Source organism: Anomaloglossus baeobatrachus, chromosome 11, assembly GCF_048569485.1.
Source record: "Anomaloglossus baeobatrachus isolate aAnoBae1 chromosome 11, aAnoBae1.hap1, whole genome shotgun sequence".
Lineage (NCBI taxonomy): Eukaryota > Metazoa > Chordata > Amphibia > Anura > Aromobatidae > Anomaloglossus > Anomaloglossus baeobatrachus.
In genome coordinates this window covers 14,509,309-14,581,397 of record NC_134363.1, presented here as the reverse complement: position 1 = coordinate 14,581,397, position 72,089 = coordinate 14,509,309, and the positions used below count along the sequence as shown (strand labels likewise).

Here is a 72,089-nt window from a genome sequence, read left to right as displayed (position 1 = left end):
GAATGCTCCTTTGTCTTTCCCATGTTGACCAAGTATGAGTGCTATTCACAAGTTTGGGGAGGGTCTTAATTAGTCAGAAAAGGCTGGAAAAAGAGATAATTAATCCAAACATGTGAAGCTCATTGTTCTTTGTGCCTGAAATACTTCTTAATACTTTAGGGGAACTAAACAGAATTCTGGTGGTTTGAGGGGTTGAATAATAAATGACCCTCTGAATAAACTTTTCACAATTTAAAAAAAAAAAAAAAAAAAAAAAGAAATAACATTCTTTTTTGCTGCAGTGCATTTCACACTTCCAGGCTGATCTACAGTCCAAATGTCACAATGCCAAGTTAATTCCGAAAGTGTAAACCTGCTAAATCTGCAGGGGGTTGAATACTACTTGTAGGCACTGTATCTAATAACTGATGGACTCAGTAATATTTCTGGATTAAAATGAAGTTTATTGTACTAACAGAAATTGTGCGATCTGCATTGAAACTAAATTTGACAGGTGCATAAGTATGGGCACCCTTATCAATTTCTTGTTTTGAACACTCCTAACTACTTTTTACTGACTTACTGAAGCACTAAATTGGTTTTGTAACCTCATAGAGCTTTGAACTTCATAGACAGGTGTATCCAATCATGAGAAAAGGTATTTAAGGTGGCCACTTGCAAGTAGTTCTCTAATTTGAATCTCCTATGAAGAGTGGCATCATGGGCTCCTCAAAACAAGTCTCAAATGATCAGAAAACAAAGATTATTCAACATAGTTGTTCAGGGGAAGGTACAAAAAGTTTTCTCAGAGATTTAAACTGTCAGTTTCCACTGTGAGGAACATGCTAAGGAAATGGAAGAACACAGGTACAGTTCTTGTTAAGCCCAGAAGTGGCAGGCCAAGAAAAATATCAGAAAGGGAGAGAAGAAGAATGGTGAGAACAGTCAAGGACAATCCACAGACCACCTCCAAAGACCTGCAGCATCATCTTGCTGCAGATGGTGTCACTGTGCATCGGTCAACAATACAGCCCACTTTGCACAAGGAGAAGCTGTATGGGAGAGTGATGTGAAAGAAGCCATTTCTGCAAGCACGCCACAAACAGAGTTACCTGAGGTATAAAAAAGCACGTTTGGACAAGCCAGTTACATTTTGTAAGAAGGTCCTGTGGACTGATGAAACAAAAATTGAGTTGTTTGGTCATACAAAAAGGCGTTATGCATGAAGGAAAAAAAAACGGCATTCCAAAAAAAGCACTTGCTACCCACAGTAACATTTGGTGGAGTTTCCATCATGCTTTGGGGCTGTGTGGCCAATGCCGGCACCGGGAATCTTGTTAAAGTTGAGGGTCGCATGGATTCAACTCAGTATCAGCAGATTCTTGACAATAATGTGCAAGAATCAGTGACGAAGTTGAAGTTACACAGGGAATGGATATTTCATTAAGGCAATGATCCAAAACATCGCTCCAAATCTACTCAGGCATTCATGCAGAGGAGCAATTACAATGTTCTGGAATGGCCATCCCAGTCTCCAGTCCTGAATATCATTGAACATCTGTGGGATGATGTGAAGCGGCTGTCCATGCTCGGCGACCATCAAACTTAACTGAACTGGAATTGTTTTGTAAACAGGAATGGTCAAAAATACCTTCATCCAGGATCCAGGAACTCATTAAAAGCTACAGGAAGCGACTAGAGGCTGTGATTTTTGCTAAAGAAGGATCTACAAAATATTAATGTCACTTTTATGTTGAGGTGCCCATACTTATGCACCTGTCAAATTTAGTCTAAATGTGGATTGCACATTTTCTGTTAGTACAATAAACCTCATTTCAATCCAGAAATATTACTCAGTCCATCAGTTATTAGATATATGAAACTGAAATAGCAAAAACCCAAATTGTTATAAAGAAAAAAGGTTAACATTAACAGGGGTGCCCAAACTTTTTCATATGACTGTAACACAAATTCATTTTTTAAACTGTTATTTCCTAATTTGTAAATTCTGTTACAGGCTAGAAAATGAATTTTAAAGTCTTGATGTTTTTCAACTACTTAAAAACAAAAGATATAGCTCAACTTAGAGAAGTATTCTACTCATGTTAAAGAACTTTTTGAAAATAAATAAAAAGGTATCTAATATCTATTGTAGAATGTGTAAGTATATTTAATAGATACGTGAGGTTTGATGTCAGGAGGATAGACTTATAGTTAAGTTTCCCGAAATTCACAGGTTCCCATGAATTTGAAAATTTTGATTTGTGAACATCTCAAAACAAACAAAAAAAAATAAATAAAAACGGTCACTATTTCACACACTGCTGAAGCATCTGAGATGTTTTTCACTTGAGGTGATTATCAGACGTTATATTAAAAACTAGGCAGGGAATCCAGTTTCCATTTCAGAATTATTTTAGGTTAGTTTTTGTAGGTGTCACAAGGGGTTTTGCACAAACTTTGCCAACTGTCATGTTGCATTGGACTCTGTTCAGATTGCAGATTCTGACACACTGCCCAATGGTTTTTATGGCATCTTGGATCAGGACAGACAGACTCGGGCATAAACCTACTGTGTGCTAGCAAGAATAAATCACTGCTAATTTGCTTGCTCTTTTAATTACATGTTGGGAGACCTATCACATATGCTCCCCTCCTATTTATGCTGGTGGAATACTTCCAGCCATGCCAGCTGTAGTTTATTTTGTGTTAGTCTTTGAGTTGGGGTGTCCTACTCCAAAACTCTCTCTCTGGTGAAAGTTGTGTTTAGTGGTGCTTCTTACTTGGTGCGGTTGTGGAGTTTACATCTCTTGTTTTGTACTTCCTTCCTGCTTTTGTTTTTTGTTTTCCTCCTAAATCTCTTATTCTCTTATCCTGTGTGTGCGTGCTGTGTGACAGAATTTAGATTTTTACTTTATCTGTCTTTTCCTGTGGTTTCAACACACTCCTGTCCTATCCCTTCTTGCGAGGTGGGGAGGGCAAATTTGATTAGGACTAATCGAGAGCCAGGCCAGTAAGGACAAACAGGCCTCTCCACTATTAGGAATGTCCCTGAGAATAGGGATAGCATTGGGCTTGATCTTGAGGTCTTTGATTCCCCACTATCCCAAAGTCATCATGACAATAAATTGTTAAGGGACTACAATAATCCTAGCTGAAAGGACAAGAGCAGAGATCATGTAAAATGACGAGGTTCTTCACTGTGGATTCATGTGCACCTTCTCAATTTAAGCTCCTCTTATTTTTTTATACACATCGTCCATATAACTACTCTTTGGAAAAGTAAAGAAACTATTGTGCTCATGCCTAGATAAGATCTCTCATAACATTTGCCATGACACATTACACCTTCCAAGTTTACTTGGCAAGTCATTTTCCTTTCAATGAAGAAAAGGTTTTTCAGGAAACACAACAGTGACATAAGGACCTACATTTCATAGAGTCGAAAATATCTGGAAATGTAATCTCGCCAAAACAGTTGTGTCTTGTTTGTTTTTGTGCTCATGTTATTTGTCCACACAAAACTCTTTTTTTCTTTTGTTTGTATTTTAGGTGTCTAAAATAATTTATCAGTACAGATCACGGATCACCACTTTAATAGATCTACTGTAAATGTTTGGTCTAAAAAATTCCAAACATAGTGTATCTATGTTCCTCAACTTTGCAATAAACATGAAAAAGAAAGAAAAATCACGGAGTTATGGAAATCACTTGATCACTAGATATGATTGTAATATGCAATAATGAGAGATGGAAACAGATTTCAAAGCATCTCAATTTTTTCAGTAACTATGAGAACCACGTGCAGGAATTCCGCGACATTCAGCCTTGGTTCCCATCATTGACTTTATTAATGGTCTGGTCATTTTGTGCCTAAAAACCTCTGCTGGAAAAGTTTGTAGAACTGAATGTTTTAATGGGTTGTACAATGGAATTAATGTAACACAAGACTATTGGGGTCCGGCTACTGCACAATATTCCACCCCACACCATAGTTCCGAGAGTCGGACCATTGTGACGTTTCTTTATCACATGAAATTAATCTCAGTTCTCCGAAATGAAGGAGGTCCTCGAGGATTTTCTAATGTCTATTTAATAAGGAAACCTTTCAGATTTGCATTGATTTTGAGATGACACTATTTTCTATTGCCCATCCCAAAAAATAACTATTTTGGAAACTACATTTGATACTTCCTGATAATTATTTTGGGGCACAGAGAGCATTGTGTCTCATGCTACCATAGGGAAGTTTTATTCAAATACATTATTTTTTTTTTCTTGTGTTTGTATTTTCTTACTGAACACTTACCGGGAAAGTAATGGGGGCGTCTGATAGATGCCTCTCCATAACTATGTCCTAGGCTTGATTATAGCTTTCATTTTACAGCTGACATCAACCCCAAAAGTATTACCCCAATTGCCACTGCACCAGGGCAATCAGGAAGAGCCGGGCAAAGCACCAGATTTGGTGCATCGAATGGATGCGCCACTTTTGGAGTGGCTGCGGGCTGCTATCTTTTGGCTGGAAAGGGCAAAAAATCCCTGGAACGTCCCACCCTGATATTACCTGCCCCCATTTGTCTGCTTGAGCATGGTTGGTTATCAAAAATAGTGGGGACCCATGTCATTTTTTAAAAATTATTTAAATAAATAATTAAAAAAAACAGCATGTAATCCCCTCTATTTTTGATAAACGGCCAAGGTAAATAAGACAGCTGATGGTTGCAGCTTACAGCTATCTGCTTTACCTGCATGGGGGGACCCCAAGTTATTTATTTTTTTTATTCTGTTCACAGCAGCATACAGGCATCTTCCTCATGTAAAAAAAATCTTGTTAATCGGGTGTGCTGCAGCCTTTCAACAAAGTTTTTATTTTGTTCACAGTTATTTTTTGTACAGTCATGGCCAAAAGTTTTGAGAATGCTACAAATATTAATTTTTACAAAGTCTACTGCTTGTTTTTCTAATGGCAATTTGCATGTACTCCAGAATGTCATAAAGAGGGATCAGCTTAACAGCAATTACTTGCAAAGTCAATATTGGATAAGAAAATCAACTTCAACCCCCAAAACACATTTTAACATCATTGCATTCCTGCCTTAAAAGGAGCAGTTAACATTGTTTTAGTGATTGTTCCATTAACACAGGTGTGGGTGTTGATGAGGACAGGGCTGGCGATAAATCACTCATGATTAAGTAAGAATGACACCACTGGACACTTTAAAAAGAGGCTGGTGCTTGGTATCATTGTTTCTCTTCAGGTAACCATGGTTATCTCTAAAGAAACTTGTGCAGCCATCATTGCTCTGCACAAAAATAGCCTAACAGGGAAGAGTATCGCAGCTACAAAGATTGCACCTCAGTCAACAATCTATCGCATCATCAAGAACTTCAAGGAGAGAGCTTCCATTGTTGCCAAAAAGGCTCCAGGGCACCCAAGAAGGACCAGCAAACGCCAGGACCGTATCTTAAGACTGTTTCAGCTGCGAGATCGGACTACCAGCAGTACCGAGCTAGCTCAGCAATGGCAGCAGGCTGGTGTGAGTGCTTCTGCACGCACTGTGAGGCGGAGACTGCTTGAGCAAGGCCTGGTTTTAAGGAGGGCAGCAAAGAAGCCACTTCTTTCCAGAAAAAACATCAGGGACCGACTGATATTCTGCAAAAGGTACAGGGAGTGGACTGCTGAGGACTGGGGTAAAGTCATTTTCTCAGATGAATCCCCTTTTCGATTGTTTGGGACATCTGGAAAACAGCTTATTAGGAGAAGAAGAGGTGAGCGCTACCACCAGTCTTGTTTCATGCCAACTGTTAAGCATCCTGAAACGATTCATGTGTGGGGTTGCTTCTCAGCCAAGGGAATCGGCTCACTCACAGTCTTGCCTAAAAACACAGCCATGAATAAAGAATGGTACCAGAATGTCCTCCAAGAGCAACTTCTCCCAACTGTCCAAGAGCAGTTTGGCGCCCAACAATGCCTTTTCCAGCATGATGGAACACCTTGCCATAAAGCAAAGGTGATCACTAAATGGCTCATGGAACAAAACATAGAGATTTTGGGTCCGTGGCCTGGAAACTCCCCAGATCTTAATCCCATTGATAACTTGTGGGCAGTCATCAAGAGACGGGTGGACAGACAAACACCAACAAATTCTGGCAAAATGCAAGCATTGCTTATGCAAGAATGGACAGCTATCAGTCAGGATAAATCTCCTCCCCGGTCCCCCGCGGTCCCCCAGTGTTGCCAAAGTGCCCCCCCCTGACCCCAAAGCCGCTCCCGAAAATCCAAGATGGCTGCACGCACAGCAGCGCGTCGGCCGCATTTACAAATTTCCTCTGATTTCTATCGCATGTGCCATGACACATGCGACAGAAAACTGCTCCACAGGTCCTGCCAGTTCACCCCCTTTTTCCCCCGTTGTTCCCCAGTGTCCCCCGTACATTTTACAGCCTTTATCCACCGCGATCCCTCCTCCTTCACAATGCACGCTGGTTACATGTGCAGAGCTCAGCTTCCTGCTTTCAGAAACGCTGGCTGGCTGCACGCACTCTGCTGCTGTGACCCGGGTAGTGTGGATGCAGATTCTTTGCACCCACTCTCCTCACATGGAGGGTCTGCACACCTAGAAAATGGGGGATACGTTCCCTGAGGGTGCCCCCCATATTCTAGAAAGTCCAGATTCGTCGTGGGACCTCCAAAATGGATTACAGGGGACCCGTTTTTTTTTTTCTTTTCAATAAATTGGTGAAAGAGGGAATGTTTTGGGGAGTGTTTTTTCAAATATTTTTTTTGTTGTCAATTTTTTTATTACTGTCAATTAGTTATGTCTGGTATCAGATAGACGCCGTGACATCACTAACTTCTGGGCTTGATGCCAGGTGACATTACACATCTGGTATCAACCCTATTTATTATCCCATTTGCCACCGCACTAGGGCAACAGGATGAGTTGGGGCGAAGAGCAATTATTGGCGCATCTAATAGATGCGGCACTTCTGGGGCGGCTGCGGCCTGCTATTTTTAGGCTGGGAAGAGTCCAATAACCACAGCTCTTCCCACCCTGAGAATACCATACCCCAGCTGTCAGCTTCACCTTGGCTGGTGATCTAATTGGGGGGCCCCCACGTTTGTTTGTTTTTTTAATCATTTATAAATAATTAAAAAAAAAAAAAAACAGCTTGGGGAGCCCTCCAAATTGATCACCAGCCAAGATGAAGCTGTCAGCTGTGGATTGCAGGCTACAACTGTCTGTTTTACCCTAGCTGGCTATCAAAAATAGGGGGAACCCCACGTCGTTTATTATAATTTTTTGGGGGGGGCTCAATACAAAGCTAGGCACCCTTTAGTGTCACATGAAAGGCTCTAAAGGGCGCCAGCTTAGAATATGCAGGGGGGTGGGACGTTATATACGTTTGACATCTAACCATTTATCCATTGTAGCATTTTAGGCTATGTGCCCACAATCAGGGTTTGCAGCGTTTTGGGCGCAGAGTGTTTTCCCTGCATCCATAACGTTGCATTCTGCAGTAGAAGCACAGTGGAAGGATTTTTAGAAATCCCATACCCACTGTGCTTCTTTTCTCCGCAGCATAAACCAACCTGTGGTGCAGCTTCCCGAGCCTCAGCATGTCAATTTATGCTGCGGAGACGAGAGTGTTCTCTGCAGGTAGAATGGAGCTAAAGTCCACAGCAGCCTGAACCCAAATCGTGGGCATGGGCAGCTGCGGTCTCCCATTGACTACACTCACATCTCTGCAGGGGAGCTGACACTGTGTACTAGACGCCTTGTTGCTGGATCATGGCCACATAGCCTAACAGTGAGAAATTTGTTGCTACAGCAACATTTTTGTGAAGTACCTGTGGATTCAAAATGCTTACTATACTCCTGAATAAAATCCTTAAGGGGTCCAGTTTCCTAAATGGGGTCACTTGTAGGGGGTTTCTGATGTATAGGTACCCAATGGGCCCTGCTAATGTGACATGGTGCACGCAATTTATTTCAACTTTTCCAAAATTCAAATGATGCTCCTTCCATTCCAAGCCCTTTCATTTATCCAAACAGAGGTTTTTGGCCATATGTGGGGTATTCCTGCGCTCACAAGAAATTGGATAACAACCTGTGGGGTCCACGTTTTGTTTTTGCCTCTTGAAAAAGTGAGAAATTTGATGCTAAATCAACATTTTTGTAAAAAAAATGAAAATTTTCAATATGGAAACCTAAGCTTATCAAATTCTGTGAAGTACTCCTGGATTCAAAATGCTCACTATACACCTAGATAAAAGCCTTGAGGGGTCTAGTTTCCAAAATGGTGTCACTTGTGAGGGGTTTCTGCTAAATAGGTACCTTACCGGACATGTAAATGCAACATGGTGCCCGCAGTCTATTTCAGCCAAATTTGCTTTCCAAAATTAAAATATTGCTCCTTTTGTTCTGAGCCCTCCCATTTGTCCAAGCAAAGGTTTATGACCACATGTGGGGTATCAGCGCATTCATAGGAAAGTGGGTAACAAGTTTTGGGGTCCATTTTGTTGTGTTATTTCTTCTAAAAGTGAATAAATTTGGGGTAGAACAACATTTTTAGGTAAAATTTTATTTTTTGCTTTTTTTCATTCCACATTGCTTTAAATCCTGTTAAGCACCTGAAGGGTTAGTAAACTTCTTCAATGTGGTTTTGAGTACTTTGAGGGGTGCAGTTTTTGGAATGGTGTCACTTTTGGGTATTTTTTGTCACCTAGGCCTCTCAAAGTCACTTCAAATGTGATGTGGTGCCTAAAAAAATGGTTTTCTAAATTTTGATGTAAAAATTAGAAATTGCTGATAAACTTTGAACTCTTCTAACTTCCTAACAAAAAAAAATTTGTTTCCAAAATTGTGCTGATGTAAAGTAAACATGTGGAAAATGTTATTTATTAACTATTTTGTGTCACAGAATGGTATAAAAATTCAAAAGTTAAAAATTGATACATTTTCAAAATTTTGTCAAAATTCAATTGTTTTCATAAATAAACGCAAAAAATATTGTCCAAAAATTGGTACTAACATGAAGCCCAATATGTCATGAAAAAACAATCTCGGAATCACTCGCATCCGTTTAAGCATTCCAGACCTATAACCTCATGAATTGACATTGGTCAGAATTGCAAAATGTGGTCTGGACATTAAGGTGAAAATTAGCTCCGTCACTAAGGGATTAAAGAATATATTTGATTCACCCTTTGTGTCCGTGTGCACTAAAATTCCCTAAAATTCCCTGTTGTCCTGTAACTGCCTATTTGTGGGCTCGGTACCCTATGTTTGTAGGAATTGGTGCCCCCACTCCGCGGCGGCTTACCCTCCCTGTATATACCCTATTGCTATCTAATAGGGGGGAGGAGGAGGTAAATAGGTATAGACACCTGTGTAAGAGAGGTAAATTAAGGTGTAGGAGGATTACAGGATAGATGTAGCTTTCCACCAGTCTGGACGGGAATTAAGGGGTTCTATTCTGTGTTGACCCTTGATGGACTAACCCAATTTTTACGACCCGACGAGTTTCTCCCCACACTGTTGGGGTTTATCAGGGATCTCTTTAAAACAATAGACAACACTTATTTATTTAAATTGATAGGAGGGTATCCTGTGATGGTTTTTCTGGTCCAAAATGTTTGATGGAATTTTACTTTTCTTTTTTCCCCATAGATTAGGAAGGAAAAACAAATTTACATCAGATTTCCAAAAAGTTTGTATAATATCCAATCAGTAGGGACTATTGATTGTCACTGTACCTTGAGACTTCAAAGTTATTATTATTATTATTATTTATTTATAGAGCACCATTGATTCCATGGTGCTGTACATGAGAAGGGGTTACATACAGAATACATATACAACTTACAGTAGATAGACTAGTACAGAGGAAGAGGGCCCTGCCCCTGTGGGCTTACATTTTATAGGATTTTTGGGAGGAGACAGTAGGCAGGGTTAGGTCGGGCGGAAGCGCCTCACGGTGGTCAGGCGGCAGCTCCGCACGGTTGTCAGGCGGCAGCTCCGCACGGTGGTCAGGCGGCAGCTCCGCACAGTGGTCTTGCGGCAGCTCCACATGGTAGTCGGGCGGCAGCTCCGCACGGTGGCGAAACAGCGAGGTCATTGTAGATTATAGGCATTTCTGAATAGATGAGTTTTCAGGTTCCGTTTGCAGCTTGCAAGGGTAGCAGATTATCTGACGTGTTGAGGCAGTGAGTTCCAGAAGACTGGGGATGCTTGGGAGATGTTTTGGAGTCAGTTGCATGAGGAGCAAATGAGAGAGGAGGAGAGAAGGAGATCTTGGGAAGACCAGAGGTGGCATGTTGGGGTGTAGTGGGAGATTAGTTCAGAGATATACGGAGGAGACAGATTATGGATGGCTTTGTAGGTCAGTGTCAATAGTTTGAATTGGATACGATGGAAGATTTGGAGCTAGTGAAGGGACTTGCAGAGAGGAGAAGCGGGGTGGTATTGAGGCGAGAGGTAGATCAGTCGAGCAGCAGAGTTAAGGATGGACTGGAGAGGGGTGAGCGCGTTAGCAGGGAGGCCACAGAGGAGAATATTACAGTAGTCGAGGAGGGAGATTATTAGGGCATGCACTAGCATTTTTGTAGATTGAGAATTGAGGAAAGGACAGATTCTGGAAATATTTTTCAGTTGAAGACAGCAGGAGGTAGTGAGGGATTAGATGTGTGGTATCTTTGAAGGACAAGGCAGACAGAGTCAAAGGTCATGCTGAGGCACCAAACTTTGGATACTGGTGAGAGTGTGGTGTTATTTATTGTAATAGATAGATCAGGTGGAGAGTGTAGGTGAGATGGATGAAAGATGATTAGTTCAGTTTTGGCCACATTGAGCTTTAGGAAGCGAGAGGTGAAAAAAGAGGATATAGCAGATAGACACTCCAGGATTCTGGACAGCATAGATGTGACATCTGGACCAGAGAGGTAGATCTGAGTGTCATCGGCATATAGGTGGTACTGGAAGCCATGGGACTTTATGAGTTGGACCAGGCCTAATGTATAGACAGAAAAAAGTAAAGGTCCAAGGACAGAGCCTTGAGGGACGCCAACAGAGAGAGGCTGGGATGAAGAGGTTGTTTGGGAGTGGGAAACAATAAAAGTGCGGTTGGAAAGGTATGAAGAGATCCAAGAGAGGGCAAGATCTCTGACACCAAGGTAAGAGAGGATCTGTAATAGGAGGGAGTGGTCAACAGTGTCAAAAGCTGAGGATAGGTCTAGAAGTAGGAGTATGGAGAAGTGCTTGTTAGCTTTGGCAGTAAGCAAGTCATTTGTGATTTTAGTCAGGGCAATTCATTCTCTTTTTGGTTTTGTTGACGTGGTTCTGTAGAGTTCATCTATTAGAGCGGTAGAATGATGCTACAATTAACTCATTTGTGTTTTCTATTTCTCCTAGGGGAAGTCTAGGTTTAAGTTTAGTAGCTTTGTTCAAAGAAAAATGTTCTCCCCTTTCAAAAGTTTTTTCAGAAAAACAATTTTTAGTTTTTTTAAATACCTTTAATGGAGGGGTTTTTTTTATACAAAATGAGGGAAAAGGGACTATTCCCACAAAATTTCCTTTTTTCTTTCCAGCTGTTTTCGGGGTTACCTCCCTATCCTTTTTAGGAGTGGAGGGTGGAAATAATAGTCCTATATAGTTCCTCTCTGTAATAGTGGAACTCTACAGAACCACATCAACAAAACCAAAAAGAGAATGAACTTTGAAACCTCAAGGTACAGTGACAATCAATAGTCCCTACTGAATGGATATTATACAAACTTTATGGAAATATGATGTAGATCTGTTTTTCCTTCCTAATCTAGGGGGAAAAAAGAAAAGTAAAATTCCATCAAACATTTTGGACCAGAAAAACCATCACAGGATACCCTCCTATCAATTTAAATAAGCAAGTGTTTTCAATGGTTTTAAAGAGACACCTGGTAAACCCCAGCAGTGTGGGGAGAAACGCATAGGGTCGTAAAAATTGGGTTAGTCCATCAAGGGTCAATACAGAATAGAACCCCTTAATTCCCGTCCAGACTGGTGGAAAGCTACATCTATCCTGTAATCCTCTTACCCCTTAATTTACCATTCTTACACTGGTGTCTATACCTATTTACCTCCCCCTCCCCCCTATTAGATAGCAATAGGGTATATACAGGGAGGCTAAGCCGCAGCGGAGTGGGGGCATCAAATTCCTACAAACATAGGGTGCTGACCCCCACAAATAGGCAGTTACAGGACAACAGGGAATTTTAGGGAATTTTAGTGCACAGGGACACAAAGGGTGGATCAAATATATTGTGTAAATATGTCTTGTACGTTAAACTTGAATAAAAGTAATTGAAACTAACTTTTCTGTGACTAGTTAAATATACAAAAAAATAACTGTGAACAAAATAAAAACTAGCGGCATATATGCAGCCAAGTATGTTTTTGTCTGAAACCTTGTGGTGTTTCAGAGAAAACAAAGCTTGAAAAGCCAGACAGGGACTATAGGGAAATATAGACTAGTCTGATGCAGCCCCCAACCGGCATATTTTAGGTTCACTCTGCTCCTGCAGGTTTCTTTACAAATGCATTTTTTTTAAAATATAGTGTAGGGACTCGTAAGTGTGGGGACTCTTGATGTTTGGGTTATGAGCTTACATATTTTGGCCAAAATATGGACCAATACCTCACATTTATTATAATTTTACTCTATACCATTTTTTATTGCACAATTTTCAGAAGGATGAATTTGGGCCCTTTGCGATGTCTGTCTTGTGTATCAGTGCACTTATATAGTGCTGGGCAACCCGCCTGATCTAATAGAAGGGCGTCATTAATAGGCTGTATGCCAGACACTGTGCACTGCACGTACCTCTGTGACTGGTGCCCTATGTAGAACTTCATTAGTGTGCATGTTTAATACCAGCAACCACCCCTCTCCATGAGTTGGTAGGGTGAGATTGGCTGTCTCATCGGTATTCTGCACCTGTGTTACCCCCACCTTTATCATAGAGAACCGGCTGCATCCTGCGAGTGCATTTGTCATTTTGATCTGTGTTGGCTGGTGGAGTGACTTTTTTATGGTGATTTTTTTTATTTTTTTCTGAATTTATGTCTTTTTCTGTGAATTTTTTTAAATATATTGTTGGGACTCATAAACGTGGGGACCCTTGACGTTTGGGTTATGAGGCGTGCCTATGTAAAGGACGTATGTCTGAAACGTGTGAGACAGGGCTGGATGCCCGGAATACGCAATTTTAAAGAAGGATTTTAATTTGTTAATAAAGTCTTGAAAAATTTTATGAGAAACGGTTTACGTGATTCCATTTCTTTCATGGTGAGCCTGCGAAATGTTTCTACATCCTAATTTATTACCTGCCATCCTCTTCCCCCCCTCTGCCATTGTGCTGCCAGTTAGCTATATGTGTTACTGGGAAATATGTGGCCACTTGTGTGGTTGTGTGCAAAATCAAGCTCCATATGTCCAAGTTCTCCACAGTCTGCCATCCTACGGAGATTCTACGGCTTTGCAAAATGTTCTGAGATACCTTTTTACTTGTGGCTTAGTCCCCTTTCACACATCAGTCTTTTGCTGTCAGTCGCAATCCATCTAATTTTGAAAAAAATGGACGCAGCGACTGGTGCTGCTGGATCCGCTTTTTCTCATTGACTTTTATTAGCCACAGATTGCGACGGATGGCCTCACGTTTCATCCGTCTTTTGACGGATCCATCGAAAAAACTGTGTCTGTCGGACGGAGGCAACGGACATAGTAACGTTTTTTGCCTATGTCAAAAATCGGACCGCGATGGATCCGTCGCAGTCCATCGTTTGGTAGAATGGAAGCCTTTGGGCACAGGATCCATCGATATCCGTCATGTGAGGGAATCCAGAGACAGATTCCTTATTTTTAAACTGAGCATGGTCAGTTACAAAACGGATCTGTCGAAAAATGGAAGAAATGGATGAAAAAAACTGATGCGACTGATCTGTTTTTTCAACGAATCTGTCGCATCAGTTTTTACAACGGATTGTGACTGAAGGATAAAAACTGATGTGTGGAAGGGGCCTTAAAGACAAATATACAAATTAATGCACACACTCCCCTCCCATTGCTTTGACACATCATTGTTTTTAAATGGTTTTACAGAGGCGAGGATGTATATAAAAAAATCAATTTATGCTGTCGACATCACTCATAACCCTCTGCCCAAAACACAGGACCTCCAGTGCCGAGCGGCAAATATTGTCCCGGTGTCAGGGTATTGAGAGGCTTCGGCTGCTTTCACACATCCGGCTTGAGCTCTGCGGCTCAATCCGGCTGTGCAAGCTATGCAACGGATGCGGTGAACACACCGCATCCTTTGCATAAGTTTTTCCTTTGCGGCCAGTCCGGTTTTTGCCGCTTGCGGCATGCTACTGAGCCGTCATAGGCATGCATTGAAAAATGCGCCGCATCGGCCGAATGCGGCGCGATGCGGTTTTTTTTGCCGCACGAAAAAACGTGCCAGGCAACGTTCCATCCGGCCGCCGCATCGGCTAAATCTGCCGCATGCGGCAAAAAACGGACGGAACGCAGGGCCATGCGGCACAATGCGGCACTAATTAAAGTCTATGCAGGAAAATCGCAACCGGCAGCAAAAAAAAAACGGTTGCGATTTTCCTGCAAAGTGCCGGATTGTGCCGCATTGCAGAAACCGGAGGTGTGAAAGCAGCCTTCAGTGAACAAGATGAAGATAGCAAGTTTTCAGGATCATTATTTTATGTGATGTGCATAGTAATAGGAATTTAGAAAAGTGATTACTTTATATAATATATTTTCTTTAAAAGACACAAAGTAACAGTTCCATCATTAGTTGTTAGAACCTTTCTATAAAGTCATTGATAGATAACACATTGCTTAGTGAATATTTATTGCAGTGTTCGGATAATTACATCTTTTGTAAAAAAAAGCCCCAGCTCCAAAATACAAAGCCAAGAAAGAATTTGGATGCCCAATTGCAAGACATTACATATTGTATCCTTCTATAACATTTGTGATTAAGACAGATCGGAGAAAGATCATTAGAACAGAGCCTTATTCATTCATTTTTGGGAGATGCCCGGCGTCCGCATTTTTCTCTGCATTTTTCTATGATCTTAATTGAGCCGTGAAAATTTAATTTGCAGCCAGTAGCATTGATAAAGCCTTTATTTTATTATTATTTGAAGTCAACTCCCTGTAGACATAAAAATAAGACATAATCAGAAAAACCTTATATACATAAAATAAATTCTAATTTTTGTAAACATTGCATTAACACTGTAACAGGATTCCATGCACAAGAGCTGTATACATGTCAGAAGGATATTTATAGTCAAGATTGTATTTAACATTTTTCTTTTTTATTTCACAAACACTGGGTAATAAATAATAATGAGAAAGAGCGGTCGGCACTGCTTGTAACTGGATCAAGTATCAGGGTGCTCGGTGGGCTCGGTACACGATCAAGCATCCCAAGTGCTCAGTCGCCATGCTTGAGTCCCTGCCGTGCATGTTTTGCGGCTTTTTTCCAGTCACTAAACATGTAGGGGATTACGTGCCAATCACGATAATGCTGCAGCCATGTTGGCTACGGACATTACTGTGATTGACCAGCCGCATCACGTCATCGGGTCTCTGTAAGACCCGTTGACGCCATGTTAAGCATACCGTATCCTGGAAATAGTGTAGGAAGAGCTGTTGCACAAGGAATAGTGTATTAGAGTGATTATTACCTTACAGTCCTTGCTGCTGCAACATAAAAAAAATCTATTCTATTATCTAATAATACAGCTCTTAGCTGACAAGTGTAGAGCTAGCTGCTGGATGAGGAATAGCATCTCAGAGGCATCTAGACAGGTATTATAACTTTACAGTTCTTGCTGCTTTAACATAAAACCAAAAATCGTTCTTCAGGGCTGAGTCTAATCAATTTTATTATCTAATAATCCTGCTCTTAGTGTAGGGAGAGCTGCTGGAGAAGGGATAATGTATTAGAAGCTTCAAGCCAGGAACTATGGCCTTACAGTCCTTGCTGCTGCAACATAATAAAATCTATTCTATTCTATAATAATACCACGCTTAGCTGAATTTAGTGTAGGGCTGCCTGCTGGAGAAAGGATAGTGTATTAAAAGGCATCTAGGAAGGGGTTAAATCTTTTCTGTCCTTTCTGTTGTAATGTAAAACTAAATGCCCTTTACAGGGCTAAGTCTAATTTATTCTTTTCTCTAATAATACTGTTAGCTGCATCTGGCATAGGGTGAGCTGCTGAAGAAGGGATTGTGTCTTAAGGCCCCGTTACACACAACGACATATCTAACGATATGTCGTCATAGTCACGGAATTCGTGACGCACATCTGGCGTCGTTAGCAACATCGTTGCGTGTAATAGCTCCGAGCGAGTGTTAACGATGAAAAATACTCACCTTATCGTTGATTGTTGACACATCGTTCATTTTAAAAATCTCATTGGTCGTTGTTGACGTAGGTTGTTCGTCGTTCCGGAGGCAGCACACATCGCTACGTGTGACACCCCGGGAGCGACAAAAAACAGCTTACCTGCATCCTCCGGGGATTGGAGTGTTGATTATTGCAGCTGTTCTCCGCCCCTCCACTTCTATTGGTCAGCCGCTGTGTGACATCTCTGTGATGGCGCACGAACCTCCCCCTTAATGAAGAGGTTGTTCGCCGCCCACAGCGATGTCGCTAGGAAGGTAACTACGTGTGACGGGTGTTAGCAATATTGTGTGCCATGGGCAGCGATTTCCCCGTGATGCACAAACGATGGGGTGGATGCTTTCACGAGCAACATCACTAGCGATATCGCTGGGTGTAAAGCCCCCTTTAGATGCTGGTAGGCAGGGATTTATAACCTTAAGGCCCTTAATGATGCAATGTAAAACCAAAAGTTCTTTTCAAGGTTAATTTTTGGGGATGAGCAAATGTACTCGCCACTATTCGGTATCCGACGGATAATTGCATATTCGCATCATTCGGTATCCGACGAATAAAACTGTATCCGCTCCGATACTTTCAGTTTCATGTCTGACATCCTGGTGCCTGTTTTCCAGCCAATGAACACATCTGATGTTGCTTACCCTCACAGTAATGCCGCAGTCAATTTGTTGTAATGTTTCTGTGATTGGCTTGGCCGCACAGCATCATAGGGGCTTTATAAGCCAGCGGCTATTTTGTGAACACGCAGTCATAGAGAGCTGGCGGGAGCTGGTGGTGTAGAAAGACTTTATCCAACTAATAAATAGTCCTTCTAAGGGCTGAAGACAGTGTCCAGTAGCTGCTAGCAGCTCCATAAATCGCCAGACCGCAAATATGTGAACCAGAATCCAGCTATAGGGCTCTCTCTGTCTGTCCATCGGTCTTTCTCTCTCTGTCTGCCATTCTCTCCCTCTACCTCTCCTCTCTCATACTCACCGATCACTGATCCCTGGCGCAGCGCTGCACAACTCTCACACTGCTCTGGCGGCTTCTCCTGCTTTTGAAAATGCCGACTGCTCATTATTCCATCTCGTATTCACTGCTTCCCCCGCCGACAGGCGCCTATGATTGGTTGCATTTAGACGAACCCCCACACTGAGTGACAGCTGTCACATTACAACCAATCACAGCCGCCGGTGGGCGAGTCTATGTAGTGCAGTAAAATAAATATATAAATAAATAAATAATTTAAAAAAATGGCCTGCAGTCCCCCCAATTTTGATACCAGCCAAAGTAAAGCAGCAAGGCTGAAGGCTGGTATTCTCATGAGGAGGAGCCCCACATTATGGGGAGCCCCCTAGCCTAAAAATATCAGCCAGCAGCCGCCCAGAATAGCCGCATCCATTAGATGCGACAGTCCCGGGACTCTACCCGACTCATCCCGATTTACACTGGTGCGGTGGCAATTGGGGTAATAGGGAGTTAATGGCAGACCATGCAGACCGTAGCTGCCACAAAGTCCTAGGTTAATCATGGCAGGCATCTATGAGACACTACCCATGATTAATCTGTAAGTAAAAGTAAATAAACACATACACCCAAAGAAATCCTTTATTTGGAATAAAAGACAAAAAAAACACCCTCTTTCACCACTTTATTAAAATCACCAAATACCGCTCCAGGTCTGATGTAATCCACATGAGGTCCAACGATGCATCCAGCTCTGCTGCATGAAGTTGACAGGAGCGACCACAGAACACAACCACTCTCTGTCAGCTCTATGGAGTAACTGAAGTGAGCCGCGGGATCAGCAATGACATCACTCAGGTTACCCACGGTCACCGCTTTCAGGCGGAGAACTCCAGCTGGCCGTGGGTAACCTGAGTGACGGCACCGCTGATCGCGTAGCTCACTTCAGTCACTCGGGGGATTTGTGGTTACAGGTGAGTCCTTCACCTGTGATTGCAAATCAGGCTGCTGCACACACACAGAGCCGCGCAATTACAATGAAGTCGGGTGAAGTTCATCCATTTTGGTGCAGATTTGTCACAAAACTGCAAGCAAATCCTTATGCCAGCAAAGTCAATGAAAGTGTTTTTCCACCTGAGAATGCAAATAAAACACATGGAAAAAACACATTGAAAACAACAAAAACGCACTTCTTTTCCTGCCAGTAGATGCAGATTTGGTGCAGAGAGTATTTTGATTTAAAAAAATGAATGTGTGCACATAGCCTTAATCGTGTCAGCAGTTATTTGCTGAAAAAATTTCTGCACCATCACTGCATCTCTTAGCAGGACAAACAGCCACAAAAAGGCAAATTTTTGCAGTGTTTTTGGTGCTTTTTTATGTAGATTTTCCCCACTCATAACTATGAGTGAAATCTGCAGCAAAATGCTGAAAGAACTGACTTGCTGCAAATGTATATCTGCACGAAGAAAATAATCACCGTGCGCATGAGACATCAGGATTCTCATTCACTTTGCTGACAGCAAGAAACCCTTCAGGTTTTGAGACAAATGTGCGCAAAAATTAATGCAACAAATTTGCAATGTGTGCACAGGCCCTTAAAAATACCGTATTTTTTGGACTATAAGACGCACTCCCCCCCCCCCCAAATGTTGGGGGAAAGTGGGTGGTGCGTCTTATAGTCTGAATGTAGGGCTGTGGCTAATGAGGGTTCTGTAGTGGAGAGGGTCATAGGCGGCATGCCAGGCTGTAGCAGCGCCTTCCGTGACCATGTGGGCCCGCTCATTTTATATGCATGAATCGTCCTGCCCATCATGTCTCAGCGCTGAAGCCGGCACTGACAGATGGGTGGGGGATTTGCGCATAATTAGCAGCCGGCCCACGTGATCACCCCTGGCAACTACAGCCTGGAGTGATCATGTGTGACTATATTTACTGCCCCCCTCGCATCATTATCAGCGCGGGGCAGTGAATAAATATACTCACCGTTCCCTGCAGCATCGCGATGTCCTCCTGTCTGCCGGCCCGCTGATCTATGTAGAGAGCGCGCACAGTGATGACGTTATCCCTCTGCGCACAGCTCCACACACAGTGGGCAGGCAGACAGGAACACATCATGATGCTACAGGGAACGTTGAACAGCTCCACACAGGTCAGCAGCGCTGCTGCTGGCACAGACAGGAGGACGAGCGATGCTGCTGGAGTGAGGAAAGGTGAGTATAGACGTTTATTTTTTGTGTGCCGCAGGATGCAGGCCATATACCAGGATGGGGGTATATAGCAGGATGAGGGTAAATAGCAGGATGGAGGGTATATAGCAGGATGAGGGTATATAGCAGGATGACGGTATATAGCAGGATGGAAATATTTATCAGGATTGGGTATATAGCAGGATGGGAATATATAGCAGGATGGAAATATTTATCAGGATTGGGTATATAGCAGGATGGGGGTATATAGCAGGATGAGGGTATATAGAAGGATACTGGTATTTCTCAGGATGGGGGTATTTATCAGGATGGGGGTATATAGCAGGATGGGGGTATTTATCAGGATGGGATATTTATCAGGATGGGGTATAGAGCAGGATGGGGTATAGAGCAGGATGGGGGTATATAGGAGTATGAGGGACATATATACAAGGATTGGGATCATATACAAGGCAGGAGGATCATTACCAGCATGGGGTACTATAGTAGTAAATTTAGGGACATTACCCCCATAACAGTGTCAGCAGCAGATCCTCGCCCCATAACAGTGTGTCATGATCACACTTTTTGCTTAAAATTTTGTTTTCCTATTTTCCCCCTCTAAAACCAGGGTGCGTCTTATGGTTCTGTGCGTCTTATAGTCCGAAAAATACGGTAAGCAAAGTATAAGTTATAGTAAGATAACCTGCTTGGCAGATCTGTGAGGTGACAGTAAACACATGCACCAGCATCAGCACCAGCTACACTCCCTGACAGAAGTTCTGTTGCTTATCCATGTTATGTAAATAAAAGCTTATAACCTGACTTTAAATTCATTCATTGGTTTCATAAATTACTCTTTTGAAAGCTGAAACTCTCCCAAATTTGGTTTAGGTTATGAAAATAAAGTTGCTGCAAAGCTGAAATATTGATCATTTAATGAACACAGAAAGGTCCGATTTTGGCAAGACAAAAGTTTTGTCGCCTTGCCATATAATACACCCAATCCTAGTTTACATCCTCACTAGAGATGAGCGAACCGGTCCCGGTTCGGCTCGAGGCCGGTTCGCCGAACGGGGGTCCCGTTCGAGTTCGGTTCGTCGAACGTTCGACGAACCGAACTCGAACGTATAGGCTATAATGGGAGGCAATCACAAACACATAAAAATGCATTATAAATGTACACAAACAGTTAATAAACATTGCCATAACACTTACCGGTCCTCGCGATCCCTTCTGCACTCTGTCTCCTGCCGCTATTCCATCCGATGATCGCTGAATCCTCCCGGTGACCTGCACTGCCAGCAGAGAAGCAGGACCTATCGTGACGTCAAAATAGCCATGTGACCAGTCACGTGGCTATTATCTCATTGGCTACAGACTGGTCACATGACTATGACACGTCATGTAGGACCTGCGAGTGCATCTCTCCGGTACACGGTGCACCTATGTGTATCGCCGTGTACCGGCGACATGCTCTAGCACACGGTCGACTCCCCGTTCCGTTAGGGACCGGCTGACACAGCCGGTCATTAACGGAGATCACCGTTGCCATAGCAACGCAGTTAGCGGTGACGTCACCGCTAACCGCGGCTCCGGGAGCACCGTTGCTATGGTAACGCGTCTGTCAGCGTTACCGCTAGCAGCCAGCAGTGATCACTCACGGAGTGAAGGCTGCACGCTGCTTCCCGATTGTAGTGAGCATTGTAGTTAGGATGGAGGTTCCCCAGCCCCAAGTGATGCCCCTCACAACAATCGTCACTACTACTACACTAGAAAGAAAGAAGACAGAAGAGCAGGATCGTGGAGGGCTGACAGGGGTAATAAAGATGGAGTCTCTAATGTGTCTGTGTATTTATTTCTATTAAAGTATTTTTTCTCTGTGTGGTGTCTTTTTTTAACCCTTTATTGGAGATTCTTAATGGCCGGGTCAAATGTGCCTGACATTAAGAATCTCTGGCTTAATACTGGCTGGTAAAACAAAGCCAGTATTAACTCATGATTACCCAACAAGCCACCCGGCTCCAGGGCTGTTGGAAGAGTTGGATACAGCGCCAGATGATGGCGCTTCTATGAGAGCGCCATTTTCTGGGACGGCTGCGGACTGAAATCCGCAGCAGAGGCGCCCACAAACCTCGGGCTAACCTGTGTTGCGGATTCCAATCCCCAGCTGCCTAGTTGTACCCGGCTGGACACAAAAATAGGGCGAAGCCCACGTCATTTGTTTTTTAATTATTTCATGAAATAAGTGAAATAATTAAAAAAAACGGGCTTCCCTATATTTTTGGTTCCCAGCCGGGTACAAATAGGCAACTGGGGGTTGGAGGCAGCCCGTGGCTGCCAGCTGTACCTGGCTAGCATACAAAAATATGGCGAAGCCCACGTCATTTTTTTGGTGGGCAAAAAACTTCTGCATACAGTCCTGGATGGAGTATGCTGAGCCTTGTAGTTCTGCAGCTGCTGTCTGCTCTTCTCCATACAGACAGACAGCAGCTGCAGAACTACAAGGCTCAGCATACTCCATCCAGGACTGTATGCAGAAGTTTTTTGCCCCCTGAAAAAATTATGTGGCTTCGCCATATTTTTGTATGCTAGCCAGGTACAGCAGGCAGGTACGGCTGCCCCCAACCCCCAGTTGCCTATTTGTACCCGGCTGGGAACCAAAAATAAAGGGAAGCCCTTTTTTTATTATTTCATGAATTTCATGAAATAATTAGAAAACAAATGACGTGGGCTTTGCCCCATTTTTGTGTCCAGCCAGGTACAACTAGGCAGCTGGGATTGGAATCCGCACCACCGGTTGGCCTGAGCTTTCTGGGCCCCACTGCTGCGAATTGCAGTCTGCAGCCACCTCAGAAAATGGCATTTTCATAGAAGCGCCATCTTCTGGCGCTGTATCCAACTCTTCCAGCACCTGCCTGCTATACCTGGCTAGCATACAAAAATATGGCGAAGCTCACGTCCTTTTTTTGTAGCTTTTTGGCAAAAAAAAAAAAAAATGCTTCCCTGGATTTTCCATTGCCAGTGAAGGTAACACCAAGCAGTGGGGGTTAGCAGCCAGTAGCTGCTTGGATTACCCTTAGCTAGCAATACAAAAAATGCAGTGGGAGCTAACATATATTTTTTTTAATTATTTATTTAAATAACTAAAAATAAAATGGGCTTCCCTGTATTTTGATTGCTGGACATCACAGTGCTGTAAAAATAAATCTTTAAAAAAATGACGTAGCGCTCCGCGGTATTTTTGATTCTCAGCGCAGATAAAGCAGACAGCTATGGGTTGCCACCCCCATCTGCCTGCCGTTACCTTGGTTGGCAATCAAAATACAGGGAAGCCCATTAATTTTTTCTATTTAAAAAATAGTTAAAAAAAAAAAATTACGTTGGGTCCCCCCATTTTTGATAGCCAGCTAGGGTAAAGCAGACGGCTGTAGCCTGAAAACCACAGCTGGCAGCTTTACCGTGGTTGGGGATCCAATGTGGAGGTCCCCTCAGGCTCTTTTTTATAATTATTTTATAAATATTAATAATTACACAATAAAAGTAGGGGACCCCCCAAATTGGATCACCAGCCAAGGTAAAGCGGACAGCTGTGGTCTGGTATTCTCAGGGTGGGAAGGTCCATAGTTATTGGGCCTTCACAGCCTAAAAATAGCAGGCCGCAGGCACCCCAGACGTGGCGCATCCACTAGATGCGCCAATCCTGGCGCTTCACCCCAGCTCATCCCGTGCCCTGGTGCAGTGGCAAACGGGGTAATAAATCGGGTTGATACTAGCTGTAAAGTCACCTGAGATCAAGCCCAGCAGTTTGTGATGTCATGGCGTCTATTAGATACCCAACATCATAAACTGTCAGTACTAACAAAAACAAAAAATCGAGAAATTTATTTGAAAAAACAGTCCCCGAAACATTTCCTCTTTCACCAATTTATTGTAAGAAAAAAAATAAAGGGGTCCCACGACGACTCTGGACCGTCTAGAATATGGGGGGGAGACACTCAGGGAACGTATCCCCCATTTTCTAGGAGTGCGGACCCTTCATGTGAGGAGTGTGGGTGCAATGAATCTGCACTCACTCTCCCCGGGTCCACAGCAGCAGAGTCCATGTCGTAATGGTTGCTACCAAAGCTGCAATGCCCTGCTCATGAGGTAAGGGCATGCCTAATCAGGAGAACTACTGTAGAGGAAGCTCTGCTCACTGGTATATAGGTGCTCAGAGGTAATAATAGATAAAATTAGTGAGTAACCTCGGCACTCTATATCTCCCAGACTAAGTCAGTAAGTCACAACGGATAGTAATGCAAAATCACTCTTTATTGGTCCGTATTAAGAAATTTTTTTTTTCATAAGCATATATGTTTTTGTCCAAAACAAGTTACAAATGACGTTTCGGCCTGAGCCTTCGTCAGATTGGACTTATCTGCATGTAATCATGAAAAATGACAATAATCAGTATCACATAAGAGTGAGAGAACAATAACATAAACTCGAACAATGTAGAGGTACAATTGGGATGCAGCAAAAAAATTGCAACACAGCAAGAAATGAAACACATGATACAAATGTCATAATACAGTACAAGGACAATATAGTAATGCCAAATATGGGGTCAGAGTAGACTTAGACAGCTCTGGTACGAAAGAGATGTCAATCATAAAGTAACATGTGCAGTAGGTGTAGAGCTACACTATGCATGGCAGAGCTAATGGGTAGACCGACCATAGAAAAAGTAGAGAAAAAGTGGAGAAAAAGTGGAGAATAAGTGGACATAAGTGGAGAAAAAGTGGGGAAAAAGTGGAGAAAAAGTGGAGCATAACAGGAGAAAAAGTGGAGAAAAAAGTGGAGAAAAAGTGGAGAAAAAGTGGAGCATAAGAGGAGAAAAAGTGGAGAAAAAGTGGAGAAAAAGTGGAGCATAAGAGGAGAAAAAGTGGAGATTAAGAGGAGAAAAAGTGGAGAAAAAGTGGAGCATAAGAGGAGAAAAAGTGGAGAAAAAGTGGAGAAAAAGTGGAGAAAAAGTGGAGAAAAAGTGGAGCATAAGAGGAGAAAAAGTGGAGATTAAGAGGAGAAAAAGTGGAGAAAAAGTGGAGAAAAAGTGGAGAAAAAGTGGAGAAAAAGTGGAGCATAAGAGGAGAAAAAGTGGAGAAAAAAGTGGAGAAAAAGTGGAGATTAAGAGGAGAAAAAGTGGAGCATAAGAGGAGAAAAAGTGGAGAAAAAAGTGGAGAAAAAGTGGAGAAAGTGGAGAAAAAAATGGAGAAAAAGTGGAGAAAAAGTGGAGAAAAAGTGGAGAATAAGAGGAGAAAAAGTGGAGAAAAAGTGGAGAAAAAGTGGAGAATAAGAGGAGAAAAAGTGGAGAATAAGTGGAGAAAAAAATGGAGAAAAAGTGGAGAAAAAGTGGAGAAAAAGTGGAGCATAAGAGGAAAAAAAGTGGAGAAAAAGTGGAGAAAAAGTGGAGAAAAAGTGGAGCATAAGAGGAGAAAAAGTGGAGAAAAAAGTGGAGAAAAAGTGGAGAAAAAGTGGAGCATAAGAGGAGAAAAAGTGGAGAAAAAGTGGAGAAAAAGTGGAGCATAAGAGGAGAAAAAGTGGAGAAAAAGTGGAGAAAAAGTGGAGAAAAAGTGGAGCATAAGAGGAGAAAAAGTGGAGAAAAAGTGGAGAAAAAAGTGGAGAAAAAGTGGAGAAAAAGTGGAGAAAAAGTGGAGAAAAAGTGGAGATTAAGAGGAGAAAAAGTGGAGAAAAAGTGGAGAAAAAGTGGAGCATAAGAGGAGAAAAAGTGGAGAAAAAAGTGGAGAAAACGTGGAGAAAAAGTGGAGAAAAAGTGGAGAAAAAGTGGAGCATAAGAAGAGAAAAAGTGGAGAAAAAGTGGAGAAAAAAGTGGAGAAAAAGTGGAGAAAAAGTGGAGAAAAAGTGGAGAAAAAGTGGAGAAAAAGTGGAGATTAAGAGGAGAAAAAGTGGAGAAAAAGTGGAGAAAAAGTGGAGCATAAGAGGAGAAAAAGTGGAGAAAAAAAGTGGAGAAAACGTGGAGAAAACGTGGAGAAAAAGTGGAGAAAAAGTGGAGAAAAAGTGGAGAAAAAGTGGAGCATAAGAGGAGAAAAAGTGGAGAAAAAAGTGGAGAAAACGTGGAGAAAAAGTGGAGAAAAAGTGGAGAAAAATTGGAGCATAAGAGGAGAAAAAGTGGAGATTAAGAGGAGAAAAAGTGGAGAAAAAGTGGAGAAAAAGTGGAGAAAAAGTGGAGCATAAGAGGAGAAAAAGTGGAGAAAAAAGTGGAGAAAAAGTGGAGAAAAAGTGGAGAAAAAGTGGAGATTAAGAGGAGAAAAAGTGGAGCATAAGAGGAGAAAAAGTGGAGAAAAAAGTGGAGAAAACGTGGAGAAAACGTGGAGAAAAAGTGGAGAAAAAGTGGAGAAAAAGTGGAGCATAAGAGGAGAAAAAGTGGAGAAAAAGTGGAGAAAAAAGTGGAGAAAAAGTGGAGAAAAAGTGGAGAAAAAGTGGAGAAAAAGTGGAGAAAAAGTGGAGATTAAGAGGAGAAAAAGTGGAGAAAAAGTGGAGAAAAAGTGGAGCATAAGAGGAGAAAAAGTGGAGAAAAAAGTGGAGAAAACGTGGAGAAAACGTGGAGAAAACGTGGAGAAAAAGTGGAGAAAAAGTGGAGAAAAAGTGGAGCATAAGAGGAGAAAAAGTGGAGAAAAAAGTGGAGAAAACGTGGAGAAAAAGTGGAGAAAAAGTGGAGAAAAATTGGAGCATAAGAGGAGAAAAAGTGGAGATTAAGAGGAGAAAAAGTGGAGAAAAAGTGGAGAAAAAGTGGAGAAAAAGTGGAGCATAAGAGGAGAAAAAGTGGAGAAAAAAGTGGAGAAAAAGTGGAGAAAAAGTGGAAAAAAAGTGGAGATTAAGAGGAGAAAAAGTGGAGCATAAGAGGAGAAAAAGTGGAGAAAAAAGTGGAGAAAAAGTGGAGAAAGTGGAGAAAAAAATGGAGAAAAAGTGGAGAAAAAGTGGAGAAAAAGTGGAGAATAAGAGGAGAAAAAGTGGAGAAAACGTGGAGAAAAAAATGGAGAAAAAGTGGAGAAAAAGTGGAGAAAAAGTGGAGCATAAGAGGAGAAAAAGTGGAGAAAAAGTGGAGAAAAAGTGGAGAAAAAGTGGAGCATAAGAGGAGAAAAAGTGGAGAAAAAAGTGGAGAAAAAGTGGAGAAAAAGTGGAGCATAAGAGGAGAAAAAGTGGAGAAAAAGTGGAGAAAAAAGTGGAGAAAAAGTGGAGAAAAAGTGGAGAAAAAGTGGAAAAAAAGTGGAGAAAAAGTGGAGATTAAGAGGAGAAAAAGTGGAGAAAAAGTGGAGAAAAAGTGGAGCATAAGAGGAGAAAAAGTGGAGAAAAAAGTGGAGAAAACGTGGAGAAAACGTGGAGAAAAAGTGGAGAAAAAGTGGAGAAAAAGTGGAGCATAAGAGGAGAAAAAGTGGAGAAAAAGTGGAGAAAAAAGTGGAGAAAAAGTGGAGAAAAAGTGGAGAAAAAGTGGAAAAAAAGTGGAGAAAAAGTGGAGATTAAGAGGAGAAAAAGTGGAGAAAAAGTGGAGAAAAAGTGGAGCATAAGAGGAGAAAAAGTGGAGAAAAAAGTGGAGAAAACGTGGAGAAAACGTGGAGAAAAAGTGGAGAAAAAGTGGAGAAAAAGTGGAGCATAAGAGGAGAAAAAGTGGAGAAAAAGTGGAGAAAAAAGTGGAGAAAAAGTGGAGAAAAAGTGGAGAAAAAGTGGAGAAAAAGTGGAGAAAAAGTGGAGAAAAAGTGGAGAAAAAGTGGAGCATAAGAGGAGAAAAAGTGGAGAAAAAAGTGGAGAAAACGTGGAGAAAAAGTGGAGAAAAAGTGGAGAAAAATTGGAGCATAAGAGGAGAAAAAGTGGAGATTAAGAGGAGAAAAAGTGGAGAAAAAGTGGAGAAAAAGTGGAGAAAAAGTGGAGCATAAGAGGAGAAAAAGTGGAGAAAAAAGTGGAGAAAAAGTGGAGAAAAAGTGGAAAAAAAGTGGAGATTAAGAGGAGAAAAAGTGGAGCATAAGAGGAGAAAAAGTGGAGAAAAAAGTGGAGAAAAAGTGGAGAAAGTGGAGAAAAAAATGGAGAAAAAGTGGAGAAAAAGTGGAGAAAAAGTGGAGAATAAGAGGAGAAAAAGTGGAGAAAAAGTGGAGAAAAAAATGGAGAAAAAGTGGAGAAAAAGTGGAGAAAAAGTGGAGCATAAGAGGAGAAAAAGTGGAGAAAAAGTGGAGAAAAAGTGGAGAAAAAGTGGAGCATAAGAGGAGAAAAAGTGGAGAAAAAAGTGGAGAAAAAGTGGAGAAAAAGTGGAGCATAAGAGGAGAAAAAGTGGAGAAAAAGTGGAGAAAAAAGTGGAGAAAAAGTGGAGAAAAAGTGGAGAAAAAGTGGAAAAAAAGTGGAGAAAAAGTGGAGATTAAGAGGAGAAAAAGTGGAGAAAAAGTGGAGAAAAAGTGGAGCATAAGAGGAGAAAAAGTGGAGAAAAAAGTGGAGAAAACGTGGAGAAAACGTGGAGAAAAAGTGGAGAAAAAGTGGAGAAAAAGTGGAGCATAAGAGGAGAAAAAGTGGAGAAAAAGTGGAGAAAAAAGTGGAGAAAAAGTGGAGAAAAAGTGGAGAAAAAGTGGAAAAAAAGTGGAGAAAAAGTGGAGATTAAGAGGAGAAAAAGTGGAGAAAAAGTGGAGAAAAAGTGGAGCATAAGAGGAGAAAAAGTGGAGAAAAAAGTGGAGAAAACGTGGAGAAAACGTGGAGAAAAAGTGGAGAAAAAGTGGAGAAAAAGTGGAGCATAAGAGGAGAAAAAGTGGAGAAAAAGTGGAGAAAAAAGTGGAGAAAAAGTGGAGAAAAAGTGGAGAAAAAGTGGAGAAAAAGTGGAGAAAAAGTGGAGATTAAGAGGAGAAAAAGTGGAGAAAAAGTGGAGAAAAAGTGGAGCATAAGAGGAGAAAAAGTGGAGAAAAAAGTGGAGAAAACGTGGAGAAAACGTGGAGAAAAAGTGGAGAAAAAGTGGAGAAAAAGTGGAGAAAAAGTGGAGCATAAGAGGAGAAAAAGTGGAGAAAAAAGTGGAGAAAACGTGGAGAAAAAGTGGAGAAAAAGTGGAGAAAAATTGGAGCATAAGAGGAGAAAAAGTGGAGATTAAGAGGAGAAAAAGTGGAGAAAAAGTGGAGAAAAAGTGGAGAAAAAGTGGAGCATAAGAGGAGAAAAAGTGGAGAAAAAAGTGGAGAAAAAGTGGAGAAAAAGTGGAGAAAAAGTGGAGATTAAGAGGAGAAAAAGTGGAGCATAAGAGGAGAAAAAGTGGAGAAAAAAGTGGAGAAAACGTGGAGAAAACGTGGAGAAAAAGTGGAGAAAAAGTGGAGAAAAAGTGGAGAAAAAGTGGAGAATAAGAGGAGAAAAAGTGGAGAAAAAGTGGAGAAAAAAATGGAGAAAAAGTGGAGAAAAAGTGGAGAAAAAGTGGAGCATAAGAGGAGAAAAAGTGGAGAAAAAGTGGAGAAAAAGTGGAGAAAAAGTGGAGCATAAGAGGAGAAAAAGTGGAGAAAAAAGTGGAGAAAAAGTGGAGAAAAAGTGGAGCATAAGAGGAGAAAAAGTGGAGAAAAAGTGGAGAAAAAGTGGAGCATAAGAGGAGAAAAAGTGGAGAAAAAGTGGAGAAAAAGTGGAGAAAAAGTGGAGCATAAGAGGAGAAAAAGTGGAGAAAAAGTGGAGAAAAAAGTGGAGAAAAAGTGGAGAAAAAGTGGAGAAAAAGTGGAGAAAAAGTGGAGAAAAAGTGGAGATTAAGAGGAGAAAAAGTGGAGAAAAAGTGGAGAAAAAGTGGAGCATAAGAGGAGAAAAAGTGGAGAAAAAAGTGGAGAAAACGTGGAGAAAACGTGGAGAAAAAGTGGAGAAAAAGTGGAGAAAAAGTGGAGAAAAAGTGGAGAAAAAAGTGGAGAAAAAGTGGAGAAAAAGTGGAGAAAAAGTGGAGAAAAAGTGGAGATTAAGAGGAGAAAAAGTGGAGAAAAAGTGGAGAAAAAGTGGAGCATAAGAGGAGAAAAAGTGGAGAAAAAAATGGAGAAAACGTGGAGAAAACGTGGAGAAAAAGTGGAGAAAAAGTGGAGAAAAAGTGGAGAAAAAGTGGAGCATAAGAGGAGAAAAAGTGGAGAAAAAAGTGGAGAAAACGTGGAGAAAAAGTGGAGAAAAAGTGGAGAAAAAGTGGAGCATAAGAGGAGAAAAAGTGGAGATTAAGAGGAGAAAAAGTGGAGAAAAAGTGGAGAAAAAGTGGAGAAAAAGTGGAGCATAAGAGGAGAAAAAGTGGAGAAAAAAGTGGAGAAAAAGTGGAGAAAAAGTGGAGAAAAAGTGGAGATTAAGAGGAGAAAAAGTGGAGCATAAGAGGAGAAAAAGTGGAGAAAAAAGTGGAGAAAAAGTGGAGAAAGTGGAGAAAAAAATGGAGAAAAAGTGGAGAAAAAGTGGAGAATAAGAGGAGAAAAAGTGGAGAAAAAGTGGAGAAAAAGTGGAGAAAAAGTGGAGAAAAAGTGGAGAAAAAGTGGAGAAAACGTGGAGAAAAAGTGGAGAAAAAGTGGAGAAAAAGTGGAGCATAAGAGGAGAAAAAGTGGAGATTAAGAGGAGAAAAAGTGGAGAAAAAGTGGAGAAAAAGTGGAGAAAAAGTGGAGCATAAGAGGAGAAAAAGTGGAGAAAAAAGTGGAGAAAAAGTGGAGAAAAAGTGGAGAAAAAGTGGAGATTAAGAGGAGAAAAAGTGGAGCATAAGAGGAGAAAAAGTGGAGAAAAAAGTGGAGAAAAAGTGGAGAAAGTGGAGAAAAAAATGGAGAAAAAGTGGAGAAAAAGTGGAGAAAAAGTGGAGAATAAGAGGAGAAAAAGTGGAGAAAAAGTGGAGAAAAAGTGGAGAATAAGAGGAGAAAAAGTGGAGAATAAGTGGAGAAAAAAATGGAGAAAAAGTGGAGAAAAAGTGGAGAAAAAGTGGAGCATAAGAGGAGAAAAAGTGGAGAAAAAGTGGAGAAAAAGTGGAGAAAAAGTGGAGCATAAGAGGAGAAAAAGTGGAGAAAAAAGTGGAGAAAAAGTGGAGAAAAAGTGGAGCATAAGAGGAGAAAAAGTGGAGAAAAAGTGGAGAAAAAGTGGAGCATAAGAGGAGAAAAAGTGGAGAAAAAGTGGAGAAAAAGTGGAGAAAAAGTGGAGCATAAGAGGAGAAAAAGTGGAGAAAAAGTGGAGAAAAAAGTGGAGAAAAAGTGGAGAAAAAGTGGAGAAAAAGTGGAGATTAAGAGGAGAAAAAGTGGAGAAAAAGTGGAGAAAAAGTGGAGCATAAGAGGAGAAAAAGTGGAGAAAAAAGTGGAGAAAACGTGGAGAAAACGTGGAGAAAAAGTGGAGAAAAAGTGGAGAAAAAGTGGAACATAAGAGGAGAAAAAGTGGAGAAAAAAGTGGAGAAAACGTGGAGAAAAAGTGGAGAAAAAGTGGAGAAAAAGTGGAGCATAAGAGGAGAAAAAGTGGAGATTAAGAGGAGAAAAAGTGGAGAAAAAGTGGAGAAAAAGTGGAGAAAAAGTGGAGAATAAGAGGAGAAAAAGTGGAGAATAAGTGGAGAAAAAAATGGAGAAAAAGTGGAGAAAAAGTGGAGAGAAAGTGGAGAAAAAAATGGAGAAAAAGTGGAACACCCTTTGGTACCTTTCATGTTGCACTAAGGGGTGCTTAGCTTTGTATTTAGCCAAAAAAATGAAAAAAAAAATGACATAGGGTTCCCCCTAGTTTTGTAGCCAGCTAGGGTAAAGCAGACGGCTGCAGCCTGCAGACCACAGCTGGCAACCTCACCTTGGCTGGTAATCCAAAACTGAGGGCACCCCACGCTGTTATTTTAAATTAAATAAATAATTAAAAAAAAAAACACGTAGGGGTCCCCCAAAATTGGATCACCAGCCAAGGTAAAGCAGACAGCTGGGGCCTGATATTCTCAGACTAGGGAGGTCCATGGTTATTGGAATCTCCCCAGCCTAAAAATAGCAGGCTGCAGCCGCCCCAGAAGTGGCGCATCCATTAGATGCGCCAATCCTGGTGCTTCGCCCCAGCTCATCCCGCGCCCTGGTGCGGTGGCAAACGAGGTAATATTTGGGGTTAATACCAGATGTGTAATGTCACCTGGCATCAAGCCCTGGGGTTGGTGAGGTCAGGCGTCTATCAGATACCCGACATCACCAACCCAGTCAGTAATAAAAAAAAAATAGACGACAAACACATTTTTATTTGAAAAAACACTCCCCAAAACATTCCCTCTTTAACCAATTTATTAGATTGAAAAACAAATCCAGGTCTGGTGTAATCCAAGGGGTTGCCATGACGATGCACACTGTCCCAGTCAATGAAGAGCAGGATGTTCCCCATTGGCTGGGAGACCAGTGCAGTGACCTGAGCTAACATCAATGGGTCAGCCCAGGTCACTGCAGGGGGGTGACAAGTGCTGCTGTCAGTGAGGTACATTACCTGCGCTGATCTCCAGCACTGCCGACAGCCCCTGTCACTGAGGTCAATGACCGGCGCCTTCACATCAAGTATCGCGAGAGGTCCGTGACGTCACCGCCAGTGTCAGTCTCGGGTCGGAAGCGATAGGTGATGTGACAAGCGGCGGCCATGGAGGACAGTGACAGCGCTGAGGTCGGGATGGCGGGACTTCATCACCGCAGGTAAGCCGAGCGAGCGAGCGAGCGAGCGGGCGGGCGGGCGGGCGGGGGGGGGGGGGTGTGGATGTGTGTGTGTGTGTGTGTGTTTGTGTATGTGTATGTATGTGTACATGCCGCGGGCAGGAGGGGGTGGAGCGAGCTGAGCGGGAAAGTGTGGGCTTCCTGCACGTAACTAAGATAAACATCGGGTTACTAACCAAAGCGCTTTGCTTGGATACCCGATGTTTATCTTGGTTACCAGCTTGTGGCAGGCTGCCAGCGATGGCTCCTGCTCACTGTAGCTGTAAAAAGCCCTGCTTTTTGCTGCTAGAACCGTTCTCGAACATATCTAGAACTATCGAGCTTTTAGCAAAAAGCTCGAGTTCTAGTTCGATCTCGAACAGCCCAAAAATCACTCGAGCCTAGAACTGGAGAACCACGAACCACGAACCGCGCTCAACTCTAATCCTCACCTGTGCTCACTAAATGATCGGTTAATTAGTGGGTGTGTATAAAAAGAAACCCAGCACCCCAGATCTTCAATGAAACTGCAACTTGACCTCTGACAACATGCCAAAAATCCACCCTGCGACCAAAGCCTTGATTATCAAGAGGCTGAAGACCAGATCCACTGCAGAGGTGGCTGGCACCTTTAATGTGTCTCAGCGTCAAGTACAAAGAATTAGAAAAGATTTGAAGAGACTGAAGATGTTTTTGACAAGCCCAGGACCAGCAGACCCCACAAGACAACTGCTCAGGAGAAAAGTTTGTTGGTTAGAAAATTCAAAGCCAGCCCGTCTTCCACCCCAGTAGAGCTCCAACAGGCCTGGTCACCTCAAGTACCTGTGTCAACTAGAACAGTTTGTAGGATTCTGTCTCGAAATGGCCTCCATTGTCGAATCAGTGCCCAAAAGCCAGCACTAAGCAAAAGGCAATTAAAAAATCGTATGGCATTTGCCAAGTCCCACAGCCTGCTAAACAGATGGACGCTGGAAAAGTGTCAGAAGGTGGATTTCTCTGATGAATCTTCAGTTGAATTACACCACAGCCGCCGCAAATACTGCAGGAGACCTACTGGAGCCTGTTTGAATCCAAAATACACCCAGAAAACTGTTAATCTTGGTGGTGGAAAGATCATGGTCTGGGGTTGCATTCAGTATGGGAGTGTGCGAAACATTTGCAAAGTGGAAGGCAATATCAATAGCCTAAAATATCAAGAAGTATTAGCTACATCTTACATTCCCAATCATAAAAGGGGACACACATTCTGCAGCAGGATGGTGCTCCATCTCATACATCCATCTCTACAACAAAGTTCCTTCTGGCAAAGAAGATCAAGGTGCTCAAGGACTGGCCAGCCCAGTCACCAGACATGAACATCATTGAGCATGTTGGGGTAGGATGAAAGAGGAAGCTTGGAAGACAAAACCAAAGAATTTAGCTGAACCCTGGGAGGCATGTAAGACTGCATTCTTTGCTATTCCTGATGACCATCAATAAATTGTATGAATCATTGTTGAACCGCATGGATGCAGTCCTTCAAGCTCATGGAAGTCAAACAAAACATTAAATATGGCTCTAATCACACCACAACTTCATTCACCAATGTTATGCAACATATCTTTGTATTAGAAGTAAAATATTTGTTTGAATTTCACATTACTTTCTGTGGGTGACAAAACTTATGTCTTGCCAAAATCTGACCTTTCTGTGTTCATTAAATGATCAATATTTCAGCTTTGCAGCAACTTTATTTTCCTAACCTAAACCAAATTTGAGAGGGTTTCAGCTTTCAAAAGAGTAATTTATAAAACCAATGGATGAATTTAAAGTCAGGTTATATGCTTTTATTTACATAACATGGATAAGCGACAGAACTTCTTTCAGGGAGTATAGACTATGACATGCCCTTGGACCACGCCTAGCCGGCAGCGGACTAGTGACAGCCTAGTGGCCATGAGTTTGCAGCATCAACAGCAACTAGAATATGACATTCCCTAGGACCACACCTAGCTGACAGCAGACTAGTGAGAGCCCTAGTAGCCATGAGTTTGTGGCATCAGCACCAGCTAGAATATAACATTCCCTAGGACCACGCCTAGCTGGCAGCAGACTAGTAAGCAGCCTAGTGGCCATGAGTTTGAAGCCAGTTCTTGAGTGGGTACAAAGAAAATTTTACAATAAAGTAGTTTGATCATTAGACCCTTTCCTAATAAATGATGTGTATGTACAGTCACCGAAAATAGATATGTAGAAAATTAATGTCTCCCACTCAATTTCCTTTGCCTAGGTGATTCACCATTTAATACACAGCGTGTCAGAAACTCTTCCTTAACACATCAGAATGTCAGATATTAAATGTGATGCATTATTGGACTTTGTGTGGTAGTCAGCAGAATTTTAAAAATAAAAATCTTTTTCTTCTGGGATTTGAACCCAAAAAAGCAAGTTTCTCTGGAGACTTTCCACCCTGTGAGCTTATCCACTGCTCCACAGGACAAAGTTGGTGATTTCCGTTAGTTATAAGGGTAAACAAGCAAACACTCAGCGTGTATATGTCATTCTGATGTGTGAGGTGTGACTTCTGCCTTCTGACAGCATCGGATGTCACACATCGGACATTACACACCGGACGTCGCGCATCGGGCTTCGCGCATCGGGCTTCGCGCATCGGGCCTCGCGCATCGGGCCTCACACATCGGGCCTCACACATCGGGCCTCACACATAGGGCCTCACACATAGGGCCTCACACATAGGGCCTCACACATAGGGCCTCACACATAGGGCCTCACACATAGGGCCTCACACATAGGGCCTCACACATAGGGCCTCACACATAGGGCCTCACACATAGGGCCTCACACATAGGGCTTCACACATAGGGCTTCACACATAGGGCTTCACACATAGGGCTTCACACATAGGGCTTCACACATAGGGCTTCACACATAGGGCTTCACACATAGGGCTTCACACATAGGGCTTCACACATAGGGCTTCACACATAGGGCTTCACACATAGGGCTTCACACATAGGGCTTCACACATCGGGCTTCACACATCGGGCCTCACACATCGGAGCTCTCGGTTCTAGTCCACATAGTGGGTTTTTTTATTGAAAGGATAATACTTTGTGTGACACAGATGCCTTACCATTAAGCTATAGGTTCATTATTTATTGGATTTCATATTTAGGTAATAATGTATCTAATCATAAGAAAACAATGTCAGGTATCAGAAGTCAGGGATCAGGTGTCAGTGATTAATTGTCAGATGTCAGTGATCAGTTTTCAGTGATCAGATGTCAGTGATCAGTTATCAGTGGTCAGATGTCAGTGATCAGTTGTCAGATGTCAATGGTTAGTTGTCAGTGATCAAGCAAGGTATTTTGGATGTTTCACACTGATATATGATCCTGTCCTAAAATGGACACTGTACTCATGGGATTGGATCCTACTTGTGCACCACCTACAGAAGTGCCGTGTTTTCTATTTTACCACTATAAGAGTCACACTCTTGAAAATTGGAAAAAAATATTCTAAGGCCCTCCTCTTCCTCTACGTGTTTTACAGGGGCAACACACACAAATCTTATAGCAAACATGTAAAAAAACTCGAGTTTCCCATGGACTTCTATTATACTCGTTACATGAGTCCCGCCCGTCCCAGCATCCGACCTGCTCAATTTAAGTAACGAGTACTCAAGCGTTTGAGTTCACTCATCACTAATGATAAAGTTTTCACACACATTAAAAAATGTAGTTTGACTCACCGACCTTTTTATGCCATGTGAATTTGTTTCAGTTTTTTCGCGAGGAAAGCCTCTATGTTCCTTTTAATTGGCATATTATCGAGGTTGAGCGGCAGTTTTTGAACTCTTTCATATTCGTGTCCATCCTCTGCAATACCTGGAGAAATAAATGCAATTGTTTTATTTAAATTTTATGCTTTAGTTAGGACATTTTCTTGCAATAAATTGTCAGATCGTCTTTCCAGTACATAGTTATGTTTCTCATTGTCATAAAATATAATTTTTCTTTCTAACTTCTTGGTTGCAGTGTGCTACAGTGTAGTAAAATGTTTCACATTTTTTTTTCACAATGACAGTAATGTGGACTAATTTTCTGCCTCTGCAGCTGGAAACGCCACGATCACAGATTGACAGCAGCATTTTACTGGCTTACAGCGGCAGGTGGCGCTTCTCTGGAAAAGTGCCTATTAGAGGGGAGTGATGGCTAAACAATACAGATATCATGTGCCTGCAAATATGCACTCTGGCATTGATTGATAAAATTAACCTCTTACTAATATACACAGTAAAGTTCCATCACCTTTCAACTTGATGGTGTGATGCTGATCACTACTTATGGATACTATAGACAGAAGGGCAGTCAGACAAGCCAGGGTCAGGACACAGGGAGTTAGCAAAAACTGAAGTCAAGTCACAGGCCAAGGCTTAGAATTCCAGGAGAGTATGAATTAGATTCACGGAGGAGGCAGAGATGTGGTCAGGTAACAGTCCGAGGTCAGAAGCCAGAAGGTAACAACAAAAAAAGGGAGCAGGCAGAGAGGAGTCAAACAATGGTCCAGGGTCAAGAAACGTAGATCAGAACACAAGCACAAACACAAGCAGAGAGCACAAATGCAGAACCAGAGAGTATAATTGGCGAGGTTCTGGGAGAGCATGCTGAGTAATGGAAACAGAGCAATTACCAGAAAGGTGGAACACCTGAGTATTCAGCACCTCCCAGAACCTGCATGGAGTCCAGTGCTGTTAAGCAACCTGTCAGCTAATGTCCAAAGAAACACAGCAGAGCATCTCAAAATGCAAGATGCTCTGCACAAAGGAAACAGATCACTGCCAGTTCTGTAGTTCAGGAAGGTGCGACAGATAATCACCTGTGTGCAAGATGATCTGCACAGAGGCATCGAGACACATGGCTTTGATGAAGGCTCATTTTCTGAGCATGCATCAAAGTCAGGGAGCCAGCATGTGGCAGAACTGTACCTTATAAGTTGGTAAGAGTTTAATTTCATTCACTAGTGGTAGATATTAGTGGACTGATAATCTAGGGTATGATCTATTGGCCAGGTTAGTAGTCTCTGGCAGATGGATTAGAGCTCTGCAAATCTCCTACCCTCCTGTAATTTTGGGTCACAAAACCCACCATCAACCTGGGATTTTTAACCATTATAAAAGCTTTAAAATTAGAAAAAAGTTTGGGGTTTACCCAATAGCCAAATATTCCCATAAGATTAACACCATAGTGATACTTACTAAAAGATCCAAAACCTTTGCACAAGTTTTTATAGCAGCAGAACCTAGATTCTTTTTGTACTTCTCCACATACGTTTGTTTTTTTATTCATCGCACAAACAGGATCAGTAGCACATCCTTTGCGTAATTTGTAATAAACACGTCCTTCTATAAAAGCAAAAATAGAGACATCACAATCACAATACCAGATCTAGTGAAACAGTATTTTTGCTAAAAGTAAGAATGGAGTTGTACTCACTAGCATGAATCGTACTGAAGGAGGTCATACATCCACGTGAATTACATTCAATATCAGTCTCCTTACATGGTAATTGATCGGAATCGCATGATTTACATTTATCGGAAAATACTGAGAGAAAAAAGTTGAGAAATTAGTGTTTTTTCAATAGTGATGAAAGAAGAATTCAGGTGAATTTTTTAAATTTTAGTTGCCATTATAATCAGATTTTTCATAATCAATGCCAACGAGAACCAAACATCGGTCATTGCCAATATTGCTACCCTGATCACTTTGGCTTAAAGTTATGTCTAGTGATGAGCGAGCATTGAGGTGCTCGGTGCCGCTTCCTACTCAATAAAGTATTACGAGTGCTCTGGCGAAAGCTCAAGTCCTTTCCCCGCATGTTTTACAGCTATTTGCTAATACACATACGGGAATTACCTAACATAAACAATAATGTCGTAGCCATTTTGGCTACTGGTATTAGTGTGATTGGCCAGTCACATCGTGTCATCGTGAGACACGGGGGTGCAATTCTTGGCACACTCTCCTCTGGAAGCAGTTCAGGGAGAATTCATGTAGGAGGGAGTGCACAGATTAGAGTAGGCCTATAGGTTGGGTTGTACACTTGCATCCTTTAGTGCCTTTCATGGGGTACAAAAGGTTGTTTATAGCTTTATCTAACTTAATAAATAAATAAGTTAAAATAATGGAGTGAGGTTCCCCCCTATTTTGCATTCCCATTCAAGGATAAACAGACAGCTGCGGGCTACTATTTTTAGGCTGGGAAGGACCAAATAACCATGGGAATTCCCAGCCTGATATTATCAGCCTGCAGCTGTCTGCTTTACCTTGGCTTGTTGTCAATAATAGGGGGAACCCCAAGCCATTATTTAAAATTATTTATTTATAAATAAATAATTTAACCCTTTAGTGACGGAGCCAATTTTGACCATAATGATGAGTCAGAATTTAAGAAATATGATCAGTGTCAGATAATGAGGTAATAGCAATAAGGGAACTCTGGCAAACTGTGTGTCAGTTAATGAGGTAATAACGATGGAACAGATCGAGATTGTTTTTTCTGTCATACTGTATGTAACCCATAGGTGCTTCACAGAACCTTTTAAAATGTGGATGTGAAAATTATACTTTTTTTGCTGCTAAAATATTATCATTGTCAAATAAAATGTTAATTTTGACAATAGATAATAGGGGAAACGGACCCCATAATTTGTTACGCAATTTCTTGAGAACACAGTGATACCCCATATATGGTCAAAACCTAATGTTTGGATTCATGGCTGGATTCAGAAAGCAACCAGCACTGTTTGATTTTTTAAATGCAAGTTTGGACAAAGTGTTCCATTTGCAGTGCCACTGAGGTTACAAAAATGCAGAAACATTAACATGTGACCTCATTTGGCAAACTAAACCCTATAATTCATCTATCGGTGTGGTGAGAAAATTTGACCCACAAACTACACAGAATTTTATTACATTGGGCCATGAAAATGAGAAACGTAGGGTTTTTCCCTCTAAAATTTTACTTTAGCCTCAAAATTTGAGTTAACCCAAAGTATAATAGGAGAAAATGGACAGGAAAATTTCTTATACAGTTTTTACCGAATGTGACAGTACCCCATATGTGGTTGTAAACTACTATTGAGTAGCCGTGTGGCCAAAATCAGATGGAAAGGTTTGCAACTTAGTATTCAGAATGAAGATTCTGTTTGAATAGAAGATGGCCTCCTTTAGCCGAACCCCTGAGGTGCCAGATCAGAAGAAACCCCAGAAATGACCCCATACTGGAAATGTCATTGTGTAATGAACTTATCTAGGGGTGTATGGAGTATTTTTAACTCAATGGTGCCTCACAGAATGTTATAACATTGGGAAGTGGAAATATAGAATTTTAGTGGTGAAAATGAAATTATCCTTAATAGCTGCAAATATGTCAGCTACACAAGGGTTAAAAGGTGAAAATGAACCTCTCAATTTATTGCGCAATTTCTACCAAATGCAGTGATGCCTTATACAGTATGTCATTAGAAACTACTGTTCGGCCACAAGGCACGGCTGAGAAGGAAGGAGCACTATATGGCTTTTAGAGTACAGATTTTGTTAGAATAGTTTACAGGCAACATTTTTAGTTTTCCTAATGTCTAAGCTATATCTCCTTCCTTTTAATTCCATGCCATTGCTTCTTGTACTTCATTGTGCTAATGAGACTAGGGTAGATCCCTCTGCACTGTGACAACCTTCCAGATATTTGTAGACCGCTATTAAGTCTCCTCTCAGCCTTCTCTTTTGCAAACTACACATTCCTAGTGCTTTTAGCCAGCCTTTATACGGCATGGTTTGCAGACCTTCTACCATCTTGGTTGCTCTTCTATGGACTTGGTCCAATATATTGATGTCTTTCTTGACTTGACGCTCCCAGAACTGTACATAGTATTCCAGGCAGTGTCTAGGGGGAACAGTTGCCCACCGTCTCCCTCTGGCCACCCCACTGCCTCTTCTTGCTTGGATGACATGTGCCTTAACATATTGGTAGTGGTCAGACTAGTAATGGTCAGGCCCCTGCTGATCTTGGGGTCACATTAGCAAATCACCAACATTGTGTTTAATGTATCTAAAACATAATTTTTATTAGAAAAAAAACTTTTTAGAAACTAATGTATTAAAATTGTGGTGAACTCAGCAACAGAAAAAAAGGGGGCAGAACACGTCTAAATGTGAAAGATTAAAGGTAAATATAGCAGCATATCAGTGGTTATTATTGGCAAATGGTAACAGATATGCTTGAGATCTACCAGAAAATGTTACTGGTAGATCTCAAGCATGGAAAGTGCATCTATATAAAAGTGTACAGTGTAAGGTATAGGATAAAATTTGTGAAAAGTCACTTATTCATGATATAACTAGTGCACCGTTACCAGTAAAACATGCACTGTGACTGCCTAAGTCATATTGATATCGATTAGTATTCAGACATACAGTGTTGTACCTGCAATAATATACATAGTTATAAAACCATATACTATGTCTGCCAAAGATTCAGTGACGTACATAATATATAAGCATAAATACATAAGTGAAGTAACTGTCCACCATGTGCGCTGCGTCTACAGCACGACGCCCGTTTCAGCGAGTTTTCATGACGGGAATGTGTTGCCAATAGGTCAACAACTTTAAAAAGTAGCAAAACAAAATTCCAAACACACATAGCTCAAGTAGATAAAGGCCATATACACAAGAAGTAAAAGGGATATAGAAAAACAACAAAAAACTCCAAGAATTAATAACTACAGAAGAAAAGGAGTACAAATGCATGGAGGACATAAACTGATGAAAAATTACAAAAACTATATTGATGTAAAACCAGATAAAATCAATCATAGGAGAAAAATGATCCAGAAAATTCTCTTCATCCTCTGATGAAGCTTTATACTTTTAATATGCGAAACGTTCGTTTAAGTTTTTTCTTTTTTCTTGTGGCCTCCACCTCTGTCTGCACCACCACCGACTAAACTAAGTGTTTCTTTTGTTCATATGGGTTATTTTGCCCTTGTTTGACTCATGGTCGATATTTATGCCTCTGTTTATATGCATGTCATATGACTCTTTATGGTTTTCAGGGTTTATGTTGACATGATTTAAGACTTTTTACTGTTGCACTTACTTCTCCTGATGGTGAGACTTTGTGCTATATAGCATTTTTTGATTCCACACTACTCTTGGTATTGCAGGAGGAACCGGCCTTTCTGTGTTCCCTCCTCTCTGCTCCCCTTGACCTTTACTCATCCTCTTCTTATTTTCTGGATCATTTTTCCCCTGTGATTGATTTTATCTGGTTTTACATCAATAATGTTTTTGTAATTTTTCACCAGTTCATTTCCTCTGTGCATTTGTACTCCTTTTCTCCTGTATTTATTAACTTTAAAAAGCAGTTTGTAGCCAATAGGAGACCGGCCAGCAGTGACGCATGCATAGGTGGCGACTTCTGCAAGACCGTGGCCATCAGCGTCACATAACACAAAGAAGTTTGGGGCATGCTGAGTGACGTATAGACACATGTCTGGACAAATGCAGTGTATACACAATTAATTTTTCTATATATTTGTTACCAGTTGCCAATAATAATCCTTGATATAGCTTTATATTTACCGTATATGAAATCTGTCACATTAAACGTGTTCTGCCCCTTTTTCTGTTGATGAACTCACCACCATTTTAGTACATAAACAAAAAAGGTTTTTTTTAATAAAAATTATGTTTTATATACCTTAAGACAAAAGGCTAATGTTTTCAAGCGTCTCCCACTCGTTATCGATTAGTCTCTTGTTACTATTTGTCCAGTGTATATGACATTCTACCATATATACCATACCATGACTTACATTACACTATTCTTATATATATTTATTGGGTTCCTTCCCACCCTCTTCCTCCTTTTGATTTTGGTACAGCACAGGTTGCAAATGACCGTTTTTTATCGACCATACTATCGTGAAAAAGGCAGGCAATCCTTGCATGTTGATTAGCTTTCTAAAAGCCATGAAACATATAGGGCAAGGACTCAAGGATGGCGCATAAGAACCAGAGATACTTTATAGAGTAAATGAGCAGTGGTGAGCACGGTCGCCCATCACTAGTAACAATTTCTCCCTTCTATGATCATGGCCTAATGTCACCAAACTAACAACATCTGTTCAATATTTACATAAATTAGCATTTTATGTAACCATATACTTATTGGACATTATGTGTATATTCTGTTAAGCTACTGCACTAGCCTTACTTGGGACGATAATGACCGCAATCATACAAAGAAAAGCGACCAGGTTCTTCATGGTGGAAGGTTGGGCGTCTTCTCGGATTCTCTTCTGCTCGTTCTGTTGTCTGTACACAGGGATCCTATAAATACTCTTTGGAAAGGTTAAGAAGCTATTGTATCATGGGATGGATGAGATCACTTGTGTAAATCCATGGCATATTACTATACCTTATAGTTGTCTCTGGCAGAACATTTTCTTCTCTACAAATGTTTTTTCCAGTTAAAGATCCGGGATGAGTAAAGAAACTATTGTATCATGGGGTGGATAGGTTCTCTCATGGCACCATCGCACACCAAAACTTACAAATATCCTTCTCCTCTTAATGCTCAAGGCTCTGGCACAATACGACAATGCCGTGTTGGCATATATTGCAGGTAATTAAGAATATTTGTCAAATTTATCTTGTCACAAAGAGAACACGCTGTGCCTTGTTTGCGTTGACACGATTTTTATTTACCTTAAATGATCTCAAGGAAATCTAAATGGGTGGATTTATTTTGTCTGTGTGCACAAACGTCTTATTGTTTGCTTTTTTTCCAATTTAATTTAACTAAATTTCCAACACTGAACAATATTTTTAATTTTCATAATGTAAATGGCTCCAAAATCCTGATAAATTCATTGAACACCTACTTTTCTCAATAATAAAACTGAAAAATCAAGAAGCAAAATTCAAAAAAATTCCAAAAGTAACAATCAATAGACATGTTAATGATTTTCAAATTAAAAAAAAAAAAAAAATAATGGCAGCACAGTCTATTCAATATCAAGTATGAGGGTCATGTACAGAAATCCCGGCACTAACAGCCTCAGTTTCTTCCAATAAGGATATTGATGGTAATCTGAAGAATGTTCTGCCACACTGAATGAACTTGGGCAAATTTTTGTGCTCAATGGGAGACAAATCTAGGGAAGGTAATGTGGCACCCTTGCGGTCTGGATTCCACTGTAGTGTTGCCCTCTCTAAAAGGGTTAATCCTGTGCCTGGAGGCAGATGGGGGAGTCAACTGGCCAGTGAGTACCATCATACAACACAATTCCTCCTCCGAGCCAGCAGGGGGAGCTCTAAACTTGGAGTTCCAGGGAGTATTCCGTAAGCTCTGAGCTGGGGGAGGAGTCAGTCAGTCCTGAGGAGAGCTGAGTGAGAGAGGTCGAGTAGTGTGGACGTATGAACTTGAATTAGAGTAGGTCCGCTCAGCCCAGTAAAGTACGGTCCGCAGTGAGGCAAAGAGGAGAAGGACACCGGTGATTGAAGCTCAGCCAGCTCAACCCGAAGTCACCGCTCGAAAACTTAACACCGGAGTTCGGGACCACTCGAGTACTCAATTACCGGTGGATGCATCCGGAGGACAGAAGGACTTTTGGTTTCCTGCCAACCCCCACCCGGAGGCACAGCTGCTGAGCCAGGACCTGGAGCCACGACCAGCAGAGCGGCACCTGTGTCAGTCCACGCAGCCAGCCATACAGGTGAGGTAAAAATTACCTCAGAGAACAGCAGAACGGGCCTCAGCATAGCTGAAGCAGCGAGGCCCTGCATAAACAGATAGAGCGTAGGGATCAGGCTTCATTACTCTCCTGGCCAGTGTGAGTTTCCCGGATTGCTTCCAGGCTACCGGACCGCCACCAGCACCTGTAACAGGCTCCCTGGACTTCATTAGTTAAGCCAAGTAAAAGAGAAGGTAAAGAAATCCTTGTTTGTGTCTGTTACTCTCCACTGCCTGGCCCAGCACCCTAAAGTCCACCTGGTCCCTACCACAGACTCTCCCAATGGTTGCACCGGGGTTACCTGCTCCACTAGTGGGGAGCAGAAACACCGTGGCTGCTGGATTGGACTCTTGGGTCTGGTGTTGTGGCAGCCCCATAGCCACAATCTACAGGTGGCGTCACAAACTTTATTTAGTATTGACTAAAACTCTCATCATCATCTCCCTTTATCATTTGAAAAGACACCGCCGGGGTCACGGAGCCAAGCACCTCCACCGCTGACGTCCCCGGACTAGTCCACCCTGATTTCGAGTGCCCCCAGCCCTGGAGTGGGCGTGTCAGTAATGTCTAGTTTCTATTGTGGTATAGAGTAAATCACTATCTGCCAGTTTCCGTATCTGATGAGACCTTGTGGGCAACACCATTGCTATACCTTCATTAGGGAACATCAAGACTATGCCCTGGGATGGAATATTATATGATAACCAAACCCTCTAACCCTTATTCCAGATACTATAACAACACAGTGTTTCAATTATATTTCACATAATATGTAAAAAAAAATTGTTCTACTCAACCCTCACTCACCTTTCTGGTCCCTTCACTGCTCATCACCACCCACATCTTCTGATCTTTCAAGACTTGCATTGGCTTTAAAAAAACACCATTCGAACATAACCTCAAACAACCTGCCACGTGTGCTTCCCCTCATAGTCTACTTCCCACCTTGAAAGAAACCGTTCCAATGGTTGTCGTTGAGGATGAAATGTTTGGAAACCCTAGGACACTTAATCCTAATCCTCTCTTCACACATATAGAGCCACGCTTCAACAGGTCCTCTATACACAAAATGGCCTTTGACCACCCCTGCTCCTACTTCCCACACTATTTGTCATGGTTTTATGGATTGAGAAATAAAGTATGGTTGGATACCTATGGTGAGTGCCGCACATTTGATATTTTCCTTTTTGAGATTTTCTGAAGCTTTTGGTCTATATGTGCTGAGCACTACCTGAATTGCCACCACAGGTGTTCTGATTAGAGTTTTATGTACAATACCGTACAACACAGTGGTACAATGCCATCAATTGGCCCCCTCACCATAGGGCTTTATAAGAGAAGGGAGGTAGGGTCCATGCAACACACAGGCTTTTTTTTTTAAATAAAGACATGCATCAATCATAGGCATAGGCCTCTCTTTACAAGAACACTGGCAGTAACCTCTACACAAAACTTGGAGACACATCTTGTAGTTTCTGCCTACAAAAACCTCAGTACAGTAGAATTAATTGCCCTCTCCACATAGGGCCTTAAAACACCAGGGAGTTACGGTCCATGCAACACACAGGCTGTGGGCCGACATTTTAATTTAAAAAAGTTTGCACACTGCGACCATACTTTCTTCAGCAGCTCATCCAGGACATAATACTGCCATAAAAATTGCTGTAGAACCAGGATGATCCATGCAGTGCATATGTGATGTCAGCCAGATATAGTGTTGCCCAGCCATAGTGCCGCCACTACTAGGTTTGCACCCTAATCTCACATAGCCTTCTCTAACTCAAAGTTCTGTAGAGCCAGCCATTTATCAAACTCGGTCACCAAACTACATACAGAGGAACACCTTGATATTCCTGATAACATACTCACTTCAATAGTGGATGGGGAAAGGGAGAAGAATACGTGGCAATTCCCATAGCAGTGTTTTTAAAATTTTCTAAAGGCAATTTAAATTGCAAAGATAAAGATCGCCAAAAGCCTTCTCCCGATGCAGAGTCTTCATCTCTTCTGCTGATTTTACACATCCCCACATCAATCAACACCGTAATCCTAACCAAAAGCATAAGATGCTATTAAAAAAGCATTTTTGGAAACGCGCCAGCATTCTGGGGTGGAAAATGAACAAAAACGAACATTACCGACTTTTGTAGGAGGAGCTTAGGTTTGCCGAACCCGAACGAAGAAGCTCGGGCTCATACCGAATTTGAACTTCATGAACCTTTATCAAACAGGTTAACTCATCTCTAATAGAGATAGCCTCCTATAATGTGCTCTCTGCCCATCATCCATAGGGTGATTTTAATTAGTGCCAGATCCTATCTGCCCATATATTTGTAGATTTTTAATCCAAGAGAGGCAAAATACTAGGATAGGGACACATCAAAGAAAGGTCACCTTTATGCGGTTGATGGGCACTCAAGAATTGGCCAATTTTTTTCCCTAAGAACCTTCATTGTTCTATGTCTTGTATAGCAGTAATGCAGTTTAGATTTCATATATTCTATGTTTGCACATGTCTTGGCACTTACAGAGGCTGCTGTACCTTTTTGTTTGTGTTTTATCTACTATGCTGCAGGGTTCACTCTTGTGTTACATCAACTTCGGGATTAGACTAACGTCATCTAAATCAGATGATAATAATAAAGGGTTCAGTCGACAGTCTAATGTCCATAGATCCCCCCATCTGGTAAGATTAGGAACCAGCATTTCCAATTTGAGACTGAAGATAATTTTGTTCACTAAAGCTGGGGTCACACTAAACGACAGCGACAACGACGTCGCTGTTACGTCACCATTTTCTGTGACGTAGCAGCGACCTTGTAAGTCGCTGTTATGATCGCTGCTTAGCTGTCAAACACAGCAGCCGAAGCAGCGATCATAATGTCGCTACATGTGCAGAGAGCAGGGACCCGCGCACACTGAGCGCTGGCTCCTTGCTCTCCTAGCTACCATGCACATTGGGTTAATTAACCCGATGTGTACTGCAGCTACATGTGCACAGAGCAGGAGCCGGCGCTGGCAGCAAGAGCGGCGGAGGCTGGTAACAAAGGTAAATATCGGGTAACCACCTTGGTTACCCGATGTTTACCTTGGTTACAGCTTACTGCAGCTGCCAGACGCCGGCTCCTGCTCGCTTCATTTTGTCGCTCTCTCGCTGTCACACACAGCGATGTGTGCGTCACAGCGGGAGAGCGACGACCAAAAAATGAAGCAGGACATTCAGCAACGAGCAACGACCTCACAGCAGGGGCCAGCTCGTTGCTGGATGTCACACACAGCGACAGCGACGGGACGTCGCTGCAACGTCACAGAAAATGGTGACGTAGCAGCGACGTCGTTGTCGTTGTCGCTGTGTGTGACACCACCATAAGAGATAAGGTGCCTCTAGAGATAGCTCACAGTGGCCCTTTAGAGAACACCATGCATAGATGAGTCAGAAGAGATAGCTGTGGCCAAACAATATGTGAAACCATCATAGGATGTCAGCTAACTAAAGTTTATTAGGGCTTTAGTGAAAAAATAATTCAGCTGATATAAAGAGAATGAATAAATATTTACCAATTTTTTTAGAAAATATATTTATAAAGGTGTTCTTGGCCTGAATTTCTCACCAGATGTCAGTAGCACCCCATCCAATATACACAGGAAAAGAAATCAAACCACAGATGCCCATTCATTAAGTTATGTGGAATAATGAGAAATGACACAGGAAAAAGTATTGAACACACTAAGTGCAATGTATTGGATGAAGCTCCAGACGTCTCCTGTATGCCAACACTAATCGCCAGCTTTGCTCAAGTGGGAGTTTGGCCCATTCTCACACACAAACACTCTTTACCTCCTGAAAGGTCATTTGGGCTCCTCTATGAACTCTGAGCTTTAGTTCCTTTTATACATTTTCTATTGGATTCAGCTCTGGTGATCGGCCATTCTAGCAGCTTTATTTTCTTTCTCTGAACCTGTTGAGAGTTTAATCGGCTGTGTGTTTTGGATCTTTGTCTTATCAAATGTCTACCTTCGTTTCATCTTCATTATCCTGGTAGATGGCAGCAGATTTCATCAAAAATGTGTAGGTACATTTGTCCATTCATGCTTCCTTCAATTATATGAAGTTTGCCGCATGCTGAAAAATAACCCCTCACCATGATGTTCCCACATTTACACTTCACTGTTGATATGCTCTTAAAGGCCGCCAAACATAGGGTGTATTATGGCATCCAAAGAGTTCAATTTTGGTCCCATCTGACCAGACTATATTTTTTAAGTATTTCTCAGGCTTGTTTCTATGTTGTTTAGTAAACTTTAAATGCTCCTGAACCTTCTATTTCTTTAGCAATGGAGTCTTGCGTGGTGAGCATGCATACAGGCCATGGAGGTTGACTGCATTTCTAATTGTTTCCTTTGAAACAATTCTACCTGCTGATTCCAAGTATTTCTGTGGCTCTTAAGGCTAGGTCACACGTAGCGACGCAGCAGCGATCACGATGACGATCTGACCTTATCAGGATCGCTGCTACGTCGTTACATGATCGCTAGTTAGCTGTCAAATGTGAAGTTTTAAGCAACGATGCAGCAGCGATCATAACGACCTCGACGGTCGTTGGGACGTGTCACACGTGTCGCTGTGTGACGACTAGAGGCGTGGTGTTAACCCCTAGACGCGTCTTTTCATTGCCTTTTTCACACCCCTCTGTTCCGATTGATGATCGCTACAGCGCATTTGCGTTGTCTTTTTCACGCACCTCTGGTCCAATTGGTGATCGCTACAGTGCATTTGCGTTGCCTTTTTCACGCCCCTCTGGTACAATTGGTGATCGCTACAGCGCATTTGCGTTGCCTTTTTCACGCCCCTCTGGTCAAATTGGTGATCGCTACAGCGCATTTGCATTGCCTTTTTCACGCCCCTCTGGTACAATTGGTGGTCACTACAGCGCATTTGTGTTGCCTTTTTCACGCCCCTCTGGTCCAATTGGTGATTGCTACAATGCATTTGCATTGCCTTTTTCAGACAGAGACTACGGCAAACCACAAGAAACAAAGAATGGAACAAAGAATGAAATCACTGTAATGTCTTCGGTAAGTTACCCCAATCAGAACGCTTTTGTGACCACCAATCGGAGTCAAGGGGGCATTGTAAAATATACCGCAAAAGCACGCTCATGTCACTGCCTTCAGCGTCGTGGCGATCGTCGTTGCTACAGTGTCAAACACGAGGATGCATGTGGCACAGCGGGATATCAGCGATCAAAAAATGAACTGGGATATTCAAGTGCGAGCAGCAATCTCGTAGCAGGAGTCTGGTCATTGTTATGTGTCAAACATAATGACGTTGCTGTCAAGGTCGCTGCTACGTCCCAGAAAATGGCGACTTAGCAGCGATGTCGTTGTCGTCCTCGTTGTGTGTGACACCACCTTTACACCTGGTCCTTGGTTTTTGGACAATACTTCTGATAATTTTTTTCACTCCTCTATCTCAATTCTTGCTGGGATCATCTGGGCCGGGTTGGTTTATGGTGAAATAATGTTCTTTCCACTTACAGATTATGACACCAACACATGCTCACTGAAACCTTCAGTAATTTAAAAATTCTGTAGCCAATGCCTTTAGTACATTTTCCAACAACAAGGCTGCAAATATCTTGAGACAGCTCACTGGTTTTAGCCATCATGAGATGTTACTTGTGTGTCACTTTGGGAATGAGACACCTTTTTACAAGCCATCATTTGACCCAGCTGATATTATTTTTCCCTAAATGGAAGCATTGATTTCTAATTACTGATAGATTTTAGCAGGTGTCATGAATTTCCATAACTTTTTCCACCTCTCTTACTTTACGTGTTCAATACTTTTTTCCTGTGTCATTTTTCTATATTACATATCACTAGGTTGATGGACATCTGTGGTTTGATTTCTTTGCCTGTGTGGACTGGATGGGTTGTTACTAGGGATGATCGAATATCACAGATATTTGGCTCCGCGAATATCCGACGAATAGGTCGCCACTATGTGATTATTCGATGCACAATGTAAGTCTATGGGAAGCCCGAATAGTTGCCGAATAGCTACTATTCAGGCTTCCCATAGACTTACATTGTGCATCAAATATTCTTAATAGTCGAATAGCAGTGACCTATTCATGGAATATGGGTATAGCCGAATATTTGAGGTATTCGATCATCCCTAGTTGTTACCAACATCTGGTAAGTTCATCTCATTAGCACCTTTAAAATATATTTACTTAGAAAATTGGGGACATGTTCAATACTTATTTTTTGTCTGACAAGTTAAGGATTACCTCATCTACTTGTAAAAACAAAGGTATTTCAGCACAGAAGGAAATCCACGGCACTCACTTCCAGTGAATAAAATCTTCTTTTATTGCGACATATTAAAATTTACCTCTCAATGGAGGTCAAGGCGGGAGTGGGGGGAGGGGAGGACAAAGTGCAGACAAGTGCAGATTCAGTCAGACGACGGACCGTTTCCCATGCCTGCGCTTCTACAGAGGTAGAACAGAGCAGAGTGGGCCTGCGTGGGCCTATGAGGCTACTGCACAAAAACGAGATCGCGGTTCACTATGTGGATGACCCAGGATACGTCATCCACATCAATCAAAGCAGGAGGACATGACTACCAGCAGAGAGGAGGGACAGATGTCGCTGCAAGGACGTCCATCAGACTGGATATCTTAATTTATATACAGAACGGGAGCACAGTGAATGGTATTTTGGGGGTTTTATAGGGGAAGTCAAGTGCTGATAGATATGTCTGCAGAATGCAGAAGAAACAGATAACAGGTGGAGGCATTTGTTAATAGCACTCCCTTTACTGTTCTCTCAACATCCATACTGACCTGTAGTACTTTGCCCTCACTCTTTATACTGATCCCTAATACTTTGTCCTTACTCTCTATACTGAACTCTACACTATGCCCTTACTGTCTACTAGAGATGAGCGAACCGGTCGCGGTTCGGCTCGAGGTCGGTTCTCCGAACGGAGGTCCCGTTCGAGTTCGGTTCGTCGAACGTTTGACGAACCGAACTCGAACCGCATAGGAAACAATGGCAGGCATTCACAAACATAAAAACACCTAGAAAACACCCTCAAAGGTGTCCAAAAGGTGACAAACAACTCACAACACAACACAAACACATGGGAAAGTGACAAGAACAAATTCTCATGCGAAAACAAAAGAGCGTAACGAGGAAAAAGAGGACGAGACACAGATATAGGCATGGCACGCCCTTCTAAAATCATGTAAAACACCGCAAGGTGACTCCAAGCGGAGTCTCCCTTTTTTCCAAAAATTGGGCCACACACACACCCACCACTTCAGTGGCAGCACTTGTGCCCCAGTTGTACACTTCACAGCTAGATTTGCATCAAGCACATTCAAAAATACGCCATACTTAACTGTCCCCAGGATGACCCCGGGGTGGGTAGCAAAGTCTTTCCTGATCCCAGCTCTGTTCATCTTGGATCATTTTTAAAAACAATGTAAGCAAGGGTTACTCCAAGCGGAGTCTCCCTTTTTTCAAAAAATTGGGCCACACAGACACCCCATCAGTTGCAGCACTTGTGCCCTAGTTGCAAACAGGATGTTTTGATTTGCATCAAGCACATTCAAAAATACGCCATAATTAACTGTCCCCAAGATGACACCGGGGTAGGTAGCAAAGTCTTTCCTGATCCCAGCTCTGTTCATCTTGGATCATTTTTAAAAACAATGTAAGCAAGGGTTACTCCAAGCGGAGTCTCCCTTTTTTCAAAAAATTGGGCCACACAGACACCCCCCCTTCAGTGGCAGCACTTGTGCCCTAGTTGTACACTTCACAGCTAGATTTGCATCAAGCACATTCAAAAATACGCCATTCTTAACCGTCCCCAGGATGACACCGGGGTAGGTAGCAAAGTCTTTCCTGATCCCAGCTCTGTTCATCTTGGATTATTTTTAAAAAACACAGCAAGCAAGGGTTACTCTAAGTGGAGTCTCCCTTTTTTCCAAAAATTGGGCCACACAGGCACTCACCCCTTCAGTGGCAGCACTTGTGCCCCAGTTGTACACTTCACAGCTAGATTTGCATCCCGGCTGGACACAAAAATGGGGCGAAGCCCACGTCATTTGTTTTTTAATTATTTCATGAAATAAGTGAAATAATTAAAAAAAAAGGGCTTCCCTATATTTTTGGTTCCCAGCCGGGTACAAATAGGCAACTGGGGGTTGGAGGCAGCCCGTAGCTGCATGCTGTACCTGGCTAGCATACAAAAATATGGCGAAGCCCACGTCATTTTTTTGGTGGGCAAAAAACTTCTGCATACAGTCCTGGATGGAGTATGCTGAGCCTTGTAGTTCTGCAGCTGCTGTCTGCTCTTCTCCATACAGACACACAGCAGCTGCAGAACTACAAGGCTCAGCATACTCAGCATACTCCATCCAGGACTGTATGCAGAAGTTTTTTGCTGAAAAAATTATGTGGGCTTCGCCATATTTTTGTATGCTAGCCAGGTACAGCAGGCAGGTACGGCTGCCCCCAACCCGCAGTTGCCTATTTGTACCCGGCTAGGAACCAAAAATAAAGGGAAGCCCTTTTTTTATTATTTCATGAATTTCATGAAATAATTTGAAAACAAATGACGTAGGTTTCACTCCATTTTTGTGTCCAGCCAGGTACATCTAGGCAGCTGGGAATTGGAATACGCAACACAGGTTGGCCTGAGCTTTCTGGGCCCCACTGCTGCGAATTGCAGTCTGCAGACGCCTCAGAAAATGGCACTTTCATAGAAGCGCCATCTTCTGGCGCTGTATCCAACTCTTCCAGCACCTGCCTGCTATACCTGGCTAGCATACAAAAATATGGCGAAGCTCACGTCCTTTTTTTGTAGTTTTTTGGCCAAAAAATTAAAAAATGCTTCCCTGGATTTTCCATTGCCAGTGAAGCTAACACCAAGCAGTTGGGGTTAGCAGCCAGTAGCTGTTTGGATTACCCTTAGCTAGCAATACAAAAAATGCAGCGGGAGCCCATATATATTTTTTTTAATTATTTATTTAAATAACTAAAAACAAAATGGGCTTCCCTGTATTTTGATTGCTGGACATCACAGTGCTGTAAAAATAAATCTTTAAAAAAAATGACATAGCGCTCCACGGTATTTTTGATTCTCAGCGCAGATAAAGCAGACAGCTATGGGTTGCCACCCCCATCTGCCTGTCGTTACCTTGGTTGGCAATCAAAATACAGGGAAGCCCATTAATTTTTTCTATTTAAAAAATAGTTAAAAAAAATGACGTTGGGTCCCCCCATTTTTGATAACCAGCTAGGGTAAAGCAGACGTCTGTAGCCTGATAACCACAGCTGGCAGCTTTACCGTGGTTGGGGATCCAATGTGGAGGTCCCCCCAGGCTCTTTTTTATAATTATTTTATAAATATTAATAATTACACAAAAAAAGTAGGGTCCCCTCCAAATTGGATCACCAGCCAAGGTAAAGCGGACAGCTGTGGTCTGGTATTCTCACGGTGGGAAGGTCCATAGTTATTGGGCCTTCACAGCCTAAAAATAGCAGGCCGCAGGCACCCCAGACGTGGCGCATCCACTAGATACCCAACATCATAAACTGTCAGTACTAACAAAAAAAAAAAATCGTCAAAAGAAATTTATTTGAAAAAACAGTTCCCAAAACATTTCCTCTTTCACCAATTTATTGTAAGAAAAAAAATAAAGGGGTCCCACGACGACTCTGGACCGTCTAGAATATGGGGGGGAGACACTCAGGGAACGTATCCCCCATTTTCTAGGAGTGCGGACCCTTCATGTGAGGAGTGTGGGTGCAATGAATCTGCACTCACTCTCCCCGGGTCCACAGCAGCAGAGTCCATGTCGTAATGGTTGCTACCAAAGCTGCAATGCCCTGCTCATGAGGTAAGGGCATGCCTAATCAGGAGAACTACTGTAGAGGAAGCTCTGCTCACTGGTATATAGGTGCTCAGAGGTAATAATAGATAAAATTAGTGAGTAACCTCGGCACTCTAAATCTTCCAGACTAAGTCAGTAAGTCACAACGGATAGTAATGCAAAATCACTCTTTATTGGTCCGTATTAAGAAAACATTTTTTTTCATAAGCATATATGTTTTTGTCCAAAACAAGTTACAAATGACGTTTCGGCCTGAGCCTTCGTCAGATTGGACATATCTGGATGTAATCATGAAAAATGACAATAATCAGTATCACATAAGAGTGAGAGAACAATAACATAAACTCGAACAATGTAGAGGTACTATTGGGATGCAGCAAAAAAATTGCAACACAGCAAGAAATGAAACACATGATACAAATGTCATAATACAGTACAAGGACAATATAGTAATGACAAATATGGGGTCAGAGTAGGCTTAGACAGCTCTGGTACGAAAGAGATGTCAATCATAAAGTAACATGTGCAGTAGGTGTAGAGCTACACTATGCATGGCAGAGCTAATGGGTAGACCGACCATAGAAAAAGAACGGAGAAAAAGTGGAGAAAAAGTGGAGAAAAAGTGGAGAAAAAGTGGAGAAAAAGTGGAGAAAAAGTGGAGAAAAAAATGGAGAAAAAGTGGAGAAAAAGTGGAGAAAAAGTGGAGAAAAAAAATGTAGAAAAAGTGGAGAAAAAATGGAGAAAAAGTGGAGAAAAAATGGAGAAAAAGTGGAGAAAAGGTGGAGAAAAAGTGGAGAAGAAGTGGAGACGTGGAGAAAAAGTGGAGAAAAAGTGGAGAAAAAGTGGAGAAAAAATGGAGAAAAAATAGAGAAAAAATGGAGAAAAAGTTGAAAAAAAGTGGAGAAAAAGTGGAGAAAAAGTGGAGAAAAAATGGAGAAAAAGTTGAAAAAAACTGGAGAAAAAGTGGAGAAAAAATGGAGAAAAAGTGGAGAAAAAGTGGAGAAGAAGTGGAGAAGAAGTGCAGAAGAAGTGGAGAAGAAGTGGAGAAGAAGTGGAGAAAAAGTGGAGAAAAAGTGGAGAAAAAATGGAGAAAAAGTGGAGAAAAAGTGGAGAAAAAGTGGAGAAGAAGGGGAGAAGAAGTGGAGAAGTGGAGAAGAAGTGGAGAAGAAGTGTTTGTTCATGCCAGATGGGAGATAAATAATTTTTTACCGGCGCTGTCATTTACTGTAACGTGATCATCGGTGTACAGTGTATACCTGTGATCACGTGAGCGGGGACCGGAAAAACCGTCCTGAATCATGATCTCCAGGGTCTCAGCTAGCCCTGAAACCCCGGAGATTTTCTGACGCTGGGGGGCGTTATTCACTTATTTCTGCCTGCTGTTTATAAACGGCAGATCAGAATAAGGCTACATTAACACGACCGATCCATTTTTGCGGTCTGCAAAAAACAGTCCATTTATTTTCACGGGTGCATCCGGTGTGGCATCTGTTTCCGTTCCGTAGACGGTCCGTATGTCATCTGTTTGTCATCCGTGTGCCTTCCGGTTTTTTTGTGTACTGCAAAAAAACTGAAGGAGGGTAAATGCATAAATTTACCCAGGATCCATAGCATCATCCTACATGAGGCGGTCACATGTTCCCTCCAGTGCCATTTTCTACTGGTTTTCACAGCGTAGAACGCTCTGGTGATTTTCCTGTGCTTGTGCACTTCATATCAGTCTTTTCTGTCATTATAATGGCAGAAAGACACATAATGTCCCACTCTCCTGCATTTTGTAATTTTGCACCCTTTGGTGCCTTTCATGTGGCACTAAGGGGTGCTTAGCTTTGTATTTAGCCAAAATAAATGAAAAAAAAAATGACGTAGGGTTCCCCCTAGTTTTGTAGCCAGCTAGGGTAAAGCAGATGGCTGCAGCCTACAGACCACAGCTGGCAACCTCACCTTGGCTGGTAATCCAAAACTGAGGGCACCCCACACTGTTATTTTAAATTAAATAAATAATTAAAAAAAACATGTAGGGTTCCCCCGAAAATTGGATCACCAGCCAAGGTAAAGCAGACAGCTGGGGCCTGATATTCTCAGACTAGGGAGGTCCATGGTTATTGGACTCTCCCCAGCCTAAAAATAGCAGACTGCAGCCGCCCCCGAAGTGGCGCATCCATTAGATGCACCAATCCTGGTGCTTCGCTCCAGCTCATCCCGCGCCCTGGTGCGGTGGCAAACGGGGTAATATATGGGGTTAATACCAGATGTGTAATGTCACCTGGCATCAAGCCCTGGGGTTGGTGAGGTCAGGCGTCTATCAGATACCCGACATCACCAACCCAGTCAGTAATAAAAAAAATAGACGACAAACACATTTTTATTTGAAAAAACACTCCCCAAAACATTCCCTTTTTAATCAATTTATTAGAAAGAAAAACAAATCCAGGTCTGGTGTAATCCAAGGGGTTGCTTTGACGATCCACACTGTCCCAGTCAATGAAGAGCAGAATGTTCCCCATTGGCTGAGAGAGCAGTGCAGTGACCTGAGCTAACATCAATAGGTCAGCCCAGGTCACTGCAAGGCATGACAAGTACTTCTGTCAGCGAGGTACATTACCTGCGCTGATCTTCTGCACTGCCGACAGCACCTGTCACTGAGTTCAATGACCGCCGCCTTCACAGCCAAGTATCGCGAGAGGCCCGTGACGTCACCGCTAGTCAGTCTCGGGTCGGAAGCGAGAGAAGGTGATGTGACAAGCGGCGGCCATGGAGGACAGTGACAGCGCTGAGGTCAGGATGGCGGGACTTCATCACCGCAGGTAAGCCGAGCGGGACCATGTGTGCAGAGTGTGTGTGCAGAGTGTGTGTGTGTGTGTGTGTGTGTGTGTGTGTGTGTACGTGTGTACGTGTGTACATGCCGCGGGCAGGAGGGGGTGGAGCGAGCTGTGCGGGGAAGTGTGGGCTTCCTGCACGTAACTAGGATAAACATCGGGTTACTAACTAAAGTACTAAAGTGCTTTGGTTGGATACCTGATGTTTATCTTGGTTACCAGCTTCTGGCAGGCTGCCAGCGATGGCTCCTGCATACTGTAGCTGTAAAAAGCCCTGCTTTTTGCTGCTAGAACCGTTCTCGAACGTATCTAGAACTATCGAGCTTTTGCAAAAAAGCTCGAGTTCTAGTTCGATCTAGAACAGCCCCCAAAATCACTCGAGCCGCGAACTGGAAAACCACGAACCGCGAACCACGCTCAACTCTACTCAGGAGGATAGGCTTCTAGTCAAGTTTCCCGAAATTTTCAATTTCCCATGAATTTGAACACTTTGATTAGTGAGGATTTCAAAATTAAAAGAAATTAAAACTAGCCCTATATCACACACTGCTGAAGCATATGAGATGTTTTTCACTTGAGGTGATTGTCAGACATTATATTAAAAACTAGGCAGTGAGTCCAGTTTCCTATTCAGAATTAGTTTTGGTTAGTTGGAAGGTGCCAAACGGAGTTTTACACAAACTTTGCCGACTGTCATGGTGGCATTGGACGCTTATCAGATTGCAGATTCTGACACTCCACCCGATGGTTTCTCTGGTGTCTGGGATCAGCACAGACAGACTCAGGCATCAATCTGCTGTGTGCTGATTAATAATCAGGCTAGCAAGAGTAAATCTCTGATAATTTGCTTGCTCTTTTAATCACATTTTGGTAGACCCATCACATATGCTCCCCTCTAATTTATGCTGCTGGAATTCTTCCACCCATGTCAGCTATAGTTTATCCTCTGTTAGTTTTTGAGTTGGGGTGTCCTACTCCAATACTCTCTCCGGTGAAAGATGTGTTTAGTGGCGCTTTTTGCTTGGTGCAGTTGAGGAGTCTACACCTCTTGTTTTGTAATTCCTTCATGTTTTTGTTTTCCTCCTAAATATTTTATTGTCTTATCGTGTTTATGTATATGTGTGTGTGTGTGTGTGTGTGCTGTGTGACAGAGTTTAGATTTGTCTCTTGCCTATCTTTTTCTGTGGTTTCAACACACTCCTGTCCTGTCCCTTCTTGAGGGATGGGGAGGGGAAATTGGATCAGGACTGGTCCGGATCAGAGCCAGGAAGGAGACTCAGGCATCTCCACCATTAGGAATATCCCTGAGAATAGGGATAGCATAGGGCTTTTGGGTGCAGCTTAGGAGCCCTGATTTCCCACTATCCCAAAGTCATTATGATAATAGGTTATGAAGTGACAACAGTCTTAGCTGAGAGAACAAGAGCAGAGAATATGCAAAATGACCAGGTTCTTCGTTGTGGATTAATGTGCACCTTCTCAAATTAATTTCTGCTCCTCATTTTTTTTATACACATGGGCCATATAACTCCTCTTTGGAAAGGTAAAGAAACTACTGTGTTTATGCCTTGATAAGATCTCTCCAATAATTTTTGACATGACGCATTACACCTTCCAAGTTTTCTTGGCAAGTCATTTTCCTCTGAACGAAGAAAATGTTTTTCAGGAAACACAACAGTGACATAATGACCTACATTTCATAGAGTCCAAAATATCTGGAAATGTAATCTCGCCAAAACAGTTGTGTCTTGTTTGTTTTTGTGCTGATATTATTTGTCCACACAAAATTCTTTTTTTCTTTTGTTTGCATTTTAGGTGTCTAAAATAATTTATCAGTACAGATCACTACTTTAATAGATCTACTGTAAATGTTTGGTCTGAAAAATTCCAAACATACTGTATCTATGTTCCTCAACTTTGAAATAAACAAGAAAAAGAAGGAAAAATCACGGAGTTATGGCAATCACTTGATGGCTAATTATGATTCTACTATGGAATGGTGATAAATGGAAACAGAGTTTTCAAAGAATCTCAATTTATTCAGTGTTAAATATGAGAACCACGTGCAGAAAGTCTGCGACTTACAGCCTTGGTTGCCATCAGAGAGGTTGTTAATAGGGATGATCGAATACTTCAATTATTCGGTTTCGCGAATATTTTTCGAATACCTCGCCGCTGTTCGACTGTTCGCAAATATTCTATGCGCAATGTAAGTCTATTGGAAACCCGAATAACAACTATTCGGTACTATTCGGGCTTCCCATAAACTTACATTGCGCATCGAATAGTCAAATGACGGCGAGGTATTCGGAAAATATTCGTGAAGCCGAATATTTGAGGTATTCGATCATCCCAAGTTATTAGTGGTCTGGTTATTTTGTGCTTAAATCCATCTGCTGGAGCACGTTGTAGAATTGAATGTTTTGATAGGTTATACAACCAAATCAATGTAACACAAGACTAGTGGGGTCCAGCTACTGTCATGGGGTGTCACACAGTATATAATGATGGCACAGGTTTCCCTAGGCGGGCCCTCAGACTAGTGTCCTTGTGCTGTCCCTTATCTCGGAGGTAGGTTTAATAGTAACCAGGTCCAAACATCTAGTATAATCCTAACTCCTATCCAAGGCCTGATCTTACTCCCTCTTTCCCACACCCACAGAATGGGCCAGAAACACAAAGATAAAAACCCACAAAATGATACAGACAGAGGAGGATGGAAAGTCGTAAATAGAGATGAGCGAACCGGTCCCGGTTTGGCTCGAGGTCGGTTCGCCGAACGGAGGTCCTGTTTGAGTTCGGTTCGTCGAACGTTCAACGAACCGAACTCGAATCGCATAGGAAACAATGGCAGGCATTCACAAACACATAAAAACACCTAGAAAACACCCTCAAAGGTGTCCAAAAGGTGACAAACAACTCACAACACAACACAAACACATGGGAAAGTGACAAGGACATATACTCATGCGAAAACAAAAGAGCAGGACAAGGAAAAAGAGAAGGACACACAGATATAGGCATGGCACGCCCTTCTAAAATCATGTAAAACACCGCAAGGTGACTCCAAGCGGAGTCTCCCTTTTTTCCAAAAATTTGGCCACACACACACCCACCCCTTCAGTGGCAGCACTTGTGCCCCAGTTGTACACTTCACAGCTAGATTTGCATCAAGCACATTCAAAAATACGCCATCCTTAACCGTTCCCAGGATGACACCGGGGTAGGTAGATAAAGTCTTTGCTGAACCATGACTTGTTAATCTCGGCTCCTTTTTAAAAAACACATCAATCAAGGGTTACTCCAAGCGGAGTCTCCCTTTTTTTCCAAAAATTGGGCCACACACACACCCACCCCTTCAGTGGCAGCAGTTGTGCCCTAGTTGTACACTTCACAGCTAGATTTGAATCAAGCACATTCAAAAATACGCCATAATTAACCGTCCCCAGGATGACACCGGGGTAGGTAGCAAAGTCTTTCCTGATCCCAGCTCTGTTCATCTTGGATCATTTATAAAAAACACAGCAATCAAGGGTTACTCCAAGCGGAGTCTCCCTTTTTTTCCAAAAATTGGGCCCCACACACACCCACCCCTTCAGTGGCAGCAGTTGTGCCCCAGTTGTACACTTCACAGCTAGATTTGCATCAAGCACATTCAAAAATATGCCATAATTAACCGTCCCCAGGATGACACCGGGGTAGGTAGCAAAGTCTTTCCTGATCCCAGCTCTGTTCATCTTGGATCATTTAAAAAAAACACAGCAATCAAGGGTTACTCCAAGCGGAGTCTCCCTTTTTTTCCAAAAATTGGGCCCCACACACACCCACTCATTCAGTGGCAGCAGTTGTGCCCCAGTTGTACACTTCACAGCTAGATTTGCATCAAGCGCATTCAAAAATACGCCATAATTAACCGTCCCCAGGATGACACCGGTGTAGGTAGCAAAGTCTTTCCTGATCCCAGCTCTGTTCATCTTGGATCATTTATAAAAAACACAGCAATCAAGGGTTACTCCAAGCGGAGTCTCCCATTTTTCCAAAAATTGGGCCACACAGACACCCCATCAGTGGCAGCACTTGTGCCCTAGTTGCAAACAGGATGTTTTGATTTGCATCAAGGACATTCCAAATCAACAAGCATTTACTCTCCCCAGGATGACACAGGGAGTAAATTCCTTGTGGATCCATGACTTGTTCATTTTGATGAACGTCAGTCTGTCCACATTGTCACTGGACAGACGCGTGCGCTTATCTGTCAGCACACACCCAGCAGCACTGAAGACACGTTCAGAGACAATGCTGGCAGCTGGACACGACAAAATCTCCAAGGCGTAAGTGGAGAGCTCTGGCCATTTTTCAAGATTTGAAGCCCAAAATGAGCAAGGCTCCATTTGCAAAGTCATGGCATCGATGTTCATTTGGAGATACTCCTGTATCATCCTCTCCAGCCGTTGACTATGTGTCAGACTTGTTGTCTCTGGTGGCCTTGCAAAGGACGGTCTAAAAAATTATGAAAAGATTCCATGAAATTGCTGCTACCAGCACCAGATACGGTGCTGCTGGTACAGGTAGACTGTTGAAGATGACGAGACCGTCCCATGTTTGTCAAGTTACAACTGGGAGATTCACTTCCTGCACCTGCACGGTTGTTTGGTGGAAAAGCCGAGCTAAGATCGAGTAACAGCTTCTGCTGATACTCCTGCATATGTGCGTCCCTTTCTATGGCTGGAATTATGTCACAAAATTTGGACTTGTTCTGGGGATCCAATAGTGTGGCAAGCCAGTAGTCATCATCACTTCTAATTTTGACAATACGAGGGTCATGTTGGAGTTTGTGCAGCAAAAAGGTGCTCATGTGTCTTGCGCGGCCATGCGGACCAAGTCCACGCTGTGTTTGTGGCATAGAGGTGCTAACCGTTCTTTCTTCCTCTGACATCTCCCCCCAACCTTTTTCAACTGAAATTTGACCAAGGTCTCCCTCATCCACTGAGTCTTCCATGTCCATGGACAGTTCGTGCTCCATTTCTTCATGTTCTCCTGCACCTTCCTCAACATCTCGCCTGCTACCATGCGCCCTTGTTGATCCCTGTCCCCCATGGTCCCATGCCTGCCGCCTTGGTGATGATGAACGTCTGGACCTTGGTGATGTTGTTGTGTCTTGCGCATATGAATCCTCCTGTAGTTCCTCCCCTTCCTGTTGTCCCACCCCCTGACTCCGAATAGTGTTTAGCGTGTGCTCCAGTATGTAAATGACTGGAATTGTCATGCTGATAATGGCATTGTCAGCGCTAAACATATTCGTCGCCATGTCGAAACTGTGCAGAAGGGTGCATAGGTCCTTGATCTGAGACCACTCCATCAGGGTGATCTGCCCCACCTTCGCATCTCGTTGGCCCAGGCTATACGTCATGACGTAATGCACCAGGGCTCGACGGTGCTGCCACAGTCGCTGTAACATGTGGAGAGTCGAATTCCAGCGTGTCGGCACATCGCATTTCAGGCGATGAACCGGCAGGCCGAAAGACTTCTGGAGCGATGCAAGTCGCTCAGCTACGGCGGTTGAACGGCGGAAGTGAGCAGACAGTTTTCGTGCCCTGGTCAGAAGGCCATCTAGGCCGGGATAGTGTGTTAAGAATTGCTGGACAACAAGGTTCAACACGTGAGCCATACAAGGCATGTGTGTCACCTTGCCCAGGCGAAGGGCCGCACCCAGGTTTGCAGCATTGTCGCACACGGCCTTACCAGGCTGCAGGTTGAGTGGAGACAACCATTTATTAAACTCGGACCGCAGAGCTGACCACAACTCCTCAGCTGTGTGACTCCTATTCCCAAGACATGTCAAGCTAAAGACCGCCTGATGCCGTTGCGCTTTTCTGCCAGCATAGTAATGAGGGGTGCGTGATTCCTTCTGCGCAGTGAGAACGCTGGTGGCCTGACCAGGCAGGCTTGGGGCGGAAGTGGAGGACACAGATGAGGTGGAGGAGGCAGAAGCAGTGGCGGAACTTGGACAGACAGAGGATTGACACACAAGTCGTGGGGACGGCAAGACTTGTGCAGCAGACCCTTCACCATCTATCACCATAGTTACCCAGTGCCCAGTCAGCGACATGTAAGGTCCCTGTCCATGCTTACTAGTCCAAGTATCGGTGGTGAAATGCACCCGTTGACACACAGAGTTTCTCAAGGAAGTGGTGATGTTGTGTGCGACATGCTGATGTAGCGCGGGCACACCTTTCTTAGAGAAGTAGTGGCGACTGGGCATCTGGTACTGGGGCACAGCGACAGACATAAGGTCTCTAAAATCCTGTGTGTCCACCAGGCGGAAAGGCAGCATTTCGGTAGCCAAGAGCATACAGAGGGATAAAGTCAACCTCTTAGCTTTGTCATGGGTCGCAGTAAATGGCCTTTTATTTGTCCACATCTGAGGGACAGAGATCTGGCTGCTGTGTGTAGACGTTGTTGAGTAGGGTGTCCCTGGAAAAATGCAGCTTTGTGAGGAAAGTGCAGGTGGAGACATGATTTCGCCTTCATCCAACATTGGTGCTATCGATGTCTGAGAGAGCTGTACACACGCACTTGTTTCCCCTTCCAAACCAACTGACGACCTACCAAGCAAACTGCCTGTTGCGGTTACAATGGTGGAAGTTGTGCGTGGAAAACCAGGTGTGACAGCTGTCCCCACAGTCCTAGAAGATGAAGAGCGCGCGGATGCACTGGAAGGGGCAGGCGGTGGATGGTTCGCTCCGCTAGGCCGCTTTGCAGCATGGTGAGCTTCCCACTGGGACATATGATATTTATTCATGTGACGATTCATGGAAGAAGTTGTCAAACTGCTGAGGTTTTGACCTCTTCTAAGAGAACCATGACAAATTTTACAGATCACATAATTTGGGTGATCTTTTGCTATGTCTAAAAAGGACCAGGCTAGGCAAGGCTTAGAGGGCATGCGACCTGTTGATCCACCCCGACTAGTGCTCAGAGGCAGAGTGGTGGCTGAGGATGCAGTTGTAGACGTGCTACCAGTACTCCGACTCTGTCCAGGAAGGCGCAAGGTAACTTCGTCATCAGTTGCATCCTCCTCCACCACCTCTGTTGACCTCCTCAAGTGCCTGACTGTGGGTTGACAGTAGGTGGGATCTAGAACTTCCTCATCAATTGTTGTGTTTGCACTCCCCTCACCCTCAGACCGAGCCTCTTCTTGCCCTGACCGAATATTTAAGTTGTCATCCCAATCTGGTATCTGCGTCTCATCGTCATCAGTATGTTCCTCATTGTCTATAACAACAGGTGTTACAGTTGGTGAAAAAGGGTCAACATTATGCTCAGAAACTTGGTCCTCACGGCCTGAATCAGAGTCACAAAGGTTTTGGGCATCACTGCAGACCATTTCCTGTTCTGTACTCACTGTAGCTTGGGAGCAGACCTTTGATTCCCAGGCTATAGTGTGACTGAACAGCTCTGCAGACTCAGCCATCTCAGTTCCACCATACTGTGCAGGGCGGATGGAGACTTCAGAGCTGGGAGAAAGCAAGTTTGATTGGGATGACAACTCAGAGGACTGGTGTTTTTTGGATGTGGTATTTGAGGTGGCGGAGAGGGCACTTGTTGGACCACTTGAGATCCATTCAAGCATTTTCCTTTTTTGGCCATCATCTACCTTTGTTCCAGTTGTCCGTGTCCGTAAAAAAGGGAGCACATTGGATTGTCCACGGTAAGTAGTAGACATCTTACTTTTGCTGGTAGATGGTCTATCTTCAGCAGATGTTAATGGAGCTTTGCCACCTTCCCCACGGACAAACCCTTTTTTTCCTTTTCCACCACGCCTCTTCCCCTTTCCACCAGCATCTGTCATTTTGCCACTCATTTTGATTGCGACAAGATTGTGCACTTAAAATGTGGTAGTAAAAATTGAGAGGTGGTGTAGATTGCAGCGGTGGTCTAGCTTTATTAACAGCAGAATAAACAACAATAATTATCACTGACAATGCAACTACGGCCCTTAAACTGGCAGCAGTGTTTGCTAGTATAATGGCTTAGCTACAATGAGTTTGAGTGTGCAATGCAGGTAGAGGTGCTGCAAATATCTGTGCACTACTGGGACAATACAGAAGTCCAACAGCCACGTTTAGGATGCCACTAAGTTCACTCAGTGTTTGCTAGTATAATGGCTTAGTAACAATGAGTTGGAGTGTGCAATGCAGGCAGAGGTACTGCAATTATATTTGCACTAGTGGGACTATACAGAAGTCCAATAGCCACGTTTAGGATGACACTAGGTTCACTCAGTGTTTGCTAGTATAATGGCTTAGTAACAATGAGTTGGAGTGTGCAATGCAGGCAGAGGTGCTGCAAATATCTTTGCACTAGTGGAACTATACAGACGTCCAATAGCCACGTTTAGGATGCCACTAGGTACACTCAGTGTTTGCTAGTATAATGGCTTAGCTACAATGAGTTTGAATGTGCAATGCAGCCAGACGTGCTGCAAATATCTGTGCACTACTGGGACTATACAGAAGTCCAACAGCCACGTTTAGGATGCCACTAGGTACACTCAGTGTTTGCTAGTATAATGGCTTAGTAACAATGAGTTTGAGTGTGCAAAGGGCAGGAGGGTACAGTGGCAGGGTTGTGGGTCTGGGTAGAGGAATGGAAGCCTGTCTTTCTAGCCCTCCTAATGGGGAAATGCAGCGAGGAAATCCCTGACCTTAGCTACACAGACGCTGTCATCTTGTGTAGCTGTTAAACTCTGTTTTCAGGACCTGTCACCTATGGCTCTGACCCTGCCGGTATGAGCCCTTAAAAGGACTGATAGAAAGTGCTCTCCCTAAGCTGTCCAGCACTGTGTATGGAGCGCATACAGCAGTATCAGCGATAGGACTCAGGACAGAGCTGCGCCAGTGATGTCTGACACCAAGGACGCAGAAGGCAGATAATGGCGTGCTGGAGGAAAATGTCCGTTTTTATAATGCAGGGACATGTGACATGGACATCCTATCACACATGCCGTTGCTTCTCTGGCTAAAAGTCCACTTAGCTGTGTGTGTGTCTGGGATTGGCTGATATGCTGGCCCTCCCCACTACACACGCGCGCTTAGGGAAGGAAGACAAGGAAAAAAAAAAAAAAAGGCGATCGCCATTATCCAAACAGCAGTGATCTGAATGCGCTGTTCCCGCACACTATACACTGAAATTTCATAATAGTGTGAGTCACAGAGTGACTTACACTATTACAGCGGAAAGCCAGCAAGGAATTAGCTGTTTTTTTGCTGCTAGAACCGTTCTCGAACGTATCTAGAACTATCGAGCTTTTGCAAAAAGCTCGAGTTCTAGTTCGATCTAGAACAGCCCCCAAAATCACTCGAGCCTCGAACTGGAGAACCACGAACCTCGAACCGCGCTCAACTCTACTCGTAAACACAAAACTCACAACACATAGGGGAGACAATATGTGTTGTGAAAACCAACAAAAAAGGGGGAAGTAATGCTCAAAAGGGGAATTCTCACACCACTCAGAAGTGCTAAATATATCCCCATACACAGGAAAATCACAAAGACCGGGACCACTGGAACTAAAGCTGAAGCTATCTTCAGCAAATACAGGAAGGAAGCCATACTTTAGAGAGTAAAAGACAGCTGCACAAAGTTATTCGCAACCTGAGCTCTTAGATCCTGCTCACTAGTCTACAGGAATTAACTCCTGCAGAGCTAAAGACCAATGCACCTGAACCAGCCAATGCCCGACTTTTACTAAAAATACAGAAGTCTCAGTTGCTTGTCAGACTCTGGGATGTGAACAGAGTCTGACGATGCCGTTCCAGCAGATGTGTGCAAAGCCGACCCTCGTATGACACCCACACCATGGTTCCAGGAGTAGGACCAGTGTGACATTTCCTCATGACATGGAATTGATCACAGGTCTCAGAAATTAAGGAGTTCCTTGTGGATTTTCTAATCTAACCATACAGGATTCAGAAGAGGAGTACCCAGAAATTGTAATTTTTGTAAAGTGGCATCAATAACCACTATTTCATTTATGCCAGGATTTAGAATGGGAGGACCACCATTTGACTCTTGAAGTGTATATTTTGCTGGAATTTTTGGGGTATAGCAGTTTACATTTGCAGATACTCATGTGAGGGTGTTTTATTCAATTAAATTATTTTTTTTCTTGTGTCTATTTTTTCTAACTGAACACTTACCGAGAAAGTAATGTGAGTGTCTGATAGCCTCTTCATAACTAACCCATGGGCTTGACTTTAGCTTTCATTTTACAGCTGACATCAATCCCAAATGTATTACCCCGATTCACACTGCACCAGGGCAAGCAGAAAGAGCCAGGAAAAGCATTGGATTTGGTGCAGCTAAGGGATGCGCTACTTCTGGAGCGGCTGCGGGCTGCTATCTTTTGGTTTGGAAGGGCCAAAAAACTCTGAGCCTTCCCACCCTGATATTATCTGCCCCAAGCTGTCTGCTTTACCATGGTTGGTTATCAAAAATAGTGGGGACCCATGACGTTTTTTTAAATTATTTAAATAAATAATTTAAAAAACAGCATGTAATCCCCTCTATTTTTGATAACCAGCTAAGGCAAAGCAGACAGCTGATGGTTTCAGCTCACAGTTGTCTGCTTTACCTGCATGGGGGGACCCCAAGTCATTTATTTTTTTAATTTTATTTACAGCAGCATACAGAAATCTTCCTTATGCAAAAAAGCTTGTTAATTGGGTGTGCTGCAGCCTTTCAACAATCTATTCATTTAGAACAGAACCCAAACTCAGAACTCGGAGATGGACTCCCATGAAAAGTCCATTTTTGGGTTCAAGCATCGAACACTAAGTTTCCAGTACAAACAATAAACTTTACAGTTTGGGTTCACTCATCACTAATCCTTCGATTTGATCATGTTTAAAGATGAGTGACCCTGATAAGTAAAGTTCAGTGGTTGTACCGAACACGGACTTTACAAAAAAATCAGTGTTAGAGTTCAGAGTTTGGGTGCTTTATGTATGCAAACCATACATTCGAGCATTACTATGCTTGGATGTTCTCAGTACTCAGCCGAGAATGAGTGGATTCCAGACTTGAATGGCTCGCACTGGAGGCAACAAGAATTTTACTGAATGTAGTGTACACTCAAAAAAATGGAAAAGCCCCCACACCTTTCCCTGGAAGTATTCTGTTTATGGCAGTATGTGGGCAGAGACCCGAACTGCCCAATCAGTGAATTCCATTGGGGTTCAGGTCAAGTCCAGGTCCAGAACCAAACTTTATTTAAATTCTGGCTTAACCTGCCGGACTGAATGTCAACGGGTCCGCTCATCTCTAATCATGTTTCTATAAAGTCATAAAGAGACAATATTTTGCTTGATGAATATTTATTGAAGCGTTCAGATAATCACATTTTAATTTACATTTAATAGCTGCTGATATACCAGTGCCAGCATGACAAACATATTGGGTGTCGCAAATCCCCCCAAAAATATTGATTTGTTTAAATCTGATTATTTAGAAAAGTGTCCCAGCTCCCGAATGCAAAGCATAGAAATAATTTGGAAGGCGTTACTCATCATCGTATCCTTCTATAACATTTGTGATCAACAAAAATCAGAGGAAGATCATTAAAATTGATTGTTTTTCATTAAACTTGTCATTAATTTTTGAAGATTTCTGATAGTCTTAGTGCGTTCTGAATTTTCTTCTAATCTCATTAGAGATGTCAAATTTTAATTAGCAGGAAGCGGTAGTAATATATCCTTTAGATTCGTTTTTTGTTTTTTCCATCTATATAAACAAAAAGACAATCATAATTTGGACAAAAGGTTCTGTAAATAAAAAGTTCTAATTTTTCCATATCACAAAAATCCTTTTTTATAGTATTAGATGCATAAAAGCTGTCTACACATAAGATATCTTTGAATCAATATTACGTTAAATGTTGCCTTATTCTGATTATACACACATTGAGCAATACACTCTTCTCATGATTTACTTTTTCTCACCAAAATTATTTATTCCGCCCTATAATAAACATCCCTCCACTAAAGTATTTTGGAATCCTCTTCTTTGCACTTATCATCTTAATGGTTGTTGGGTCGTGGTAGAGAAGCTTGGTGTTGAATTAACTTTAGAAATAGGTAAACTAAATACAATTATTTTCACTAAATATTCTGATTTCATTATAACTCATAGTAAAAAAGGCATAAAATGGAACTTTTCTCTTTACTTTCTCGGTGTCGACTTGTGACAATATAGGACAATTTTTGTGAAAAAAACACAGACAGAAAATTATCGTAAACCCCTTTCCTTTTATTTCCATCAGTGCTCTAATTTACAAAATTTATCAAGTCTGTGCAAAATTTTTACTCATGAACTTTAAACATGAATGTTCTCATTTCATGACAAAAAACGCGTCTAGCCAGTGGAAAAGGATGAAAAATTGTTTTTTCGATGATGACAAAACTATTCTAAAAAAAAAGGGCAAATTCACAGTACATATAATTATTGTCTGGATTACAAGCACAAGTCATGGACAAGTAGTACTGCCATGCTCGGCTGCTTGGCACTGTTAATATCAATTCTGTTATCGTATAGGTGTGAGTCGAGCAACAAAGTATAATGGAAGTTATTGGATTCTCAAGCATTTTTATGGGAAATCTTTCAAAATAATATTTTCATCTCCCAATGACTTCCATTGTAGTCAGATGCTTGAGTCGCTCCCATCCGAGCATCCAACTGCTCTAAACCACCACGTACCAAGCACCTGAGCATGGTGGTACTCACTCATCACTAGTTACGAGTACTGAGCACCAGAACATGGTAGTGCCGCTCATGACTAGTTACGAGAACCGAGCACCCAAGCATGGTAGTGCCTGTTCATGACTAGTTACGAGAACCGAGCACCCAAGCATGGTAGTGCCCTGCTGATGACTAGTTACGAGAACCGAGCACCCAAGCATGGTAGTGCCCGCTCATACCTAGTTATGAGAACCGAGCACCTGAGCATGGTAGTGCCCGCTCATACCTAGTTATGAGAACCGAGCACCCGAACATGGTAGTGCCGCTCATGACTAGTTACGAGAACTGAGCACCCAAGCATGGTAGTGCCTGCTCATGACTAGTTACGAGAACCGAGCACCCAAGCATGGTAGTGCCCCGCTGATGACTAGTTATGAGAACCGAGCACCCAAGCATGGTAGTGCCCGCTCATACCTAGTTATGAGAACCGAGCACCTGAGCATGGTAGTGCCCGCTCATGACTAGTTACAAGAACTGAGCACCTGAGCATGGCAGCGCCCGCTCATGACTAGTTACGAGAACTGAGCACCCAAGCATGGTAGTGCCTGCTCATGACTAGTTACGAGAACCGAGCACCCAAGCATGGTAGTGCCCGCTCATCACTTGTTACGAGAACTGAGCACCTGAGCATGGTAGTGCCCACTCATGACTAGTTACAAGAACCGAGCACCCAAGCATGGTAGTGCCCGCTCATCCCTAGTTACGAGAACTGAGCACCCAAGCATGGTAGTGCCCGCTCATTACTAGTTACGAGAACTGAGCACCCAAGCATGGTAGTGCCCGCTCATAACTAGTTATGAGAACCGAGCACCTGAGCATGGCAGCGCCCGCTCATGACTAGTTACGAGAACCGAGCACCTGAGCACAGTAGTGCCCGCTCATGACTAGTTACGAGTACCAAGCACCCGAGCATGGTAATTCTCGCTCATTACTTGTCACAAGACCAGAAACCAAGCTGTGAATTTTTGCCATTATATAAACAAGATATTATTAGCTCTATACTTACTAGCCTATAAAATATTATAAATATTGGAGTTTGCTCATCAGTCAATTATTCTCCTTAAATAATCCCCATTATGTAACTTACATGCAAAGCCTTCAGTGTTGCACAAGTTTCTATCACAGCAAGACATGAAAGTTTCATACTTCCTATCGGGGTACCAAAATAGTTGTGTTCTTCCACAGTTAATGTTAGAGTAATCAGTAATGCAGCCTTTTCGTAAAACCGTAGACAGATCTTTATCTGTAAGAAAAGTAAATATATGTAAAAAACACAGAGTTGAAGTGGTGATGCTGTAATTATATTGAAAGGGAGAATTGAATTATACTCAACTGAAGAAATATTGTCTAGAGAAGGTCATACATTTATGTTCACAATTAATCACTTTCTCATCATCACATGTTGGGGAGTTTTTTGAGTAGCACGAATAACACTTAATTGAATAAACTGTAAAATAAAGGTAACAGAGGAGAGATATTACAAATCAACAAAAAGAGGAATTCAAGTGAAATGCTTGAATACTTTATTTATAATTATGTTTTTCATAATCACAGCCAACGAGACCTGGACATTGGTCATTACCAAAACTGGGACCTTGATTGGGCATGGATTTCAATTCTTGTCTCATAAACCTCTATACAACTATCAAGGGGTTGGCTCTAAATGAAGACACCATGGAGCATCGAAGAGGTGAATAATTCCATATTTACTATCAGTCTAATTTTGGTAACAATTTTCGATTTATCTATGATTAATGTTTAAGGCCATTTCCCATGGCCATGAGCTTTTGGTGAGTTTTTGGTGTTGCAAAATTTCTACAGTATTTCTGCACCTTTTAGGTAAATTAGGGTTACTTGTATTTGTGATGATACGGTTTTCCTTTTCTTGATGTCATGTTTTAAACAAAGCTGCTTTATTTTTGATACTTCCTGTTTGATAAAACATTATTTTATACCGGCGTGTGCACATTTTATGTGTTTTTAAAGTATTTCAGCAGTAAAAATAAAAACATGTGTATTTTGTTGCCTGCGGATTTTCCATATCTTATGCAAGTCTAAGGGGTACTTTGCACGCTGTGACATCGCAAGCCGATGCTGCGATGCCGAGCGCGATAGTGCCCGGCCCCGTCGCAGCTGCGATATCATTGTGATAGCTGCTGTAGCGAACATTATCGCTACGCCAGCTTCACATACACTCACCTGCCCTGCGACGTCACTCTGGCCGGCGAACTGCCTCCTTATTAAGGGGGCGGGTCGTGCGGCGTCACTGTGATGTCACACGGTAGGCGGCCAATAGGAGCGGAGGGGCAGAGATGAGCGGGATGTAAACATCCCGCCCACCTCCTTCCTTCCGCATAGCCGACAGGAGCCGCGGTGACACAGGTAGGAGATGTTCCTCGCTCCTGCGACTTTACACACAGCGATGTGTGCTGCCGCAGGAGTGATGAACAACATCGGACCATCGCGTCAGCTTAATTATGGAATTCGCCGATGCTACACCGATGATACGATTATGATGATTTTGCGCTCGTTAATCGTATCA

General features: G+C 42.5%; 1 protein-coding gene across 1 annotated transcript; it reads right to left on the bottom strand.

The window, feature by feature from the left end:
- Window positions 1-14,867: 14,867 nt before the first annotated feature.
- Window positions 14,868-49,682, bottom strand: LOC142256726 (uncharacterized). The gene is made up of 6 exons (XM_075328580.1): window positions 49,581-49,682; window positions 42,495-42,621; window positions 37,709-37,819; window positions 37,471-37,617; window positions 35,969-36,100; window positions 14,868-15,190 (listed from the first exon to the last, which is right to left on the bottom strand). Exons 1-5 carry the CDS (start codon window positions 49,680-49,682, stop codon window positions 35,973-35,975), a joined length of 615 nt encoding a protein of 204 aa, XP_075184695.1. The 3' UTR covers window positions 14,868-15,190; window positions 35,969-35,972.
- Window positions 49,683-72,089: the final 22,407 nt, after the last annotated feature.

What these genes read in the sequence shown, in the direction of transcription:
- LOC142256726 (XM_075328580.1), bottom strand. Translation starts at nt 49,682, where the DNA reads ATGGCTAAAACCAGTGAGCTGTCTCAAGATATTTGCAGCCTTGTTGTT. An exon ending in TTAAATTACTGAAGGTTTCA is followed by an intron (nt 42,622 to 49,580) that starts GTGAGCATGTGT and finishes ACCTTTCCAAAG; the next exon opens with AGTATTTATAGGATCCCTGT. An exon ending in TGCGGTCATTATCGTCCCAA is followed by an intron (nt 37,820 to 42,494) that starts GTAAGGCTAGTG and finishes TTTTTCTCTCAG; the next exon opens with TATTTTCCGATAAATGTAAA.